A 72,089-nucleotide genomic window follows, 5' to 3' on the forward strand; every position below is an offset into this window, starting at 1 on the left:
CAGTATATCTTTTGTTGTTGTTAATCCTCACCCGAGGATATTTTTCCATTGCTTTTTTAGATAGAGTGGAAGGGAGAGAGAGAGAGAGAGATCAATGTGAGACATATCAATTGGTTGCCTCCTGAATGATCCTGACTGGGGCCAGGAACTGAACCTGCAACCCAGGTATGTACCCTTGACCAGGAATCAAACCCACAACCCTTCAGTCCTTGGGCCGATGCTCTAACCACTGAGCAAAACCGGCTAGGGCAGCAGTGTATCTTTAATTAAGATGTCTGGGAGGGTCTCTCTGAGCTGGTAGCATCTGAGTTGAGATCTGAATGACTAACAGAAGGAGCTGGGCCCTGGCCAGTTTGGCTCAGCAGTTAGAGCATTGGCCCGCGGACCAATGAGTCATGGGTTCGATTCCGGTCAAAGGCATGTACTTCAGTTGCAATTCGTCCCCGGCCCTCGTTGGGGTCGTGCAGGAGGCAGTCACTCGGTGTGTCCCTTTTGCATCGATGTTTCTCCCCCCGGCCCCGACTCTATCTGAACAAAAATGAAAAAATGTCCTTGAGTGAGGATAAAAGACAAAACAAAACAAAAAACAGAAGGAGCTGGTCCCAGAAGGCCTGGGGACAGGGGTTCCAGGCGGAAGAAACTGCCTTTCCAAAAGTCCCGAGGCAAGAATGAGGCTTCTGTGAATGAGGAACAGAAAATAGTTCTTGTGTTCAAGAAAGTTCTTGTGTTAGTAGACAATGAGCCTGCAGAGGTGGAAGTGTGGTGGCTGGCAGGTCACAAGGGCCAAGTAGGCTATGGTCATTAACAGTTGAAGTGTGACAAGAAACCTCTGTAGCCATTTCTTCCCAGTTCTTGGGGAGAATTAAGTCCTAACACTCTGAGGCAACCATTGCATGTAATGAATTAGGTCATCTCCTATTGTACTAGAGAGAGACTGGTATTAGCTAGTATCATCCTTAGGAAAAGGGAGAAAACAGTCACTTATACGATTCTTTGCAGGGTTTAATTCTCTCCCGGGGCCCTGAGACATGCTGAATGAGAGGACAGTTAGCAAGAGATTTGCAAACGATCACGTTGACTGCAGTGTAGAGAGCGGATGGGACAGGGGCGAAGGGTGAGTGAAAGCAGGTGAGGAAACCGTCACAGTGGCCCAGATGAGAGAGGGCGGCTGCCACTGGGGCTGCAGCAGCTGGATACTGAGAAACGAGTAAGTATTTTGGAAGCTGAGACCAAATGGGACCGATGGATTAGACCTGAGGAGTAAATGGGAAGAGAACAACTGTCAAGGATAACGACTGAATTTTTGGTAGGAGCCACTGGGTGGACGCCTGTCCGTGCACGGTGACTTGATTGAGCGCCAGTCCCACTTCTGGCTGAGCCTGGGTAAACAAGTGACACCCTCACTGCTGAGCCTCAGCTTCCTCATCTGAAATATGGGGATTGCCGTGGAGACTTAATGAGATCATGCGTGATAAGCACAGGCCTGGGGCACGGTCAGCACTTAAACTGTTATTAGCATCGTGATCATTCCCGCAGTAGCATACTGAGGTAGGTAAAATCATGGATTCTGAAACCAGTCAGACCCGAGCTGAGCTCCTGCATCGTTATGTGGCCTTGGTGAGGTCAACGGGCACCTCGGAGCCTCAGGTCCCTCTTCTGTAAAGAGGGTTAATGAGACCACCCCGTTCCAGCTGTGGTTGTGAGGATGCAGTGAAGTCTTGACTGTGAAGTGCTTAGCACTCAACACAGCACAAAGTGATTGCTCAGTAAACAGGGCGTAGAGTCATTTGAGTTTTCTTCCGTGTGTGTCTTTGGGGAGCAGAATTATTACCTAAAATAAGTTTTTGTATTTTATTAGGAAAAATATTTTTTTTCATTGAAAATATATTTTTCCCTGAGAATATTTTCCCGGAAAATATTTTTCATTGGAAAAATAGAAAATGAAAGGTGACCTACTTCCCCTTCCCCTAACTCCCTCAAAGACCACTGTTGACGTGCCTGCATACACGCATGTTATGTGCTTCTTGGGGAGGCGTGTAAGATAATTGCCGAGATTCCAGACTACAGAGTTCTACAGACCCGGGTTCTAGTCCCACCCCTGCTACTTATTTGCTATGAGATATTGGGCAAGTTATTTAACAATCACTCTACGTCTCCATTTTCCGTTTTGTAAAAAGAAAAGTCATGACAGTGCCGACACTGTGCTTTGGTAGAGTCACTAAAGGATGTGTGCAGAAGCATTACTGCTGTGCCCACATGTTGCAGATCTCAGGACACTTAGCTGCTATTATAATTATAATATATACTTATTTTAACATAACGGACAATAACATTTCCTTTATGCTCTTCTGCAACGCTTTTAGTAGCTTAGTCAGATGTCTTGAACCTCTTTCCGCACCAAGGTTCATCCGTATTTGATGCAAGGTTAAGGAGGTGGACGACTTGCCGACTCCTCATCCTTTAAGTTTCTGCTTCTGAGAGATTATTGGCTGCACGTGAGTACCAGCCATAGCCTCTGTGGTACCTGGGGCTCCCAGGCTTAGGAGGCAGGTAATAGCCCCATCTACCCACAAGGTGGCAGGCAGATTCCAAGAGAGGACAGCAAGTAGCACAAGGAAAATGTGGGGCCCTCACAGCCTTTTATCTCTGTGACCTGTGCCCTTGGGACTTGGTGTGATTTCTGAGGTCACATCTTGTTTTCATCAAGGGGACCACATACACCGCTTTCACTTTTCACTGGGAGCAGGAGCGGGGTGGTTCAGGCAGGATGGAGACCAAGCTCACCTTAGATCCTAAGATCTTGATGTCATTGTTTTATAGAACCTGCTGTCTAGAGCATTGCGTAACTGGCTTTATGATTATATCATAGTTTTTCTTTTCATTTTTTTTTAGAGAGTCGATTGATTATGGTAGATGGTTATTTTCATACCACTTCTCTCCCCACGACACACAGAGTGCTCTTCATTTCCAGGACTGATTCCTCTCCTTCCAGGGTCTAGCCCCCTCCCAGTGCCTCTTCTCTGTTATACTGACTTAGACAGTCCCACTTCTCTTTGTGTTCTTCGCCAACCATGCACAACTCAGACATTCTCTTTGCTCAGTGGCTCTTGTATGACTTACCCATGTCTGTACCTGTTTTTCTCTTTATGAGAGAGCTGGTCTTGGACTCTGAGGACTATTTCTTTGAGAAACGACAAGACTTAAAAGTACCATTTGCAGGAAGCGATAGGAGTGGCAACACAAGTGACCTGGGGTGACAGGTCAGGAACAAGGTTGGTGATTCCTTTAGCACAGGATACTTTCTGGAAAGGATCATAACTCTAGCGGGGCCAATAATAATTATTTTTCTATCTGGCCCGTGGACTGTTGTCAGGATCAAATGAGATAAGATCCTAAAACTGCTTTGTAATATGTGCAGCACTTTAAAATTGGTTAGGTATCATTAGTTAGCAAAATCACCCACATTGCGCCCCTACTGTGGGAGGAAGGGCACTGGATGGACATTCAGGAGACCTGAGTCTGCTACCAACTCGTTGATAGCGAGTAGCAAGTTTCCTTGGCCAACAAATTGATTCAGTCATTCGGTGAATTGTTCTGGGTGCTGGGGATGTACAGGTGAACCAAGTAGATAAGTTATCCTGGAACCCACATTCAAGAGAGGAAGACAGACCATAAACACATAAACACACAAATAATAATAATAATAATAATAATAATAATAATAATAAAAGAAATACTTGAGGCTAATGAATTGACTATACCCATCTCTTTTGTCTTCTTTTGAAATCACACTGTAAGGACAGTAAAGAGATCAGCACTCAACCCATAAGGACAGGAAGAAAAACAAAAGAAGCTACAATGACACCAGAATTTTGGAACCTGGAAAGCAGATGAAAGGGTGATAACTGGTAACTGACTTGGCAGACCTATGAAAGTTGAATCTAAAGCCAGTAGGAGGAAAAGCCAAAATTCAACTAGGTTGCTACTGCAGGATCCACACAAGGCTTGTGAGGCAACAAACACCTCTGGGAATGAGGGTGAAGGGCAAGCTAACATAAGAAGATTGTTTAAAAGTTTATTTGAAAAGAATCCTCAGATGTCTTCTCCAATTTCCTGAGGTGAGGCAACTGCTCCTCACCCAGGGAAAGACTGAAGCTTCATTCTGTGGAGAGAATAACACAAAGGGTCTTTGGAATGTGAGATACCAGGCAGAGTTGGAAGAGGGAGCAACGTAATACAAATAGGAGGTTAAAGGAAAGTTGGGTGTTGAGACCCCATCCCCCACTCTGCCCCAGCTCTCTTTTCCATTTGGTTTCTACAATTCTGGCAGTTCAACTTTCCCCCTCCAGGAGAATAGAAGAAGTTTTTTTCTGGGAAATTTGATCAGCCCAAGAAGAAAATCCCTAAGTAGTGACATTGGAGTTTCCCCCAACTAAATGACCCAGCTGAATCACTTTTCAATGAAGCCTAATCCAGGTGTTCATAGCTTTCATTCATTATTTAGTACCAGTGGAGGGCAGCCTCCAAAATGACCCCAGCAATCCCACCTCCTTGCATTCACACTCTTGTATAATTCACTCTCCCTTTAAGAATGAGCTGAACCCAAACAATAGAAGATTACTTTGAAGATTAGGTTCATAAAAAGACTTCTTCATCTTGTCCTCTCTTGTTTTCTTGCTTCAGTAGAAGCCAGTTGCCCTAAGGAGAGTACCACATGGTAAGGAACTGAGGGAGGCCTCCAGCCCTCAGCCAGTAAGAAACTGAGGCCCTCAGTTCAACAGCCTTCAAGAAATTGAATCCTGCCAGCAATCATATTTTTATTGTGAATATATACTTTTTTCCATTGGTTTTTAGAGATAGTGGAAGGGAAGGAGGGGTGAGAGAGAGAGAGAGAGAGAGAGACAGAGAGAGAGAGAAACATTGATGTGAGAGAGACACATTGATTGATTGCCTCCCACACCCACCCTGACTGGGGCCAGAGATTGAACCTGCAACCCAGGTACATGCCCTTGACCAGGATTCAAACCCATGACCCTATGGTGTGTGGCTGACTCTCTAACCACTGAGCCATACTGGCCAGGGCTATTGTGAATATTTTCAAACAACATCAAAAGTAAAGAGAATAGTACAATAGAATCGAATTCATCCATTTTCCAGATCCAACAGTTATTGAGATTTTTCCATATTCCCATTCCTTTTCTTTTTCTGCCTTTAAAGCAAACCCTAGACATCACATCACATTACCTTTATATACTTTTTATATATCTAAAAAGAGATTAGTCTCCTTCCTTCTCCCCAAACTGAGCAGATATCAAGGATCACCAGATGTCTGATGACCAAAGGATGGAGACCAAAAAAGGCAACTCAGGGCAGGGAGATGAAGGTTCTTCAGAGAGATCCAAATGGATGTTACAAGCATAAAACAAGATCAAAAACAACAGAAAGTGCTTGGAAGTGAAAGGTGAGAGCAAAAGGGAAAAATCAAGTAGAAGGACAGGAATATAAGTTTGAGGAAGGCTCACAGAAAGTAGAGCAAAAGGCTTGAGAGAGAGAGAGAGAAAATGGGAGAGAAGGGAGAATTAGTCTAGCAGGTTTAATATCCCCCAAATAATAGGAGTGCTGGAAAGAGAGAAGAGAGAAAATGAAGAAAAGAAAATCATCATAAAATATTTTAAGAGAATTTCTCCAAACTGAAGGATATTATTTTTCAGATGGAAACTCCATCGAGTGTCTAGCACAATGGATCAATTTAGAATACTTACCAGAAAGGTAAGGACTCTTCTAGCTTCCAGGGAGAAAAATATAGGCCTCACACAAGAGATCAAAAATCAGAATCTATGGGGAATTTTCAACAAGGCTGGAAGCTAGAAGGCAGTGTGGCAAGGCCTTGAAAATTCTGAAGGACAGTGATTTCCAATCTAGAGTTCCACATGTAGCCCAATATAAATTAAACAGGCAGACAGAATAAAGGCATTTTCTGATATGCACAGTCTCGAAATGCTTTCTAAAGTAACTGGTAGAGGGCATAAACCAAGGAAGAGAAACAGGGACAGAGAAGCAAAAGGCCTCCCAAGAGTGTCTAGGGGCCAGCTGTATACCTAGCATAAACTACCACCAGTCCAAAAGCAGGTCAGCGAGTTCTGGGAGAGATTTCTTTGGGAAGATGAAATCTGTATCCTACCAATACCTCTGAAAGTCTTGAGAGGATATAAGACAATTGGCAAAGAGCTTGGGGAGGACTTAGAAAACAAAGCAAATAAAAAAGAAAGCAACTATTAATTCCAGGGGCTGAGGGGGAAAGTTGTGCAGGGTAGAAAAGGTAATCATAGTTTACTCTAGAGCCCCCCTATTTACATAGTCACAATAATGTAAACATTGGGTATTGTTCTAACACAATTATAATGTAACTCTATTAGAAAGATACAGAGTGGGAAGGGTGTGTTCATGTATTTGAGAGAGCTAAATCCTCATCTGCAACCTTTCCAGACATTTGAACCTTTGCCAAGTGGGTTACTAGACTACTGCTTCTGAGGGCTTAGAGATCTTTGGCCCAATTTCCTGGTTGCATGTGCAATTTGTAGATGAGAAATGTCCTCATTTCCTATGACTAGAGAAAAATAAGGAAAAGAAAAAAAATGGGGCCAAAGTATCTCACAACAGGAAGTAGAGAAAGCTGAAAAAAAAAAAATAGAGAGAGAGAGAGAAAGAGAACTAACAGAAACCTGGGGCTAAGGGGCAGGCAGGTTTAAGGGAGCAGATTTGGAATCTTGGCTGTGTGTTTTCCTTCTTCCCTCTCCAGCATGGCCCACCCCTGCCTTCTCTGACCACAGTGATCACCACAAAACCACACTACACACGAACTCTGGCTGTGTGGTCAGAGGAGAATTTCTGAGGAAGGGGCGCAATAGAAAGAGGAAGTGAGACAGTCAATGCAGGTTCCCCTTTCCTAGGTCAGACTGAGCCAGATCCCCCCCCCCCCCCCCCCACACACACACACTGTTTCCTGGTAGTGGCTCTGCAACTACTGTCTGTGTTATTCATTAACCAGACACTAATATTTCTGTTTACCCATCTGTCATCTGCAGGGGATTCAGAGGAGTCCTGCAAGCTAACCAGCCACACAGATTCTAACCAGCCACACAGATTCTCTTGGATCAGGCCCAGCCAGGCACATTTACTAGTATTTACTGTGCCAGAGCCTTGTATTAATGTTGCCAGAGAGTAAGTTTTCTCAAGTAGGATGTGATCTGTCTGCCAGTTGAGCGTACGTGCTGGGCGTGTATCTAGTGATGGGACTTGAGTTGGCTTGCACGAGCTGATTATTGGCGTCTCTTGTCAAACCCATATTCAGTGTCTTCAGTGTTGATAGAAATTGACCCTGGTGGCATGTGTCTGCCACAGAAATTGGCAAATGCAACAACTCAGGGCCTTTCCTAACCTCCAACTCCCCTGCTTCTTACCCCCTTCATTCCAAGAGTTGGTTGTGAAACATTTCCCAGCATACCACTGGGAACATCTATCTAGGAAGGAGCTGCATAACTTGTATTCTAATGAAAGAGGGAACAGCTTCACCTTCACGGAGCTTCCAGCCTAGTGAAAACCCCGTATGTTTGCAATAGCACTTTATGGTTCCTTAACTCTTGTCATGCACCTTATCTCCTTAACCTAACAACCATCTTCCTTCAGTGACAGGCACAGATACCGGAATGACCACCTCAAAATGGAAACAGATCATTCTCCACTCTCTTACTTAAAACCCTCCAATGACTTCAAAAACTCTTAGAATGAATTCAACCTCCTGTCTGAGGCCTAAATCTTTGCAGGGTCTGGTTTCTGCTGACCTCAGCATCATCTTCCATCGCACACTGTCCTCAGGGCACAGTATTCTGACCCAGTGGTTCTCGAAGCGTAGTTTCTGAAGCACCAGCATCATTATCACCTGGGATGGTTAGAAATACAAACTCTTGGGTCCCATCCCAGACCTACTGGTTCAGAAACAGTGGGGAGGGAAGACCGTGATTCATGCTTCAGCCAACTCTCTATGTGAACTGGACACATGCTTAAGTTTGCAAACCACTGCTCAAGCTCCACACTGGCCTTGAGATGCTAAGGTTCCTTCCCTCTTCAGGGCCTTTGAACCGGCTGTTCCTGTTTTTAGAATGTTCTTCTGATGGGTCCTTGAGGGACAACTTTCTCCTCATTCAGGTCTCAGCTGAACACCACTGAAGCAAGAGGATCTTCTGAACACTCTCAAATCTCTCCTTTCACGTTCTCCCACATCCCATATCTGTTTGTCAAGTCCGTTTGCCACGTTCGAAATCACCTTGCTTGTTCATGTGTTTATTAACTATTTTTTCTCACTAGACTGGAAGCCCCAAGAACAGATACCTTGTCTCTCACACATCCTGCCTCCCCAGCTCCTTATATATTCCATCCTATGGTAGGCAATCAATACATATTTGTTGAACAATTGAATGACTAATTTTCCAGTGAAGAAATGGGATCTATATCAAGTGACTTAATGAAGAGCCAATATTTGTTAGTGAGTGGCTACAGTTTCCCCCTGAAAGTCTCAGACCAGGTCCAGAGATGTTCTTTAATTTTTTTCTTTTATCCTCACCCGAGGACATTTTTTCCATTTTTTTGTTCAGATAGAGTGGGAGGGAGAGAGAGAGAGAGAGACATCGATGTGAAAGGGACACATCGAGTGGCTGCCACCCGCACAACCCAACCAGGGCCGGGGACAAACTGCAACTGAGGTACGTGCCCTTAGCAGGAACCGAACCTGGGTCTCCGTGGACCACAGACAGACGCTCTAACCGCTGAGCCAAACTGGCCAGGGCTCCAGAGTTGTTCTTGCACTTTCCCGATTAGCCAAGAGCACCCATGTCCCTAACACCCTGGGTATCGCAAATTGGAAGGGGCTTGGCAGTTACTGCGTTAGTCTTTACCAGATGTGTGCATTTCCCCAGTGTCCTAAGATGGGCATTTTCTATCTTCTATTTTCGTATTCCTGGAGACTGGGGGGTGATTGCTTGTTGAGGTAGTGAGTTCCATTTTATTTTATTTTTATTTTTTTATTTTTTATCCTCACTGGAGGACATTTTTCCATTTTTTGTTCAGATAGAATTGGAGGGAAAGAGAGGGAGAGAGAGAGAGAAACATCGACATGAAAGGGACACATCGAGTGGCTGCCACCCACACAACCCAACCAGGGCCGGGGACAAACTGCAACCGAGGTACATGCCCTTAGCGGGAACCGGACCCGGGTCTCTCCGGACCTCAGGTCGACGCTCTAACCGCTGAGCCAAACCGGCTAGGGTGTGAGTTCCATTTTAAACAGCCCTGACTCTTTAAGATGTAAGTCACAGTCCGACCGATGCTCAGTGGTTGAGCATCAACCAAGAGGTTGCTGGTTCGATTCCCGGTCAGGACACATGCCTAGGTTGTGGGCCAAATCCCCAGTGGGGGGCATGCAGGAGGCGGCCAATCGATGTTCTCTCTCATTGATGTTTCTATTTCTCTCTCCCTCTCATTTCCTCTCTCTGTAAAATCAATACAGGAAAAAAATTTTAAATAAAATAAAAAAAGATGTAACTCCTGGCTTCTTTTGTCCACAACCCTTGTTTTTCCTGGTGGGGCTGCACAGACAGCGTCTTCCACGCAGTGGAACTTACCTTGTCCCAGCCGCATACCCGGTATTCTCTCATTTTCTTCTCATGTGTCAGTGAATATAAGTAGGTACTTTGGAGTCAGGAAGACCTGAATTCAAACTCCCTTTTACTTATCAACCTTGGAGAGTTCCTTTCATCATCTTGGGCTCCTTCTTTAGAAATCGTGCCTGGTATTTCACGGGTTGTTATTTTATTTTTATTAGGTTTTAAGTCTAAATTATTTTGGTTAATTTTTCTGACTAGCCAAGTTATTACCCTTTGATTCCTCGAGTTGATGACCTTTATAAAATGGGTTGCTCAGTACTGAACACGCTACTGAATAGACCTCGGTGGAGTGAAATGACCTCGTTTAGACGTTCTTTCTTTGAATACTACCCAAAATCAAATGAGCTTTTTTGGAAGGTGTGATACATCTGAAAACCCCATTTTCTTCCCCTTCACACTTTACCATCGAACTATCTTATATAGCTGCTATCTAATATATTACTTGCAGCATTTCAAATTTCTACTTGTGCTTAAATCTCTCTGTGTGCTTCAGTTGCCATGATTTCTCAGCAGGGTTATATATGCAGTCTCACGTAAATCCTCAGACGTCCCTGGGAGACATACCTCCGCCTCATTATGATGATTTGGAAATGGAGGCTGGAGGTTGCTCAAGGTCATCCAGCTGGTAAGCAGAACCAACACTGAGGGCAGGGCTCTGATGACACCCGTCCAGTGTTGTTTTGAGGAAGGAAATCAGAGAAAATGAGCTCTCGGTTGCATAGAAATAATAAGGGAAGTCTTTCCGGGGAAATTAAATATTATTGGGGTTTTATAAGAAGCAATCAGAAGATGAGGGTACATGGGGTTGAGGTAAGGGGGACTTATAGCAGGAAAGGTCTCTCTGAAGAGTAATTTCTTGGACACATTGGGCCTCTCAGCTAGGACAGTGATTCCTGACTGAGCTGTTTATCATAATCACCTGGGGAGCTTTTTAATGTTTTTAAATTGATTTTTAGAGAGAGAGAAAGGGGGGGGAGATAGAAACATCAATGAGAGAGAAACATTGATTGGCTGCCTCCTGCACACCCCCTACTGGGGATTGAGCCTGCACCCAGGCATGTGCCCTGACCAAGAATCGAACCGGCGACCTCTTGGTGCATGGGACAACGCTCAATCATTGAGTCACATCAGCCAGGCCACCTGGGGAGCTTAAAAAATTTTTTTTTCCTTTATTTATTTTTAGAGAGAGAGATGAAGAAGAGGGAGAGATAGAAACATCAATGAGATAGAAACATTGATTGACCACCTCCAGCATGCCCCCCACTGGGGATTGGGCCCACAACCTGGGCATGTGCCCTGACCAGGAATTGAACTGGCGACCTCTTGGTGCATGGGTCGATGCTCAACCACTGAGCCACACTGGCCAGGCCACTTGGGGAGCTTCTTAAAGCTCACCTGTGCCTCCCCCACCCTAAGATTCTGAGTCAGTAGATTGGAGATGGCCACTTGTGTTATTTTTATATCTCTACAAGTAATTCTGATGAACAGCCTCTGTTGCAAACCACTGGATTAGGGTCTGGAGGGTCAGTTACCTAGAAAGCGTCGTCTATGGGTTCTTATTGTGGAGAAACAAGTTAGGTAAATGGAATTGGGAAGTGAGAGAGGACACAAAGCAGGTAATGGAATGATATGAGTTCCTGAGAGGAAAACTTTTTTTCCCACTTATCTTTATTGTTGAATGTATTACAGATGTTCTCCATTCACCCCCTTCTCCCCATCCCCGCCCCTCTCCTGCCTTCCCAACACTATAGTCTGTGTGCATTGGTTGTGCATATATGCATATAAGTTCTTTGGTTTATCTCTTCCCATCCCCTCTCCCCACTTCCCATTGAGGTTCATCAGTCTAACGAACAATTTGTACTTCTTAATCCCTTCTCCTTTTCCACCCATCCTCCCAACCCCCCTCCAACTTTGGATGGTCGGAAAACTCTGCAGGTTTCTAAGCAGGAGAGCAGGATATTTTAAGCCCCCTCTGATACATCCGAATCAGGACTCAGCCCACTTTCTCTTTCTAAATCTGGTCTCCATTCATCAGTCTCAACAGGATCACCCCCGCCCCAGTCCCCTCACTTAGTCCACTCGTATTAATTCTTTTCCTTAAAGTGTTTCTGGGCTTTCAGATGCCTCACTGTCCCTCTTTGCTATGGAGTCTGGTTCTTCGTCCCATTTTTGCCCTCTGTGCTGGCAGAAATGTTACAAAAATTGTGGACACTCACTTCAGAGTTTTAGCATCTTTATTTTCAACCTGCCAGACCAGGCTGTCTACGCCTGTGCTAGTCAGTCTTGAGCTCTGGCTGGTGGGTACCAGGCTGTATCCGGACCTGTGTGGAGTGCCATGAGGGAGGAAGACAAGACCCGAACCTCAGGAAGTTCCCAGGTTAAGGGGGAACACAAGACACACACATGAAGATGACTGCAGCTCAGTTACAAAGCAGCCGGTCGGATGGATACAGCAGAAATCTAGAGCATTAGAGACCCGAGCCCTCAGCCCTTCCTCCTAGTTCCCTTGGCTCAGACCTCTCCCGAGCCTTCTTTAACCTCATTTAGTATTTCTCTTCCATCTCTTCTGCCCTGGCTTCTTTCCAGCATCAACAGCTAGCCCAGCATCTAGGTGTCGTCTCAAAGCTTATGGCCAGATTGCCTCAGGATCCTCTGCTTCAACCCGACCATCCCCAGCTTCCGAGCACCTCACAAGGACTGAGTTCATATTGGCCCCGTGGCTTCCGAGACTTGGCCTGACAGTGCTTCTATGCCTAACCATTTCTCCTTCTGTGTTCCTCTGGGAAGGAAGGTGCAGTCAGGAAGGGCCAGCAAGCCGGTGAGAAGGGTTGTTCCGGTCCCAGTCGTGGACTCGGTCGGAGGATTCCCGAGTCTGGAACCCTCCTGCCCTCCCGCGCCCAGCCCGCTCCACCCATACGTGCCCCCAGCGCCTCCGGAGGTCCCGTACACCCCTACTCTGTGGTAAAGTCAGAACTCGCTACTCCCTCTGCTTGACTCACACCCCTGTCCCCATTCGTCACCTCTGCTGGCTCTCTGCCTCTGTTTCCCAGCAGAGAGGAGCCCCGGTGCCGCAGTATCTGAAGCCCCTTTCCGACGGCTCGGCGCACGTCGGAAGAAGAGAAGTAGAAAAGCAGTGGATCCAGGCTGGCGTTGAGGGAACTGAACACCACGGCCTCTGCCCGCCACTTGGGGCTTTGCTTCGTGTAAAAGCCCACCAGGTGGGACACGTTGTAAGGCCCGAAGCACACCAGGAAGTTGAGGAGTGTCACGATGGCCAGCCCCACAGCTCGCCGCCGCCTCTGGGCCCTCACGTGGGGCTGGGTGAGCATGATCCACACGAAGCGCCAGTAGCAGAAGATGGTGACGGCCATGGGGATGAAGAAGAGGACCAGGCACAGCTCCAGCCTCACGGGAAGCACCACCTTCAGCTGATATTCGGTGAAGTTCTCGTAGCAGGTAATTTCCTCCGTGGACCTCTGGGTTGTGTTCAAGTACTGAACGATGATCACGATGGTGCAGTGACCAAAGGACATGATCCAGGCGACCACGGCAGCAATCACGCCATACAGGGGCCGGCGGGACAGCTTGTACTGCACGGGGAAGGCCACTCCCAGGTAGCGCTCGATGCTGATGCCCGCCAGGAGCCACGTGCTGCAGTAGATGCTGCTGTAGAAGCCGAAACCCGTGAGGGCGCAGACCAGCTCAGGCAGGTACCAGCGGAAGTTAGAGGCAGCCTCGATCATCTTGAAGGGCAGCAGCAGCAGCAGGAGGAGGTCCGCCAGCGTCAGGCTGAGCAGGAGGATGTGGACGGGTGCGGGGTTGGGCTGGCGGACCCGGCCCACAAAGGCCCGCAGGGCCAGGAGGTTGGCAGGGAAACCAGTAAGGAAGATAAGGATGTAGGCCACGAGGATCAAGGAGCTCTTCGTGTCTGGCATGGCTGCTCTGGAAGAGGATGAGAAAGGGCAAGGTCAGGAGTCCCCGCTCACAGCCTGCGGACTGAGTCTGGTTCAGGAAGAAGACATCCTCTCTGGCTCTCTCCCCTTCCCAGGCCAGGGCTTCTGCGGCCACCACTGCTTGCTCGCAACACCTGTCAGAACGGCCCAGAGCAATTATTGACTTTGCCTGGGGCGGGATATTAACTCAGAGCTATTACATTTGCCATCACGTGTCTCTGGGGCAGACCAACCCTTGGCTTCCCAAGGGAATTCCCCCTCTGCTTTCCTCAGCCTTTCTCTGGCTTTCACAGATACAGGAAGTTACTAATATCAGTGTCCAACTTTCCCCAAGTCCCCTCCTCGGTCAGAGGTCTTCAGAGAGTGAAGGCAAGCCTTCTCACACGGGGGACACTGTGAGAACAGGTCCCCCACGGGACCCTCGCACGCCAAGGAAGCAGGTGTCCGGCCCCCGGCCCATCTCCCTCCCTCGTTGTCCTTTATTTTTGCAGAACACAGATTCTCCTTCACCTTTGCCTCCCCTGTCCAGTACCAGACTGAGACTGTCTTAAAAAAAGGGAAGCCAGTGAAGTATGGGGCCAGGGGCAGGGGGAGAAAGAATGAGCCAGCACTATTTGGGGGGCTTGTCGCCCCAAAAGGCTTTAGAGAATATTCAGGAACGCCCACAGGCAGTCCCTGGCTTCTGAGCCTGGTGTTTTGACTATAAACAGAAGGATTCTTCTTAACGGGGTAACTCAATTTCCACTTAGTTTATAACCCTCACCACCCACTCAACCTGGCCCCTCCATCCTCTTCCCGAGCTCGATGTCCGGGCTGCCTTTCCTGGCCCCTCACCCTGGCTCCTGGCTCCAGCTACGATCCTTCTATTCAATTTCTGCAGGGCTGGCTCCAGCCCCCGGACACCTTCCCTCCCGGTCTGAACCTGCCGTCGCTGCCTTGCCTTGTCTTCGGTCCAGATAGATGGCTTCTTGGAAAAGGAAAGTCTGAGAGCTTCTGAGAAGCAGAGCTTCAGCCACGGCTGCCGCCCACTTCACAGGAACAGAGTGTAAGGAACCTGGCTGCTGGGAAGCTTTTATACCACCACGAGTCACGTGACGCGAGAGAGGAAGGTCAGTAATTGAGCACTGTCTCCCTTCCACCCGGAGGAGAAGGCGCCGGCCTCGTCCCCTCACCCCGGAGAAACCCCCGCCACTGTCCTCCTGTCTCAAGGCAGATTCTCTTGTCTTCGCGAGGCGGTTTCTTCTGCAATTCTACGCATTCTCAGAGAAAGAAGATTTCTACTTCCTTTTAGAGCTCTTTTCTTTTTCCTTCTTTCTGTCTGGTCTCCTGCCCGCTGCTCCCCGTAAGTTTCTGTGACCAGTTGAAACGGGTCTGTCCCGGCCTGTCTCTCCCGTCCTGGAAGAAGTAGCGTGGGGTTTACGGCCACGCACGTGCGGGCTCAGTCCAAGTCCCCTGCATTGTGACTTTGGGGCAGATCGATTTTCGGAGCCTTAGTTTCCTTTTCAGTCCAGTGGGGATGGGAATACTTACATCCCAGGCTTTCCGGGAGGAGTCAGTGAGGCAGCACATGTAAAGCATACGGGCCAGTGCTCAGCGCCTCACGGGTGCCCCTAAGGGAGGTGGTCCCTCCCCCGAAAGCCCACTGGACAGCTTCGGAGAGAGTGAGCCGCTCCGTAAACTATCCAGAGGCCGAGGACACGGACGTGCCATCCGACGTGAGGAAGTGTCCGGGATTCCGTGGGCCTAAGGGGCCTGTGTGGCCCTTCCTAGGGTGATGGTGCTCAGGCTCCGGTCCTTCCCCCCATATAGTCTTTCTCCCTGTGAATTGGGCCCAACCTCTGCGTCGCCCCGTTCTTTTCTCACGATTTTCACCTACATGGCTCCGGGTTAGAAGCTCCTCAAAGTCCTGTTGAAACCCACACCTGAAGAAACAAAGAATCACAACACGTTTTCCTCTTGACCTAAAGAATGGGTCTCTGTCTTGCCATCTGTGGCCTGATTCCTGTTACAGAATCTCCATTCTTTCTCAAGGACAGACTGATTTCCTATTGCTTGCCCATTCATTCATCCATTCATTCATTCCTTCCTTCATTCATTCCTTCATTCATCCATTCATTCATTTTGTGGCCTAGAACCCCAGCGTCCAGGTATCTTAATATTTAGCTTTTCTTCCTCTTCAGCTCTCCTCTCCTCTCATTCTACCTTCTCTTTATTTCTTTTTAAGATATGTTTCTATTGACTTCTTAGAGAGAGAGGAAGGGAGAGAGAGAGAGAGAAACATCGATCGTCTGACTCCTGCACTCCCCCCACCGGGATGGAGCCCAAAATCCAGGCATGTGCTCTGACCAGGAATCAAACCAGGACCTCTCAGTCCATGGGACCTCTCAATCCACCGAGCCGCACCAGCGGCCAGGCAGGAGTTCTACCTTTTCATTTATTTCCTTCCCTCGGCACAGACATGCACCTCCCAGATCAAAGGGGGCACTAAGGAAAAGACCATTCTCAGTTGCTTGCTACTTGACTGATATCTGTGTCCTTGAGCGTTTATGATTTTCTATAAATATTCACGAGGCTCTGAATTTAATTGCAAAGCAAAACCTTCCTGGAAAATAGATGTTGAGGAGCGAGCCTGCTTCTTTTTTTTTTTTTATCCTCACCCGAGGACATTTTTCCATTTTTTGTTCAGATAGAGTGGGAGGGAAAGAGAGGAAGAGAGAGAGAGAGAGAGAGAGAGAGAGAGAAACATCGACGTGAAAGGGACACATCGAGTGGCTGCCACCCGCATGACCAACCAGGGCCGGGGACACAGCCGAGGTACATGCCCTTAGTGGGAACCGAACCCGGGTCTCTCTGGACCGCAGGCCGACGCTCTAACCACTGAACCAAACCGGCCAGGGCGGGCCTGCTTCTTTATTCCTGTCTGCTCTTTCCCCACCTCATGCCTCTGTCATGTCACGGTGTGTATGACCGATGGTGAAGGCCCTCCCCCCATGAAGGGAACATACTAAAGGAAACTTTTGAACTCATGATTCATGATGCTCACCTCTGTCGCAGGAAAAGGAAATGCAACCTCCTAAGCTGAATTCAAGGGCTGGGCTTTCACAAAACAGTATCTTGCACAACCTCTTCAAGTTCGGTTTTTTTCTCATCATCACTATAACCCAACTTGTTATGCTAGGAAGTTGAATCGAGCATCTAAATGTAAAATCACTTTCTCCACTTCCTTATTTCTTAGTCCACCCCTCAGCCTACTCGAATCTGGGTGACATCCCTATGTTTTCATAGGATCTGTTCTTCGTGGATATTTTCTTACGCTTTGATTAGCGTTCAACACAGTTTCCACACCCATCCTGAATTCTTTCTATGAATTCTGCTAGGTTATGCTTTTCTCGTTTCCCTGCTTTTTCTCTGGTCACAGCTTAATGTCCTTTGCTAGCTCACCTTTACCTCTACGTCCTCCAAATGTTGAAGTTCCTGAAGACTTGGTTCTAAGTTCTTTTCTATCCTGGTCCTGTGCTGTCTGCCTCATCTACTGCATCCATTTCTGCAGCATTAATGACCATTTTCATAATGCCCCGTTTTGTTCTTTTTAATCCTTACCCGAGGACATTTTTCCATTTCTTGTTCAGATAGAGTGGGAGGGAGAGAGAGGAAGAGAGAGAGAGAGAGAGAGAGAGAGAGAGAGAGAGAGAGAGGGAGACATTGACATGAAAGGGACACATCGAGTGGTTGCCACCCACATGACCCAACCAGGCCCGGGGACAAACTGCAACCGAGGTAGGTACCCTTAGCGGGGACCAAACCCAGGTCTCTCTGGACCACTGGCCAGGGCCATAATGCCCCATTTTGAATCTCCATCCTGGGCTTCCATGAGCTTCCATGCCTATGTGTCCACCTGCCTGGTAGACACTGTCATTTGGATGTCTCCCAGGCATCTCACATCCAGTGTGTCCAGAGCTGACTTTAGACCTTCTCTCCCAAACTAGAAGTGAATGGCTCTGAGGGAGCTGGTCATGGCCCCTGTTGAAACCCTGGTAACAGACGAGGGTGGCTTATGTTGAGATACAACTAGGTTCCCTTGCTACAAATTCCCATAGCATCTTTTCTATTGCTGAATAGTGTCCTGTTCTATGGCTATTTTGTTGTTATTTTTATTCATTCATTTTTTTAATCCTCACCGGAGGATAGGCTTTTTCATTGATTCTAGAGAGAGAGGAAAGGAGAGAAGAGAAACATCGATCAGTTGTCTCCCACACGTGCCTGGACTGGGGATCGAACCCACAATCTAGGCATGTGTCCTGACCAGGAATCAAACCCATGACCCTTCAGTGATGGTCATTGAGCCACATCAGCCAGGGCTTTTTTAAATGGATATTTTATATTTTATTCATCCATTCACCTGTTGCTAGACATCTTTTCCTTCTGTTTTTAGCTTGTGTTAACAAAGCTCTTATGCACCTTGTTGTTTAGGTATGAGTAAGTGTTTTCAGTTCTGTTGGGCAAACACCTAGGAGTATATTGGCCAGGTTGCATGTTAAACTTTTTGTTCAGTTTTTTAAGAAACTGCCAGTTGCCCAAGGAGGCTGTACCATTTTTTCAATAATATATTTTTCTTTATTGATTTTAGAGAGAGAGAGATAGAAACATCAATGAGAGAGAACATCGATCAGCTGCCTCCTGCATGCCCCCCACTGGGGATCGGGCCCACAACCTGGGCATGTGTCCTGACCAGGAATCGAACCAGTGACCTCTTGGTGCATGGGTTGACGCTTAACCACTGAGCCACACCAGCCAGCCTGGATCTTTTTATTGTGTGTGGTATGTGCCCTTAGCAGGAACCGAACCCGGGACTCTCTGGTCCGCAGACCGAGGCTCAACCGCTGAGCCAAACTGGCCAGGACCAGACTGGATCATTTTTATTTCCACTAGCAATGTGTGCTCATTCCTGCTGCTCCACATGGCCACCAACACTCGGTGTCTGTCTTATGTCGAAGGCATTCCGATTAATAGTGTCAGGGCATCTCATTGTGGTTTTAACTTGCATTTCTCTGAGGATTATTGATGTTGAGCATCTTCTCAAGTACTCAAGTGGCCTTTTGTGTATCTTCTTTTGTGAAGTGTCTTTGTTCAAGTCTTTTGCCCATTTTTATTGAATTATTTCATGCCATTGAGTTTTGAGAGTTCTTTATTACGTTCTGAGTACTAGTCATCTCTTAGGTGTATGTATTACAAATATTTCTCCAGCTCTATGACTTGCCTTTTCATTTTCTTAGTTGTCTCTTGAAGAACAAAAGTTCTGAATTTTGATAAAGTCTAATTTATAGTTTGTGCTTTCCTGTCCTAAGAAATCTTTATCTACCTGTCCAGTTCCCGATTTGATCTTCCCTGTGGAATTACCTCGGCACCTTTACTGAAAGTGAATTGGTTTGGATCGGGTCTATTTCTTGAATCTCTTTTCTGCTTCGATGATCCTTATGTCTTCCCTTTCATCATTTCTACACACTGTTGATTACTGTAGTTTTATAATACATCTTGAAATCTGATAGTATAAGTTCTCCAATGTTGTTCTTCCTTTTAAAAATTGCCTTAGCTTTTCTAGGTAATTTGCATTTTTATATGAATTATTTTCTACAAAAAAAAGCCTGCTGGAATTTTGCTTGGAATTATGTTGAATCAATAGAACAATTTGAGACCATCAACATTGGAACAATATTGGGCCATCCAATCTATGAACATAATATATATCGCTATTTATTTAGGAGTATAATTTCTCTCAGCAGTTCTTTCTAGTGTACAGCATAGAGGATTTTACATCTTTTCTTAAATGGATTCCCGAGTCTTTTTGAGGTTATTGCAGATTTAATTGTTGTTTTTTTTAAATTTTGTTTTCTCATTATTCATTGCTTTCATAGCATCTTTGATTATTCCCTTAGAGCACATAGCTCAGGTGATAATAGTACATGTATTTGTGTGAAAATTTGCTTAATGTCCATCTCCCTTACAAGACTATCCACGAAGGCAGGGAACGTGGCTGTTTTGCTCACCATTATATCCTCAGGGCCTGGCACGGAGCCTGGCATGTATTAGACACTCGATAATTATTCCCTGGTTGACGTGTGGATGGATAAGTGGAAGAATTGAAATGGATAAAAGTCCATTTTCAAAACCCCATTCTGTCTCCTTCTGGGCCTATCATAAGAAATCCCAGGCAGTAATCACTTGAGAGCTCTCTTGGAGATTAAAGGCACTCCTACTACTTTTGCTGGAAGCTGCAGGGATCTTTTCTCAGGATGAGTATTAATAATTCAGGCGACTATACCTTTATTATGTAGATACTGCTTAGCAATTTTGAGGAAGGTATAGATACAAAATATTCAAAGTGAAGGGAAATGTAGGATTTCACCAGTATCATGATAAAACAAAACAAAACAAAACAAAACAAAACAAAACAGCTGTTGTTTTCATTCATTCATTCGACAAATATGTATCTACTCCCTCAGATACGGAGGGATCTGCACCACGTACCAGGGATATCAGCGGGGGGGAAAGTAGCTATGGTCGCGCACCCATAGAAGGTGGTTGCATTTTAATGGAGGGAGACAGACATTAACAAGTAAATATGACCAGAGGAGGAATTATGGAGACATTATGGAGGAAATGCAGCAGGGTGATGAGTGGAGAGTAGTCAGGGAGTGGCAGGGACTCCTTTAGTTGGAGGGTTCAGAGAAGCCGTCTCTGAGGTTAGGCTGAGCGGCTGAGTTGAGTTGAACCGGGAGGTTGAGTTGACTTCTGAGAAGAGGCTGGGCGAGATCCCGGCAGAGGAGGGTCGGAGTGGGGAGCCGGGGACTAAGTGCAAGGCAGAAAGCACCTGTGTGCTGAGGCCAAAAGGCCGCTATGATTGGAGCATGGCAAACCCAGGACGATTACAGCCGGGGACGAGAGGACAGTGGATTACAGTGAAGAGCCGGAATTCCATTTGTCAGCAGGGGGAAGTCACTTAAGTGCCCTAAGAGGAGAAGGACATGATGAGATTTTTTACTCGATGAGATGAGGCCGGCTGCTTTGTGAAGAATGTTCTCCAGAGGGAGTACGTGGGAAGCTGAGCGGTAACTAGAAGTGCATTACAGTCCTTCAGGGAGGCCGGGTGATGGCGTGGATTCCGGGGAACGTGGCAATGGGGGGAGAGAGGATCGGCTGGGATTTGGGGTGCACACCTTTATTTTTATTTATTTATTTATTTACTTTTTATTTTATTTTATTTTTTATTTTATTTATTTATTTAATTTTATTTTTTTATGAATATTTATTTATTTTTTTGTTACAGATATTTTACCTTTTTACCCCATTGGCACCCCCCCACCCCACCCCACCTCCGCCCCGTCCCCGGCTTAGTTGTCCATGTCCATTGGTCATGCATACATGCATATAAGTTCTGTGGTCACCTGGGGTGCATACATTTAAATAAATCGCAATCAGCGAAGAACTGCGAGATGCCCGAGAGAACGGGAACTCTCTCCCGGCGAGGAAGAGGGCAGATGATTCGACAGCAGTTCGTCAAACACACCGCGATTTCACTGCTGTCCGCGTGTTTCACTAGCCTTCGTGAGCCCGCAGAGGCCCCGAGGGTGCGAGGTGACGCGCGTGCCCTTCCTGCTCGCGTCTCCATCATTTGCCGCTTGTTCAGCCTTTCCTCTGTCACTCCAGTCGTGGTGCCCCCAATTCTGCGGCTTTCACTGTCCATCCCCAGGGCTGCGCGCTGCTAGAGAAGAGATACGGGAGCAGCTCAGGACTAGCGTCTCGGGGGCAGTCTTGAGATCCCATCTCTGCTGGTCTCTGTAGCGGGCACTGTAGGTTTCTGCCACCCATCGCTGTTACCCTCACCACGCCCTCCCTGCCAGAGACCTCTCCTGCCCTCACTCTGTCCCCAGACTTCACTGCTGGCCTGAAATACGAGCTGTGGTGGCTGGATGACGGCCCCCCTCAAAGATGGCCATGTCCTCATCTCTGAAACTTGTGGATGTTGCTTTCTCTACCTGGCAAAAAGGCACTTTGCAGATGTGATTGACCATTGTACGACGGGGAATGACCTGGGTTTAATGTAATCATAAAAGTTTTCTGTTTATGTATGTATGTATGTATTTACTTTCTCCATTTTTTGTTTAGATAGAGAGGGAGGGAGAGAGAGGGAGAGAGAAACATGGATGTGAAAGGGACATATCCAGTGGCTGCCTCCTGCATGACCCCAACCGGGGCCGGGGACGAACTGCAGCCGAGGTACGTGCCCTTGACTGGAATCGACCCGGTGACTCATTGGTCCGCGGGTTGATGCTCTAACCGCTGAGCCAAACCGGCCAGGGCTCACAAAGGTTTTCAAAAGAAGGAGGCAGAGGGACATTTCAGACAGAAGAGGAGAAGGTGATGAGATCACAGAGGCAGAGATGAGTGGTGTGGCCACAAGCCCAGGATGTCAACAGCCATCAGGAGCTGGACGAGGCAAGGACCCTCCACAAGGAACGTGGTCCCGCCCACACCGTTATTTTAGCCAGTGGACTTCTGGCCTCCAGAACTGTGAGAAAATAAATTCCTGCTGTGTTCAGCCACCAAGTCTGTGGCCATTAGTTGTAGCAGGCAAAGGACCAACAACCAACATTTAAAGCCCATTCCATGGTACTATGCCAAAGAGCTCTACAAAGATGAACTCATTTAATCCTTACCACATTTTGACACACTCATCCCCATTTTACAGATGAGAAAACTGAGGTCTAGAGAGGGTAAGTAATCTTTCTGAAGTCACACAGCTGGTAAATGGAAGAGCTGAATTCTGAACTTGGGACCCAGGCTTTCTGGCTCCAGAGTCATGGTATTCAACACTGCCCTATGCTCCCCACTGTACTGGGAGGGTGCAGGTTAGACCCAACTTCCCTAGCAGACCCCAGAAGTCCTGGAGTTGCCACGCAGGAGGATACAGGGGCACAGGCCAGGTTTTCATGTCACGTACTTCCCACAGGGAGTGTCTTCATGGTCACCAGGCTTCCCGACAGTGGCCTTTACTCTTTCCCTGACACCAAGAAGGAAAGAATGACCTTCAACCCCATTTTCCCAAGATCCAGGAAACTCCCAGCCTTCCCTATGTTCTAGATCCTGCTCGAACTCCAGATCCCAGGTGTGATCTTTCATCCGTCCCTCCCTCCCTGTCTCTAAATAGTTTGGACACACAGAGAAGTAGATGGGGAGATACCATTTACTGCTTCTCGCTACTAGATCCACAGTGCCACTTAGCATTTTTAAATGAGCATGAATTGCCCTGGCGGGTGTGGCTCAGCGGCTACAGCGTCAGCCTGCGCGCGCACCAGAGGGTCGCAGGCTCAGTTCCCAGTCAAGGGCATGTACCTGGGCTGCAGGCTCATCCTGACCTCAGTCAGGGTATGTGCAGGAGGCAGCCAATGGATGTTTCTCTCTCACATTGTTTTGTGTGTGTGTGTGTGTGTGTGTGTGTGTGTGTGTGTCTCCCCCCACCTTTTCCACTCTCTTTAAAAATAAATAAATAAATAAAACAGTGGAAAAAATATCCTCAGGTGAGGATTAGCAACAACAACAAAAATGAGCATGAATGTTGATAAGAATCTGGATTTGATTGTGAAACAGAAATAAGAACTTGAGAAGAGGCTCTTTATGACTGAAATCCTTAAAAGGTTGCCTAACCTTTTCCTTCCTCCCTGTCCTCCTGCTTCGTCGGCTCCCCGTGCCAAGCTGACCTTCACACCAGGAAATACACTGGAAAAAAATCCCACCCCTCGCCCTGGCCGGTTTGGCTCAGCGATTAGAGCATCGGCCCGCGGACCATAGAGTCCCGGGTTTGGTTCCTGCTAAAGGCATGTACCCTCGGTTGCGGTTTGTCTCTGGCCCCGGCTGGGATTGTGCGGGTGGCAACCACTTGATGTGTCTCTCTCGCATCAGTGTTTCTCTCTCTCTTTCTCCCTCTCTCCTTCCCGCTCTATCTGAAGATAAATGCAAAAACATAAATAAATAAATAAAAGCCCACCCCCTCATCCTCTTGGCCACACACAGCATTCAGGGGAGACCACTGGGTAGCTTTCCTGGGCTCAGACCACCTGGTACTGCCTTTCAGTGTTGACCTTGAGCAAAGGAGGATGAGCAGGAGAGTCTCTCTGGCCCAGGAGTGGCGCGGGTCCCCCAGGAAAGTGCCTACAGTCAGGTGCAAAAGGTGAACCAAAATCAGGTGCAAAAGGTGAGCCGAAATCAGGTGCAAATGGTGAGGCAAAATCAGGTGCAAAAGGTGAGCCAAACCGGGTTCCTTTCCCCAGCTTAGCCTTCCCTCTGCTGTTGTCCCTCTACCTGCGTCTCTCATGTGTCTGACTTTCCCCACCAGCTGTGGCATCACTGGAGTTACCAGGGTTTCTCTCCTGTTTGCAGATTCTTAAGAAACTCAAACGAGACCGCTGAGACTCAAGAAGTGTGGTAAGATGATCAGAAACTCCTGGCTGAGGGGAATGGCAGTTCATGTGGTTTGAAATGCTCGGGAAGTTTCCCCGAAGGGGGAAAGCCCTGGTTTTCTCAGGGTGAACGGGAGAAAGTACAGTCTGTGTTTATGAACAGCGGGGATTGAGAAACAGTGATGCAGTGATGTAAGACCTGACTGCCAGCTCTCAGAAAGGTTTTATGAACCCAGGTCTTCGGTATGTTGAGTCACCCTCCCCCAGCTCCTTCCAGAAGAATTCAGCTCCCATGGAGGGCGTGAAGACTGCAATCAAGAGAAGCCGGGACGGAAGCCCGCAGATGGAGGTTTCATGTGGGAGAATTCTTTAGGGCTCCCCCCTTTCTCTGCCTTGGGCCCTTGCCATGCCATGAAGCCACAGTGAATTAGTACCTGAGAGTCCCCTAGTGTCTCAAGAAATCTTTGGCTGTATAAAGCTAAAAGCTTTTTATTTAAAATATATTTTTTATTGACTTTTTAGAGAGAGAGAGAAAGGGAGAGAGAGATGGAAACATCCATGTGAAAGAGAAACATTGGCTGGCTGCCTCCTGCATGTCCCCCATTAGGGATCAAGCTCGCAACCAGGGCATGGGCCCTGACCGGGAATGGAACCGGGACCTCTCAGTCCGTGGGGCGACACTCAATCCACTGAGCCACACCGGCTGGGCCACATTTATTCCTTTTTAAATCAAGAAAACTAGAGCTTTTCTAGAGGCTCGACCAGGGGGCTTCTGCTTCTTTCTCATTGGCTAGCACTACATCTCATGACAGCTCCTGGCTGCAAGGGAGTCTGGGAAAATGGTTCTTTACTGGGCACTTCCCCAATCCGACAACATTGGGTAAGGAGTAAGAGGTAAGTACCGAAATTATACAACTCTCGAGTTGCAAATACGGGGAGAAAGAGTACTTCTAAGACTGAAATATCTATGGTGGCCACAGAAAGGAGTGACATTTTAGAGAGAATTTTTAGAAATTATTTTTATTAAAGTGTAACATACATGCACTAATGTTCTAATCTTAGGGGTACAGCTGATGACTTAACATGTGTTCATCTGTGTAACCACCGTGTAAGTCAAGATATAAATTATTTTCGGGGCCCTGGAGGGCCCCTTTGTGCCCCTCTCAGCCTGCAGCCCCCCCAGACCGAGATGACCATTATTCCAGCTCCACCCCTGAGAGAGGAATAGTAACCATCACAAAATTTTGGAAAGGAAACAAATGATGGGTGAAGAAGAACAACAGGGAAGAAGAATCAGGCCAAACTAATGGTTGCTTTGGCGATATTGCTGCTTTCCTTTACCCCTTAAATTATTCTATTTCCATTTTGAAACCCTGTTTAAAGTGTCATCAAAAACTAAATATATAAATTTTAGTTTGCTATAAAGTTGATACATGCTGAAACTCCAATCCGTTAGGATTGGACTCCACTGCACATAATAGGAAAACCCCAAGTAATAGCGGCGTAAGAAAACCCCAAGTAATAGCGGCGTAAGAAATACAAGGAATTGTATTTCCCTGTCATATAAAAGCAGCCTGGAGATATGTAGTCCAGGATCGTCTTTGGCAGCCTCAGGAAGACCTGTCCTCCTCTAGCTCTCTACCAATCCTAGGGTGGCCTTTGACCTCATGGTCCAATATGGAAGCCGAAGCTCCAGCCACTACATCTATGTTCCTGGCAGGAGAACAGTTAGGAAGGGAAAAAGAAATGGTTTGCCCCTTCTCAATCTAATAGACTCTTTAGAAGTTCCACACAACACTTCTGCTAATAACTCAATGGCAAGAACTTAGTCAAATAACCAAACTTAGCTGCAAAGAAGGCTGGGAAACAGCTTTTTACCTGGGATGCAATATGCTGTTAAAGATCGGACTTTTTAATTAAGTGAACAAACCGATAGTCTCTTCCAAACTGCACTTTTGCGACTTTTGCAGATGAGCTCTTTCCCCTCCAATTCTGCACCCTTTGCGTTGCACACTGAAGACGGAGTGTATACCCGAGGGAGAGCATGTCTCAGCTTACATATCTGACCTGGGCTTCTCCGGGGACCCTTGGCAGATGGGAAAGAGCAGAGCATTGGCCCTGGCCGGTTTGGCTCAGCGGTTAGAGCATCATCCTGCGGTCTCGAGAGACCCGGGTTCAGTTCCCGCTAAGGGCACATACCTCGGTTGCAGTTTGTCCCCGGCCCTGGTTGGGTTGTGTGGGTGGCAGCCACTCGATGTGTTCCTTTCATGTCGATGTTTCTCTCTCTCTCTCTCCCTCCCACTCTATCTGAACAAAATATCAAAAAATGTCCTCGGGCGAGGATAAAAAAAAAAAAAAAAAAAAAGAGCAGAGCATTGCACCAGACCCGTGGCTCTGTGCTTCCATGGCCCCTGCAGTCCATCCTGGCGCTGAGCGAATATTGTTCAAACCAAGTTCTCAGAGTAGCCTTCAGTTGTGTCTTAGGGACCCACAATTAGATATGCGTATTCTGTCAGCACCCCATTCAGCTATCACTGGGATGACTTTTATTTGTTTTCATTTGTTGGGTTTTTTTCCTACAAAAGTGCCGTGTGTTTCCTGGTGTGAGAACTCGGCCACAGCACTGTGGGATGGGAGCCAGGAGTCTGGCCACGAAAGCAGCACCTGTTGTTCAGGAAAGCCACGTGCAATACCTCTCCGTGGCGGTCCAGCGGAGAGCCCGGGGCGACAGCGGACGCTGTGGACGCAGAGGTGAGGCTGGGCAAAGACGTCGCTTCCCTTTGGGCAGAGGCATCAGAAAGGGGCCGGGGGTCGGGGCCTTCGCTGCCTGTAAAGCGTGGGAACGTCAGATCCTAGCAGCATCGGGCTAAGGACGCGGGTGAGCCTGCCAGGCTTGTCATCGCTGAAGGGAATCGCAGAATCAAGTGAGGCTCTCTGCGAATGTCCTGCTTGCGTTAGGAAAACGTGGGGGCAGGCACCTCCCTTGTTTCGCATGCTTTAGCCCAGGCTGAACGGACTGCGTTTCTACCATCTGCTTCTTTGAAACACCTGTTAGCGCCTCCTTCTCCGCTTGTCACAGAACCTGCGAAGTTCCTGGATGGGGGTCAAGATTCTGCTCAGCAGATGTCCCATCCTGACTCCTCACTTGCCTGGCCCCCTTCTCAACCCCTCAGACCTTCACTTCCACCCTTCCTGGCCCAGAAACGTTCTCACGTGGACTTCGAAGTTCCAGGAGCGTTTTCGGGCCACATGAAGAGAGGAGGCTTTGTGGGCCCCCCTGAAAAGGGGAACTTGGTTTGAGCGAAGAGAGGAACTTGATGACTCTTCTCTCAGTAAGATTATGCCACACGGTGGCCTTGGGCTGTTCAGGATTACCACCTGGGCAGAGCGCGTCTCCCGTCCTGAGGTCCCAGCCAGGCGCTCTCGCTCGCCCTGCGGCTCAGAGTGGTTTAGCGGGATGCAGACTGGGTCAGCTCGGCTCGAACCATGGAAACAGAATGGGAAAGGGTGACTCCCCAAAACACCAAAAGAGGGATTCTGTGTCAGGACCTGCTACTCGCACGAGCTGTGTGATTTTGTCTGCACAGTGATGCGCCCCCTCCTTGCTCCTCCAGTCGGCGTGATGGAACACTCGTAACTGACACGTCCCGGCTTCCTCACCTCTGCTCAGGTCTGTTTACTTCAACTCACGGACCCTGGTCCTTCCAGTGTTACCAGGAACCACTGACTTCTATGTTTTGCCTCTGGTTGCCACATACCAGCATGTCTCAACACATCTTTTGAGAACTGCAGACTGAGAGGAGCAGGTGAGTGGAGAGAGGATCCCAGCCTGACTAGAGATGCTCCGACCCCCTGGGGCACCTGTCTGGCCCAGCACCTGTGCCCACATCCACATTCGGGTCCCATCTGCTTTTCGTCCCTGCTGCCACCCGTCAGATTGTTCACAAGAGTGTCACCCTCCACGTAGTCCTCCAGAAGTCCCGGTGCCCTCTGGGGTGCCGCAGTGCTCCCCTCCCCCAGACACAAACAGAGGGCAGGGTGCTCCCCACTGAGCTCCCAGGGAATGTCTCCAGGCTTCTGGGAGGGCACACAGCCTGCAGGCACCTCGACACGGTCCTGTCCATGGCCACCTAGCTCTCCCACCCACGGAGTCCCTCGTCACAGAGAGCACGCGGAAGCTCTTCAGAGCAGGCACTGGTACTCTGCTTCGCCAGGTCTCTGCCCCTGCAATCGGACCCCCTCTCTCGGCACGCACGTTCTGACGGGTCTCCCCGGCCACTGTCTACATTCGCCCCCCAGGCGAGCAGTGCTTCGGAGGATTCTTTCCGGGAATTTCCTCTCCAGCGGTTGCTTACCCCTTCCTGCTGTTCTCCGTTCACCTCCCTTTCTTTCCACCCCCACCCCGGACTGATGATTCCAGCAAGTTCTTCAAGTTCCTGTTCCCTTCCCAGCATGACACAGTCAAAACAGGTTAATCTTTCTTCCAGTTTTGCATCACGGGGCATTCCTCCACCCGTGGAGTGCATTTCATCGAAATTGGCCCACTGGCTTCCAAGGTTGGGGGGCTCTAGCCAGCCCCGAAACACGCTCTCAGCCCAGGTGGCTCCACAGAGCTCGTCGCTGTCTAGGGACCCAGGCTCCTACATATGTCCTCTGTCCCAGTGTTGTCTCTCGAGGCCCAGGAGAGGCCTACCCTCCGCTGAAGCATCTGAAAGTCCGGGTACGTCTAGGCAGCTGAGGGCAAGGTGACGGTCAGATCAGGGGTTCCGTCTCTCCATGAAGGGATGGGGACCCCGCCCCAGACAAGACTGCCTGACTGCCTTTCATGGAGTTTACATTCCAGTGGGGGCAGGGCGAAGAGAGCAGCATCAGCATGAATCGAGAGGATAATTTCTCGTCGGGGCGCATTCTATGACAGAAATAAATAGGACAGTGTCATGGAGTAAGTGGGATGGGAGGCGGGTCCTTCACCTGAGTGGCAGGAAGTGCTCCCTGAGGGGTGGCACTCGAGCAGAGGCCTGAGGAGCTCTGAGTGCAGGGAGCAGGGAGAGGGGCGCGCTGGGCAGACCAACCCCTTTGTTTGAAGACTCTGGCACGTCCGGTGTGGCTCAGTGGTTGAATGTCGACCCAGGCACCAAGAGGTCGCTGGTTCGATTCCCCGTCAGGGCACATGCCCAGGTTGTGGGCCCGATCCCCAGTGGGGGGCATGCAGGAGGCAGCCAATCAATGTTCTGTCTCATCAATGTTTCTCTCTCCCTCCCTCTCCCTTCCTCTCTGTCTAAAATCAATAAAGAAAAAAAAAACAACTAAAATTAAAATAAAATAAAGAACCTGGCACAATAGCCCAGATGACGGGAGAACTGAGAGAAGGCGCTGTGGCCGGGCACACGGAGCAGCCGTGACCACGGGACGGAGGCTCCTCAGGCAGGTCTCTGTCCGAGGCAAGGACTGGGGCTTGACTCTCAGAGTGATAGGAAACCACGGAAGGGTTTTCGGCAGAGAAATGACATGATCTGATTTGCGGTTTTCGAAGACCCCTCTGGCGACCTGTTGGAGTGCAGGTGTGTCTCACTGTCCCCCAGGTCTTAGGGGAGCCCGCGAGGATCTGCTGTCCGTCACCTGCGCTCCATTCCGTGTCCAGGCCTCGGGGTCCCTTTGCACGGACCCACTCTCCAGGTCAGGGGAGCATAAAGGAAGAGGCTGCTGTTTTTCTCTTGACTCGCTTGCCTTGCATCGTTTCACTTTTATTGTTTTCTATAATCGTTCAAGACATTCTGGATTGGAGCGGACAGCACAAACTCACTGGCAAGGAACCATGGAGAACGAAGGGTGCTTTGTCCCCCAGAGTCTGGCCGCCACCTTTGCCCGCACCAGGGACCAGCTGTGCAGAGAGTGAGGAACCTGGGCTCTGGAGCAGAAGCCAAGTCACATGACCTGCAGCCCTCGCTGTTACCTCCTGTCTGACCCCGGTCACCGAGGGGCACTCCGGGTGTGCTCATTTCCTGGAGTTAAGCCTGGCTGGGCAGGAAGAGGAGGGAAGTTTCTGGCTTGGAAGGACCACTCTGGGGCACAGCCGAGGACTTCCTCCTCTCTGCCAGCCGGCCACTGCTCCTTCCCCCTTTCATAGGAAGTCCTCCAGTCGGAGGTGGTATGAGACCACCACACCTCCATGGCACGCCCCCGCACCTGCCCGGTGCTCTTCGGGGTCATCGGGGAATCACACTGAAGACAGAGCCTTAAGAAACATCCATGCAGGCAGTGTTGGTTTCCCTGGCCTGGCTGACACCCCTGTAAGGATCTCTGAAGACGGGGGGGCAGTAGGATATTTGAGGAGAGAGGGTGTGGGATGACACGGAGTAAGCACTTTGAAAAAGTATATTAAATATAATTAAATTGAATTAAATTAATTCATTTGTTTTGTTTTGTTCATCTTTACCCAAGGATATTTTTTTTCCATTGATTTTTAGAGAGAGTGGAAGGGAGGGAGGGAGAGAGAGAGAGAGAGAGAGCCATGGTTCTTAGCTTGAAAAGAAAACCAAAAATAGCCCTGGCCAGTTTGGCTCAGCGGTTAGAGCATCGGCCCGTGGACCAATGAGTCACGGGTTCAATTTCCAATCAAGGGCATGTACCTCGGTTGCGGTTTGTGCCCAGCCCTGGTCGGGTCTGCGGGAGGCAGCCACTCAATGTGGCTCTATCACATCGCTGTTTCTCTCTGTCTCTCTCTTTCTCCCTCCTTCCCACTCTATCTGATGATAAATGGGAAAATGTCCTCAGGTGAGGAATAAAAAAAGAAAACCAAAAATAGCTGTTTTCGTGGGATGGATGAGTGAAAGGCAGCTTTCGGTTTGTTTTTACTAAAGGTTTAGAGGTACCAAGAAGGCAAGATGGCATCTCAAGCCCCGCTCAATGGAGGGCGCTGTGCCTAGGACTTCTCTGGGCTGGGCTGCAAACTCCTGTCCACACCCACCCCAGCTCCACACGCTCTTCCTTCACCCCACCTCTGCCACTGAAGGGCCCAGCGGAGGACTCCCACACTCAGGTTTCGGGTCGCTCTCCCATTCAGATCTCGGTTCCCATCCCTTCTTTGTCGAGTCACCTAACCTAGAGTTAACCCATTAAGTCCCTAATTTCAAGGATGAGGAGTACGGAGCCAGCTGTGTGGGTTGGAATCCTGGCTCTGCTACTTGTTAGCTGTGTGACCTTGGGCAGGGTCACTCATCTGTTCCAGGCCTCAGTGTCCTCATTGGAAAAAATGGGGATAATGCCCTGGCCGGTTTGGCTCAGTGGTTGGAGCGTCAGCCTGTGGACCGAAGGGTCTCAGGTTCGATTCCGGTCAAGGGCACATACATTGGTTGCAGCTTCGATCCCTGGACCTGGTTGGGGTTGTACAGGGGGCAACCGATTGATGTGTCTCTCTCACATTAATCTCTCTCTCTCCCACCCTGCCTTCCACTCTCTCTAAAAAAGAAACAAAATAATTCAATGGAAAAAATATCCTTGGGTGAGGATTAACCAAAAAAAAGTAAAATGGGGGGGATAATAATATACTTACCTTGTAGGGTTGCTATGAGGATTGACATGAATGTGTAGACATATGTGTGCATGTGAACATATGTGCATAAATGTATGTATGTATGTGTGTGTACCTGGCACACTATGAGTACTGGTTGTTATTATTATTTTATTTTTGTTTAGGATAAGACTAGATTATATGTGGAAAAAAACTGTCAAATTTAAAAATTCTATAAGTAAATCCTATTGCAGGCGGTACATGGACACAGTAAAAGCTGAGACACTGCCGTTGGACCACAGAAGTAAAACACGAGGCTAGACCACGGCACTCTGTCCTCTACGTCCCATCACACTGGTCCCTACAGACTTTATTCTCTGTTTCCTTTGCTGCTGCGTTTCATTGCTCGATTTTCAATCCTGTGCGTCATGACAAACCAGCTCCCTGGGTCTCTGTTGAACTCTTTCTACTTCTCCACCTGAAGAAGAATTCTTCTCCTAAGGAGTCCAGAGTCCCAAAATAGGGGACGATACCTATTATATCATAGCTCAGTGGTTCTCAAAGTGTGGGCGCTGGGCCAGTGGCATCAGCTTCACTTGGGAACCCGCTGAAAATGCACAGCCTGACCGCCTTCCCCGACCTGCTGAATCAGCAACTCTGGGGATGGTGTCCAGAGATGCGTGCTTTAGCCAGCCCTGCAGGAGATGTTGGTGCACACTAAGGTCTGAGAGCCACTAGAACAGAGGAAGGATGAGACTGGTAGCTGTTTGGGGGTTGTTCAGGTCCACAGTCCTGTTCTGGATGCCTGGTGCTCAGCGAAACTATAAGGCTCCGTTGTGAAGATGGGGACCAGAGACAGAGGGAGACAGCTGACCACGGCGAATACCTTTGGCCTGGTTCCTTCCTGAACTTTCCAAAGGCAGAGCTCAGGAATGTCAGCCAAGTGTTGGGGAAGATGGCCTGTATTCCCCAGTGGGCTCCGTCTGATCAGCTGGGAGGTCCTGGGAAGTCACCTAACTTCTCTGGGCTTCATTGTGTGTTGTAGTCCTCAGTGAACAGAGCAGGATTGTTTCGGGGGGGACACATGAGGTAAATGTGATAACACAATGCAAAACTGCAAACGCTTCTCTGTTGTCAACTGTAACCAGACAACTCAACTCTTTATAAGAGCAATTCTCACCCGTCCGGTGTGGCTCAGTGGATTGAACAACATCCCATGGACTGAGAGGTCCCGGTTCAATTCCTGGTCAGGGCACCTGCCTGGGTTGTGGGCTTGATCCCCAGTGGGGCGGGGGGTGCGGGAGGCAACCGATCGATGTTTCTCTCTCTCTCACACACACATCCACACAACCAATAAAAACACTTTAAAAAAAAGAGCAATTTTCAACTTTTTTCCAGTGGACACACATGGGACAGATTGTACTCACCTGCTGGACAGACTCCCAGAGCACACCAGCTGCAATTTCTCCCAGTCCCCTCCTGCTCGGGAGAGGGAATGGCCACAGCCTCTGAGTCAGAAGTCCCAGGGGGCAGCAGACATGTCTGCTTTGTGGCTGTGATCTTATCTGTTCCCTCTTCCCCTCTCCAGCCCAGCACCATGCAGTCTCTCCATAAGCACCTCTCTGACCCTGCTCTTTTTCTGAGGTCTTTCCCCTTCCTGGTTATGCCTGTCCCTTGGAACCGAACCTCCTGCCTTGTCCCCCCCAGTGTGGCCCTCTCCCGATTCTTTTTACTCCAGGCCACCGACAGTCTTTACCCAGAGCACAGGCAGCCACCTGGGAACCTGCTTCCTTCTCATTTTTATTGGGCAAGGGGGTCGTAGCCTCCAAGAGGAAGTCTTTGGGCTCCTTACTGAAGGGGCAGCGCGGGAGGGCCTCGGCCTCCTGTGGCTCTGCCGGTGGTTTCCCAGGCTGCAGGGTCATCGGCAGACCTCCAGCCGCTGCGGCTTCTCTGTCCCTCCTCAGCAAGCCCTTCCTGGGCAACTCCGTCTAAAGGAGTCCTCTCCTCCTGTTGTAGTGCTCTGTTCTGTTTTTTCCAGACTTGACACTGTTTATTTACCTTTTTTTTTTTTTTATCCTCACCTGAGGACATTTTTTGTTCAGATAGAGCGGGAGGGAGAGAGAGGAAGAGAATGAGAGAGAGAGAGAGAGAAACATCGACGTGAAAGGGACACATTGAGTGGCTGCCACCCGCACGACCCAACCAGGGCCGGGGACAAACTGCAACCGAGGTACCTGCCCTTAGCGGGAACCGAACCCGGGTCTCTCTGGACCGCAGGCCGACGCTCTAACTGCTGAGCCAAACCGAAGAGGGCTGTTTATTTACCTTTTGTTTGTCAGCGGGCCCTGGTGACAGGGAGTTGAGACACAGTCTTGGTTTGATATCGCCCCAGTAAAACTTGCTGTTGTGCCCAATACTTAGAGATGCAGACGTAGATATCCTTTCAGGTGAAATAAACATGTATTTTTTTATTTGCTACTTCTCACCACCCCGTGGCCCAGAAACAGGGAGGAAGAAGCCACACTCACATTACATATATAAAAAAACCAACAACACATTATTAACGATCTCAGGTCTTTGATTAGTTCAGTCACGTAGCAGTGATCGAAAGTGTGTCTGGTTCCTTGGGAGCCCCAGTGCTGGGCCTGAGGGGGTGCGCCTGAACCCCAGCATGCTTCCAGAACATACACTTCATGAGATCTGGTCACTTCTCCGTCTCACTCACCACAGTGTCCCTGCACTTTGACTAGGGCCTGCCATGGAGCAGGTACTCCACAGACATGGTTGAAAGGAGGGATGAGGGACAGGTGAGGGTGCAGGCAGGGGTCTGCGTCTTCCCCAAGCCCTGCAACCGGAGCCTTTTGGGAGAGCTAGCACAGCGGGTAGAGCATGTGAGACATGCGAACAACAAGTTCTCTATAACGTTTCCTGTTCCCTGGGGACCCAGGCAGACGTCCAACAGACAAGTTCCCCACCCAGGGTCCTAGCATGGAGCCCTTCTGTGTTCCTTGCACCACACAAGCTGCTGCTGGACAAGAGTCTGCACTGCTGTCCTGAGTCCCGTGCGCTGGCTGCTGATTTCTGAGGAAGCTGGTGGAATAAAAGGAGCACTGGACCTGGAAGAACAACATAGGTTCCCGGCCGGGTTTGAGCACTGCGTGGCTGTGCAACGTTGAGGAGGGCGTTTAGCCTCTCTGGAAGAAGGCATAGGAAACCAACCTCACAAGATTGTGTTATGACTTGCGTGTGAGCATATGTGTGGAAATACTTTTAAAGCAGAGCAATCCGGCAGGTGTGGCTCAGTGATTGAGCATCGACCCATGCACCAAGAGGTCGCTGGTTCGATTCCCGGTCAGGACACATGCCCAGATTGTGGGCCCGGTCCCCAGTGTGGGGCATGCAGGAGGCGACCAATCAATGTTCTCTCTCATCAATGTTTCTCTCTCTCTCTCTCTCCCTTCCTCTCTCTCTCAAATCAATAAAGAAAAAAAAACAAAAAACACTAACTAACTAACTAAATAAATAAAACTGCAGAACACATTTCTGATTTAAGTTATTGTTGTTAAGCCAGTGAGTACAGGCAGTTATCAGCATGCCCAGAGCTACGTGCCATTCCTAGCCCGTGGGCTGTGGCTCTAACCCTTGTGTGTCAGAGTACAAGTGATTTAGTGAGATTATTATACAGTTAGCCTTGAATCTAGTTTATTTAAAAATATCATATAATTTAGAAACATCTATTCTTTATTATTAGTGACAAGTAATTTGCTAATTGTTTGTGTTACTATCACGATTCTAGGCAATAGAAACCTGCCCCAGCTGATTAAGTAAAAATGGAAATGTATCGGCTACGTAATTGAAGAGTCTAGGGCAAAATGGTGCCTCAGGAACGGCCAGATCCAGGTGCGCAAATGATCTCCAGGTGTCCACTCCCAGGAGGTTGTCACACAGCAGACAGGCTGGCAGACGTGAGGTCGATTTAATTATTGGCCGGTTGAATAACAGAGCATTTCTCTACTCCAATGAGGAAGGTCAGTTGGGCTGGGTGCCTCCCACCTCAACTTGTTTGATCCCTCCACCGGTTTCTCTCTTGAGTTCTCATTTCGTTGTCTTGATCTTTTACCATTCTGGCTTCACCCCTCCACTGGGAATGAACATCTCACCTTGTTTCCCAGCTGGGTGACCCTTTCATCCCCTTTCTTTTCTGGGTTAGATTTTAGGGTGCCTTCTCCCTAAAATCTAGAGCACTTGGTCACTAATGTAGGCATCTAGCCTCATCCCATTCCCAAGCAGATGGCTCTTGGGGATCAGCCCTAAGTGGACATTTACCCATGTGGGGAACAAGGTGCAGTTCTGCATTTCAGGGTCTCCCACGAGCCAAGAGCGTTTACACTTGAACTTGCTATGTGTCCGGAAGGGGAAGGTCAAGAATTGAGCTCTTTCTCCAATTACTCAGCCCTCTCTGTTTCCCCCAAAACTCCGATCCCACAAGTCTAATTGATCTCTAGATCTCCAGGCATGATTCATCTTCCAGACTTTGTTCTGCTTTCGTAACCCAGGCTTCCTCTTTTACATCATTCCTCAGGCTGATTCTTCCCAGTGAGTCTGCACACTATCAGTTTTCTCCTGTACTCCCAGCCCGCCCCTGGTCACACTCCTTGCTTGGCCCGTTTTTCCGGTCAGGATCCAGTTGGATCGGTTATTCGTCAGCTCTGCCTCACAAAACCTCTCTAGACTCCCTAGACACATGAGCACCCAAGAAGAAAGTGGGGCTGGTGTTAAAATGTTCATCGAGGGCTGGGGGTCCTCAACTGCCCGTTGCAGGTGGGCTCCGATTCTGTCTCCCAGGGCCCCGCCCCTGCCTTTGCAGCACCCTGCCTTCTCTGCTTAAACCATATAGACCCAAGGTGTCTCCAGTTGCCATGGAAGCCATTTGACAGACACACATGACAGACAGATTATGCTTTCTCTCTCTTCATACACTATGTCTCACCTTGACCCACGGTATATGGCCCAGAGTCGAACAAAGGCTACATTCTCATCCTCATGAACCAGGACACTTGACCCCCTGCCTCCCAGAAGCCCCCGCAGTATCCCAGCATCTATGTTCCCTTCACTCCATTGTCAGTGTGCGCTCTCCTCCAGGACCAGGAATTTCTAGCCTTCCAGTCCCTATTTCTCACCAGCCCGAGTGAACGGCGACATAAACTACAGGATGGTGAGAGAAACGCCTCTCTGCTGGATGAAGGATACGGTTTCTCCTTTACGCTTTTCTTGAACGCTCGCGACCATGTGGATTTGGTTCAGAAAGGTGAGAAATGGGGAGGTGGACGACTCCTTTACCCCTAGAGTCCGGGAGAGGTTGTCTGTCCCCCTGGGTCCCCCCAGAGTCCACTGCATGCCCGCCCACTGGGTAGGTGGAGGGTGTCTGGCCTCAGCGGACTCTCTCCGGCTGGCACGCGGAGCCTGCTCCCTCCCATTCGCCACCTAGTGTTGGCTGCCGGGCCAGGGTCGGAAGAGGGACCAGTAGGAAGGCAGGGGCTTCTGTGCTATGAGCCTTTCCACAGAAAGCTGGATTTACGTGATCACTTTGGAGAGTAGTTTGGCAGCTTCTGCTGGAAGTACACGCACGGGTCGTGCCAGCCAGACTTTCCTCCTTCACGGGACTCGCCCACACGGGCACCAGGAGACATGCGCAGGGATTTCACAGCTGCGTGTTTATGCTAACGAAAAGGGAGATCATCTAAATGTTTATAAATAGAAAGATGGAAAAAGTAAAATGCCTAAGGTATACAAGGGAATATTATTCAACAGACTAAAGAAATGTATGAGCCCTGGCCGGTTTGGTTCAGCGGTTAGAGCATCGGCCTGCTGTCCAGAGAGACCCAGGTTCGGTTCCCACTAAGGGCATGTACCTCGGTTGCAGTTTGTCCCCGGACCTGGTTGGGTCGTGTGGGTGGCAAACACCTGACGTGTCCCTTTCACGTTGATGTTTCTCCCTCTCTCTCCCCCTCCCACTCTATCCAAACAAAATATGGGAAAATGTCCTTGGGTAAGGATAAAAAAAAACAAAAAAGAAAAAGAAATGTATGAGATCTGTTAAGCTCTAGTGATAAGTATCAAAAGGGTAGATATCAAAGATAATATTGGGTGGAAAATAGCCACAGAATGACTTGTGCCATGATATTTATAAACATTAAAAAAAACACACACACAAAAGAATACAAAACTGCGGGTATGGATTCAAGCACCAAGTGCACTTCATGGACAGAAAAGACACTTAAATTCCAAAATAATACGGCCTCTGGCGAAGAAGAGAGGAAATCCAGTGAGGCAGAACACCAACTTTAAACATCTAAAGGAGGTTTAGGCTAGAATCAGCTACACAGCTAACACTCATGAAATGTTAGAGTCGCCGGTGGGTGTGGCTCAGTGGTTGAGCGTTGACCCATGCACCAAGAGGTCACCGGTTCGATTCCGGGTCAGGACACACACACAGGTTGTGGGCCTGATCCCCAGTGGGGGGCATGCAGGAGGCGGCCAGTCCATGTTCTCTCTCATTAATGTTTCTATCTCTCCCTCTTCTTTCCTCTCTCTCTCTCTCTGAAATCAAAAAGAAAGAAAGAAAGAAAGAAAGAAAGAAAGAAAGAAAGAAAGAAAGAAAGAAAGAAAGAAAAAGAAATGTTAGAGTCTTTTGAATAGATTATTTGATGTTCTTCCACATGGTCCATATGTCAAAATTCGTGATTATCTTTGGCCACCATATACTGAGAGGCTCCTGCATAAGGGACTTGCCAAGAGACATCCAGAACATTCAGCCCGGAGAAGTTTAGAAGCTTTCCATCAGCAGAAGATGTTCTCTTTCACCCAGGACTTCAAGAATCTTGTCATTCAAGGACGATGGGAACACTGAGTGTTACTTGGATAAAGAGAGTTATTTCCAAATTCAAGTATGTAGAGTCCATATTTCTTCTACCCTTAAAACGACAGGTGCTGTCTCTACTATTCGTTTAAAAAATGGTCCTTTCGCCCTGGCAGGTTTGGTTCAGTGGTTAGAGCGTCGGCCTGCGGTCCAGAGAGACCCGGGTTCGGTTCCCGCTAAGGGCGCGTACCTCGGTTGCAGTTTGTCCCCGTCCCTGGTTGGTCGTGCGGGTGGCAGCCACTCGATGTGTCCCTTTCACGTCGATGTTTCTCTCTCTCTCTCTCTCTCTCTCTCCCCCTCCCGCTCTATCTGAACAAAAAAAAAATGGAAAAAAGTGTCCTCAGGTGAGGATAAAAACAACAACAACAACAACAAAAATGGTCCTTTCACATTCAGATCAGTGCTTTGGTGTTTTCAAGCTGATGGGCAAGGATGCAAGCAAAAATATTCTAGACTTAACCATGACAAAACATTTCATGTAGCTTAATTTGCAATCATGTTTGGAAACTTCTTTGTTGATTTATGATATTGCGAATGTCATCATTTAAAACAAATGTATGACAGTTTCTTTTATGCATTTTTATTATTTGCTGCTTAACTTCTTTAAATTTAGGAATTATAATGTAAAGTCCATTTAATATGTAGATGGTTTTTTTTTTATAATGCAGATGGTTTTAAAAGGACTTGACTTAGTATCTTAGCATAATTTAGAGGTATTAGTAAATCTGTTCCATGTATACTGTCTTATGTCTAGATTTGTTAAAAATTGAAACATAGAAAAAAACAAATGGATAAAAGTAGTAGAAAACTCTTTTAATGTGTATCACGTATCAACTGATATATACTAAGCCACTCCTGGTTCTGTTAATTATTACTAACAAAATTGTATTCATAAAATTTTGTTTATCTTTGTGACTTTTCTGGAAATACAATTCTCTTACCTAAAAAAAATCTGAAGAAATACGACTATTAATAAGCATCCTTTCTGCATGATTGGCATATCACTCTTTTTATGTTCCTAAGTTACCACACTTAGAGTTTTAATCCAAATTTTAAAAATAATAAAGAAAAACTTGCTGCAACTATGATAGTTTGTGAAACGACCTTTCTTTTGGCTGCAAGTGACTGAAAACCAATTCAAAATGGCTAAACCCAACACCAGGAGAATTTTTGGTTTTCAGATCTGAAAAATCCCAGAGTGCATCTGCTTTGAAGGGACAGGCAGTTCCCGGACAAGGCGTTTTGCTGTTCTTCCTGCCTTCCTTCAGGTTGTCTTCAGCCTTTCTCCTCCAAGTGGCCCCCAGAACGGTGGCCAGCATGCAATCCAGGTTCAGCTCAGTAGAAAAGAGGAGGCTCTGTTTCCTAAATAGCTGAAGACATTCTGGGCTACTTTCCTTGGCCTAGATTGAGTCATATGCACACATGTGAACCATCGCTGTGGTCAGAAGGGAACTAGGCTGAGGGCCCTGATTCTGGGTCACACAGCTACCCCTGGAGCACGCAGTGGGGAAAGAGGTCAGCTCCACCACACCGCCTCCAGGGTGGGCAGGTGGGTGCTGTCAAGAACCCAAAGCAACAAACGCCTATCTCTGATGGCGGCCTCATTTCTGAAAAGGGATTGGAGTGCAGGTTGTGATGAAACTATAATCTTCAAGTCCACGGATCCGTCCGTCTTCCCTGCCTCCCTCTTAATCACTCTGCATCTTGCCCAGTTGTGGGGTTCCCACATGGGAGTTGCAGTGAATGCTGGAGCTATCCTCCCTCCTCCCTCCTCCCTAGCTCCCTCCCTAGCTTCCTTCCTTCCTTCCTTCCTTCCTTCCTTCCTTCCTTCCTTCCTTCCTTCCTTCCTCCCTTCCTTCCTTCCTTCTTTCCCTCTCCTCTTCCTTCCTTCCTTCTTTCCTTCTTTCTCTCCTTCCTACTTTCCTTCTCCTCCCTCCCTCGCTCCCTCCCTTCCTTCCTGTAAGTTCTCTACCCAAGCGGGGTCAGAGCCTCTGCCAAATGAGCTGTTCAGAATGTCAGAGTGGGATTTTGTAAGTAGAATGGAATAATGGATTGAAAATGCATGTTTAATATAATTTATCTTTGCCAAATAATGCTTGTTTCATGTAACACAACGGCAGACAATGAGCATGTTGTCAAAAGGTATGCAGTCAGTGACTGCCAAGTGCTGGTCAGGAGTGTGCTATTTTTTTTCTTCTTTATTGATTTGAGAGAGAGAGGAAGGGAGAGAGAGAGAGATAGAAACATCGATGAGAGAGAACATCGACTGGCCATCTCCTGCACACCCCCCACTGGGGATTGTGCCCACAACCTGAGCATGTGTCCTGACCTGGAATCGAACCTGCAACCTCCTGGTACATGGGTCAACACTCAACCACTGAGCCACACTGGCCGGGTACGGGTGTGCTATCTTAAGGAGAAAGCTCTCACTTCCATTTACATAAACCAAGTGACTTCACGTCAGAGTCCCTCTCCAGTGGAAGCTTACCCTCCCCACCACCCCGAAAACCAGAGGGAGCTCTGGTTTTCCCCTTCCTTTCCCCCCTAACACAATGCCCCCGGAATCATTTACGGACCAGCAGGTGCCACAGTAATTGCACGAACTAGATGATGTGAACCCGATGTGATCGCGTACTCAAGCTCGGCGAGACTCCCCTTCTGATATAAAGCACACCACGTGCATTTGTAACTTTGGCCCTGACAAGCTTTCTTTAACCTTTGCTGACAAGAATCACATGCACAGTTTTTTTTCCAGGGTGATATAGGGCAAATATAATTGGAGTTGAGCTTTCCCCCTCCTCCAGGTCAGACAATTTCTAAGATCAGAAATCCCACTTATATTTTGGATCAACATAATGTAGACGAAGTATTCCCGCTCCATGAAACAAGGAGAAAACCCGCAGTTCAGAAAATCTTTGAACAGAATCCTGACTAGCATGAAGTAATGACCACCCTGTCTGTGCGGAGCCATTATACCTTTTCCATCTGAACCAGCTTTGTTAGTCTTTTTTTTAATTTCCCCTCTGTGCCATTGAGTGACAGCTGCCACCGGCACAGTCCCAGGGCGAGGATGCAGTCAAGGGTTTTCTTTCAGCACTAGCTGCCAAATCCTGACAGCTTCGTTACTCTTTATCTCATGACGGAATAGTTCTGGTGTTTAGGTCTCATATTTAATACATCAAAAAGCTTTGCCTTTGACCAGGCAGACTTTAAATCACATCTCTGGGAGTTGACGCAGCATTAAAGTTTAACTCAAAAATGTGAATCATTAAACGCTTATACACCAGGTGGCGACATTCAGCAGAACAAGCACAGTTTATCACATCACTAGATCAGCAGCTCACACACTTGTTGACCTTAGGGTTCTTTTATACTTTTAAAACTTAATAATGAGGCCCTGGCTGGTCTGCCTCAGTGATTAGCGCGTCGGCCTGAAGACTGAAGGGTTGTGGGTTCGATTCTGGTCAAGGGCATGTACCTGGGGTGCAGGTTTGGTCCTCATCCCTGGTCAGGGTTGTGCGGGAGTCAGCCACAGTGTATCTTTCTCACATCAATCAATCAATGTGTCTCTCTCACATCCGTGTTCCCCCACCCCTTGTTCTTTCTCTCCCTCCCTCTTTTCTACTCTATCTAGGAATCAATGGAAAAATATCCTCTGGTGAGGATTAACAACAACAAAAATCTTAAGTACCCCAAGAAGCTCTTTTATGTTTATGTAGGTTATAGCTATTGACATCGACCATATTAGAAATTGAAACAGAAAAAATTTTAAAATATGTACTAATGTATTTAAAAATAATAATCATCATAAAGTTAATATAAATAAAATATTTTTATAAAAATAATGAAATCTTCAAAAATGACTGGGCAGAGTGGCACTGTTTTGCCTTTTTGCAGCCTCTTCAACCTCTGGCTCAGCACAAGGCAGACGGGCACCCTCGTGGCTGCTCGCGTTCAGTCTGTGGGGCCGCTGTCGGGCAGCCTCTGAAAACGCCCCTGGACGTCCCTTCGTAAAAGAACGAGAGTGCAAAAAGCAGTCAGCATCTTGGTACCATTATGAAAATAGTTTTCACTTCACAGATCCCCGAAAGGGTCCCTGGACCCCACAGGGGTCTTCTGACCACACTGGCAAAACTGCCCTGCAGGTGTCACCCACCCGCATGTCTCCTGAACCGGCTTTCTTCGCTGTGTGTTTTTGTTTGTTTGCTTTTTTATCCTCACCCAAGGACATTTTTGCATTTATCTTCAGATAGAGTGGGAGGGAGAGAGGGAGAGAAACATCGATGTGAGAAATTGACTGGCTGCCACCCACACAGTCCCAACCAGGGCCTGGGATAAACTGCAACTGAGGTACATGCCCTTAGCGGGAACCAAACCTGGGTCTCTCTGGCCCACGGGCCGGAGCTCTAACCGCTGAGCCAAACCAGCCAGGGCCAGGGCACTGTGTGTGTGTGTTTTAAGGGAAGAAGAAAAAAAGGGAGGGAGAAAGAAACAAACTCAGGGACTCCTAACACTAAAATGTCTAAGATAACCACTAAAATAATAAAAACAGAGCATATACTTTCCAAGTCAGCAATATGAGAAATGAATATGAGAATATGAGAAATGGAAAAAATAAAAAATAAAGCAACTTAATCCCAAAGGAAGGCAAGAGGAGAAAAAAATATATATCATAAGGTGAGAAAAAAGAAAGCACAGAATAGATAGTAGATGTTTCATTTTTTACTTAAGTGGCTGTGTTCACGGTGATAATTCCTTTGACCAGCACAATTGTTATTTGGCCAAGCCTGGTATACGCATGGATATTTCAGTATGTGCGTATACTTCAACAGAAGTGTGTAACAATAACAGGGCAGAAATAAATTGAAAATTATATAAATATATAAATATAAATAATTATAAATATATAAAATCTAAATAGAAAATAATTATAATTATATAAACATATAAACATATATAAAATAATTATATATAAATGAATAAAATGAAATAGTCAAAAGACAACTATTGTCAAATTGTCAAACCAGATTACAAAAAATTCAACCACTTTATATACTGCTTGTTAAAGATACATCTAAAACATAAGGCCCTGGCCAGTTTGGCTCAGCGGTTAGAGCGCCAGCCTGCGGTCCGGAGAGACCCGGGTTCGGTTCCCGCTAAGGGCACGTACTTCGGTTGCAGTTTGTCCCTGGCCCTGGTTGGTCGTGCGGGTGGCAGCCACTCGATGTGTCCCTTTCACATCGATGTTTCTCTCTCTCTCTCCTTTCCTCTCTCTCCCTCCCACTCTATCTGTACAAAAAATGGAAAAATATCCTCGGGTGAGGAAAAAAAAAAAAAAAACATAAGGATATAGAAAGTTTGAAAGACAAAGATGTACTAGGCAAATACCCAAAACAAAAAAACCCCGAACTGGTATGGTTATATTAAATACCAGACAAGGGTTTTAAAGGTAAAAGGAATGATGAAAAATGAGTTTCACCAGGAAGACAGAAGTACAAGAAGAAACAGACAAATTCACCATCATAGACAAGCACGTAACATGTGTTGTATGGTAACTGATAGACCAAATAGACAAAATAAATGAAGGTTATAAAGACTTAGACATCACAAATTAACAAGTTTGATCTAAGGCGCATAGAGAGGACACAGCACTCGACAATTGCAGAATCTATATTCTTGTCACACTTAGAACATTAGATTGACTATATCCTGGGCCGAAAAGTAATTTTCAACAAATGTTAAAGAACTGGTATCATTCAAACAGTGTTCTCTAACCATAGTACAATCCAGTTAGAAATGAACAACAAGCCCTGGCCGGTTTGGCTCAGCGGTTAGAGCGTTGGCCTGCGGTCCTGAGAGACCCGGGTTCGGTTCCCGCTAAGGGCATGTGCCTCGGTTGCAATTTGTCCCCGGCCCTGGTCGGTCGTGAGGGTGGCAGTCACTCGATGTGTTCCTTTCACATCGATGTTTCTCTCTCTCTCTCTGTTCCTCTCTCTCCCTCCCACTCTACCTGAACAAAAAATGGAAAAATGTCCTCGGGTGAGGATTAAAAAAAAAAAAAAAAGAAATGAACAACAAAAGGATCGAGGGAAAAAATCAATATGCTTGAAAATTAAGACACATTTCCAAACTCAAGAGTCAAAGAAAAAAACTATATGGAAATTAGAGCTGATCTAGATTCCAAATAATGAAAATCCTGCAAATCAAAACCTGTAGCATCCCACTAAAGCTGCTCTTAGAGGGAGATGTATAGCCTTACATACTTATATTAGCAAATGGGCAAAAAATTAACGAGCATCCAACTTTAAAGAGTTCGAAAAGGAACAACTAAAAAGACTCCATATAGAAGGAAGAAAATAATAAGATAGAACTAGACATTAATAAAACAGAAAACAAAAAATAAATGCCAGAGAAGATCTTGGTTTGTTTGTTTGTTTGTTTGTTTTTAAAGACAAATGAATAGACAGATCAAGATAAAAAAGAAGACACAAGTCCAGAATGTTGGGGATTGAAAGTAGGACATAACTACTGAAAAGTATCCTAACTCGAGTTTCTTCACACTAGCACCGACTCTTTCCTGAAGAATTATTTCTTTTCTTGCATGCTTCATAGTCCCGAACCAGCAATTGCTCTGACTGGGGTGCTGGTCCTCGGAGCTCACATGCAGGATTGTCTGGCTCTCCAGACCTTGCCTGTGCTGGATGTTCAGAACCAGCATGTGGAACTCCCTCCTCCACAAATTAGAGCAAAGGATGCAAGCAAGGAGCTCTGCAGTATATACGTAAATGCTACCATCTTATACATACTGAGTGGGGAAGACAAAGAATTCCAGGACTGTGACATTGCAGGAGAACAGAGCCTGTGGCTTACCATGAAGCAATACCAAACATAAATAAGGAAATGTTGCAAACACCGGGGAACAAAACGAAAACACTCACCCAAATGGATGAATTGGATTTGAGATGCTCAAGCAAGACACGGGAGAACTCGCCCTAGCTCTGTTTCATTGTCCCCTTTTTGAGCCTTCCCCTGCACGGAAGTAACAAGTTGACAAATTTAGTCTCCTGTGAAGCTGACAGTGGCCATACTTAAGCTCCCCTTTCCTCTCTTTGCAGATGGCTCCCTAACTCTTAATCCTCTAGCACCTTGACAGTAAGGCGCCAATGCTCTGTGGCCTCTGTGGTCTTTCATCAAAGGCTTTATGAACACCGAGGAGGAAAAATAGGAAACCAGGGGGTCGAGGCAAGCATTGAAAGCGCCGAGCAACACCACACCCACCCGTCAGCTTTGACTTCTCTTCTGGAAGAAACTCATCAGATGAGACACATGGTAGGGCCCCAAACAGACTGGGAACTTGAAGAGGGTCACAGTGGCCAACCCCATGGCCCTCCAGCACTTCTAGTTTCCCAGTTGGGGCCAGGAGAGCATGATATAAATAAAGCACCAGTAGCAGAAGACGGTGACCACCATGGGGATGAAGAAGAGGACAAGACACAGCTCCAGCCTCATAGGAAGCACCATGCCCAGCTCTTGGGAGAAGTTCTGATAGCATCATTCATCACATTGTTGGTTGGTAAGTTATGGGACAATGACCTCAATGCTACAGTGTTTAAAGGACAAGGTCCAGAAGACCCAAGCAGCAATCACTCAATACACAGATCAGCAAAACAGCTTCTACTGCACAGGGAAAGCCACTCCTAGGTCGCGCTCCATGCTGATGCCCGCCAGGAGCCATAGCCAGTGAGGGCACAGAGTATGTCCCCCAAGGGCCAAAAAAATCAAATGCAGCCTCAACAATCTTGAAGGGCAGCAGCAGCAGGTCCACCAGCATCAGGCTGAGCAGGAGGCTGTGGACAGGTGTAGGGTAGGGGCTGGTGGACTCGATCCACAAAGGCCTGCAAGGCCAGGAGGTTGGCTGGGAGACTGATGAGAAAAGATAATGATGTACAAGAAGAGAAATCCCAAGCTTCTAGGACTTGGGGCCATCCTTTCTGGACAGAGAAAAGACGGGGTCAGATCTTCTCTGACCATGGTTTCCCAGCTCCAAATCATTCTCAGCTTCATTGCATCTCCTCTCCCTGATCCACTGGGTGTTTATTGCTAACACTTCAAATTGAGTACTGTTCTGCTTCCTGTGTGTCATGGAGAAAGAAGGCCTCCTTGCTTCCCAAACAAATAACTTCTTTAGCATTGTCTTCCTCTCTATTTCCAGCCGAGAGAGAGAGAGAGAGAGAGAGAGAGAGAGAGAGAGAGAGAGATTGATTGATTTAGTCTTTTAGGAATGTTGACGTCTCAGATGCTCCCACAGAAAAAGTTCTGAGGTGTCCAAGTCCCCACTGGAAAGGGCCTTTTGTGAGAGCAATGACAATATCTGTCTTGTCCACCATTGTGTCCCTAGCACCTAGAACTGTGCCTGTCTCATGGTAGGTGCTCAACAAATATCTGACAGTCAGTGAATGGCTATATGGACGGAGAGGAAAGAGACAGGCTTCTTTATCACGAAGAGGGAGGAAGTCTGTTTTGTCTCTGAGTTTTTCCATATTCTGCTCAGCCTGGTTGTGGCTTTTTCCCCTCGCCCTATCGTTGCAGATTTCCTTTTTCTTCTCTGGCCTTAAGACATTGGGCTTGAATACAAATTTCTCAGCTCCATGTTTGAACATGGGGATTTGATTAAGTCTTGAGGGAAAAGCAGGTTAGACCCAAGGTGAATCCCAGATGCCCAATTTCTTGATCATATGCTGAGCCATTCAAAGAAAACCTGTAGGTTTGGGTGTGCTAACAGGAGGGGCCTGACCTGGGTCAGGTCACCAGGAGTCCAGTCCCAGTCATGCTTCAGATCAGTCATGTGACTCTGGAAAATCCCTCCAAGTCTTCTCAGCATCAGCCTGTTTTCATTCTGCACCACCTATAACCAGTGATTTCACCAGAACGACCACAACTCCCAGCATTCTGCCTGCAGATTCACCCTCTCTCTCCCCCTGAAGAGAGTATATGTGCATGAGATTTACGTCACTCAGGAGTCACCTTTCATCTCCTCTAACTTCTCATTAACGTAGACATTTCAAGTAAAGCTGGAGGAGTTAACCTGTTTCTGCTGACAAATGAACTGGCATCCATCTGTGCAGTTCATTCCCGAATTGGAGACCCTTGTAGAGAACCAAGTGAAACAGGGAGGTTCGCGCCCAGTTGGCACTGAGCTCACCTTTGTTTTCCTCCTGCTCCCACCTGCTTCCGGTCCTCACTAGCAACATCTCTCCAGTGCCTGGTCCTTGCCACTTTCGCTTTTCTACGGCCTCTTCTCTCCCCTCTTGGAGAGTAAACCCCATACTCTGTTCCCCCTCCCTGAGTTTATCTACAGGCTTTCCTTCTAGCCCAACTCCTCCTATGGTCATAATCCCAATGGCCTCTTCCCTGGGCATAAGCAAAGTTGGGTGCCTTGTCTTTTCATGGAGGCAGACAGATGGCTTTTCAAACACATCAGGTCTCAGAAGCAAGTGCAACCTCATCCAACTGGACTACCTTGTTCTCTTCCACGAACATGTTCGAAAACATGAAGGTCAATAGTTGAGCTCTTTGCAAGGAAGCTTGACCCTCGGGGTCTCCCTCCAAATTTTGTCCCCACCAAACTTATTTCTCCCAGAATCCAGATCACAACTGTTCTTTTGGGCTTCCTCCTTCTTCTGCATTCCAAGTGATCTCTCTGTTTCCTTTGCGTGGACAGTTATTTCAAACGATCTTGCACACACATCCACTTCCTGCTCCCTCTGCTCTTTCGTCTGCTGTTCCTCCCCCATCTTTTCTCTCAAGGCCCCTGACTTCTCAGTTGGCCCCTCATCATCCTGTGCAGGGTCCATGTTGTTTCATGATGGTGCCTCGAGGCAGATACGTGAAGATATGGACACAGAGGATGCTTTGTCTCTCCTCTGCCTGACCCTGCCCAGGGAGACCCTTGTTCTTTCCCCTGGAAGAGTGACCCTCAGATCACTTTCTCCAGAAGAAATGACCTCTTCTCACTTGGCTCATTACTCTCGACCTTGCACCCAAGCGATCTCTCCACATTCCCACAGTCTGGCCCTCCCTGACCCACACCGCGCCTGTCCTAAAATGGGCACTCAGGAAACGGTTTTGATGTTTGATATACATGGGATGAAAGCAACATAATAATCTTTTATTCTCTACCAAATTACTTCATGCCACTTTACTGCCTGCATTTGACTGGAGAACAGAAACTTACTGGAAAGGCGAAGATGACTGGATACGGCTTCTCTTATTATCTGAAAACACTGGGGTGGGGCCTCCTTTCTCCATCACCATCCACAACCGTGCAGATCTGATTCCCAGGTCAGGAACAGGGCAGCAGAACCCTCCTTGTAGCAGGTGCCGGGACCATGGGCAATTTTTAAGACTTCGGGAGTCTCTCAGTAAGTCCCCTTTCAGCCTGGAAAAGGGCAGTGCCTCCAGGGGTGACCCACCCCTTCTCATGGGGCGCGAGTGTTGAGTAAGATTGGTTCTTCTGGAAGTAACTATTTTGAAGTTGGCCCTTGGAAAAGAACCTGGCATAGTCCCTTGCATACAATGGGCACTTAAATGCATGGAGTGAAAGGATGGACGTTGAAGGGAGCTGTCCGAGCTACCTGATGATACAAGCAAAGAGGAGGTCAGAACCTGTGCTTGTTGCTTGCTCTCGTTCATCCTTAGTCTGTCAGCCAAGTCATCAGTAACGGACATCTTGGCGCTGGGGTCCTAGGGTCACCGAGGTAGAAAGGGGAATTCAGACTAAGCTGTTTTACAACATAAGGCTGCCTTGACCTCACACACAGCTGCATCATGAAAGCAGGCAGAGGCATTATCTCAAGTCTAACACAACTGAGTCAAAGTTCAGATTGATTTGCATGGATCATCCATGTGCTCTTCCTCTCCACAATGCCACACCTTTCGCCATCACTCTGCTTCCTATTCATCAAGTACCCTGAGCCCTTACCCTGAGAACATGAGTGAACAAGACAGAGAGTAAACAAATAAACGAACCAACCAGGTGATTTCAAGTGAAGGAAGGAAGCAAAAAGGGAAATCGAGAGAGAGACTGGCATGAGCTTCTTTTAAAAGAGAGATGTCAAAGGCCCGAGCTGACAAGGAACATTTGAACTGATGAGAAGGAGCCAGCCATGTGAAGAGCATTCCAGGTGGAGGGAAGAGCAAGTACCAAAGCCCTGTGGTGGGAAGAAGCTCACTGTGTAGGAGGAACAGAAGGCTGAGTGGAAGACAGGTCGGGCTGCTCAGCCCTGTGGACCGTGACGGGAGGTCACAGGAGCGAGCTTGAGAGGGCTGACTTTCGTCTGGAGTTGGTTGACCTCAAACCAGATGCTGTCTCATCTGTTGATCTCATCTTCCTCTCCTAGTCCTGGGTATGTCCTGATAAGCTGCTGCAGCCAGTCAGAATCCGATAGCCCCTTTCTGGTTCAGAGCCCTCCTGATCTCTTGACACCATTGCTGTCTTCTTCAGCATCCAGCAGCAACAGACACGGTGAAGGCCCGATGTGGGGATGCTAAAAATAGAATGAGTAGGAAACACCGTGGGATGACAGGGAGCAGAAGTGTCCAGCAATACATACTGCAGCATGCACTGACAGGGAAAGCAACGAGAAGGGAGGGGCAGGGCCCCACCAGGGAACGAGGTTCGAGGCAGTCTCTGCTCTCATTTGCCTTTTATTTGGGTTCACTGAAGTTCAGCTGTACCCCTTTGAAACTACACAAACCAGCTAAGCTCATAAAACCTTACCTGTTAGGAAATTGAGGCTTTCTAGATGCTTCCCCCTCACCGGTAGCTGCCTCTCCAGGCCTTCACTCACAGCGTCCCAGGAACCCCAGCGAAAGACCTGAAAGAGATCATTGACTCTTCTCCTCCTCTGCCATTTACGCTGTCAGTCAGCAAATTTTCAAACAATACCCCACATCCAACCCCTCCTCACTCCAGCTACCGCTGCCATTCTTGTTCAGGCTATCATCACTCCGCCATCTGTCTGGGCCACCTGCTTCTATGTGGCCCCCTTCGGTCTATTCTCCACACCGCAGCCAGAATGATCCTGTAGAACACAAGTAGGTCATGTCCATCCTCTACCCCTCATCCCATAGTCTCCCCAGATCTCGTTAAAGCCACCGTCCTGCAGTGGCTTACAGATCCACAGTGTCCGCTTCCTGCCCCCCTCACTCTCTGGCTCATCTACTTCTCTCTCTTTCCCCCTGTTACTTGGGACTCTTCTCTGGGGGTGTAATTTGATGATATCTTTCAAAATTAAAAATCCTACACCATCTGACCCAACAAGTGGACCTCTATGATTTCCCATGTTCATAAAGAAAAATTTTTATCACAGTTTTCTCTTTGTTTGTTTGTTCTATAATAATAAAAGACTGGGAACAATTTATAGTAATCAATAAAGGGTTTGGTTAGATAAAAACTATGGGGCATCCAAGAGCAGAAATACTATCCATCTATTAACAAAGAATGGGGCAGATGTACATACGCCAGTGGAGATCCAGCTCCGAGATGTATTGTTAAATGAAAAAAGCGAGGTATAAGAATGGTGAGTGTGGAACTTCCGGTCAAGATGGCAGAGTAGGTAAATGCGGTATCGCGTCCTCTCACAATCACCTCAAAGTTACAACTAAACTACAAAACAACCATCATTCAGCTGAATGGAAGTCCCACAACTACAAAATTAAAGCAGCAGCCACATCCAGACTAGTAGGAGGGGCGGAGGCGCAGGTGGCGCGGCGGGCTGGTGGCGGATAAAAATCAGGAGGACACCTCGGCTGGGAAGGTCCTCCCTGAGGACTGAGGGGTCCCCATCCCACACCAGGTGTCCCGCTCAGGGTTCCAGTGTCAGGAAGGGAATCTCCATAACTTCTGGCTGGAAAAACCAGCGGGAACTGAGGCTCAGGGAAGCTGAAGCGGCTGGAGCCCCCAGGCAGCTCCTTAAAGGGCCCGCGCACGAACTTATCGGACTCTCTCCCTCTAAGCTTGGAGGGGAGGCAGCTCGAGGGGCACCAGAGACATACAGGGAAGAACTGAGCTGTTTGGCACTGGAGCGAGGGCTGGAGAAGGGGTTTTCTCCGGGACAAACGTGCTGTCAGAGGCCTTTGTTCCTTTGGTGAGCCCTTCCCTGGGGCGGCAGACAGCTGCCATATCTGGGACTCCAGCAACCTGGCTCACACTGGTAGACCCGCCCTGCTGACTCCCTGAGGCCCCGCCCCGCCCAACTTTCAGGCCCACCCAAGCTGTTGCTACTTGCTTAACCATAGAATTGGCCTGTCTTGGATCCTGCTTCAGGTTTTCCCAAATTCTTTCAAACAAGCAGCATCTGGTCTCAGCTAGCCCCATACTGCTCGTTAAGTAATATACAGAAACAAACACAGGGAGTCAGTCAAAATGAGGAGACAAAGAAACAGGTCCCAAATGAAAGAACAGAACAAAACCCCAAGAAAATAACTAAGTGAAATGGAGATAAGCAACCTAACAGATGCTGAGTTCAAAACACTGCTTATAAGGATGCTCAATGAACTCAGTGAGGGCCTCAAGAGCATAAAAAAGGACCAGTCAGAAATTATGGATGCACAGTCAGAATTGAAGGAGGCATTAACGGAAATAAAGAATAATTTACACAGATTCAATAGTAGAGTACATAAATCCAAAAAGCAAACCATCAATTTGGAATATAAGGAAGCAAAAAACGCCCAATCAGAACAGCAAAAAGAAAAAAGAACCCAAAAAAATGAAGATAGTGTAAGGAGCCTCTGGGACAACTTCAAGCGTGCCAACATTTGCATCTTGGGCATGCCAGAAGGAGAAGAGAGAAAACAAGAAATCGAAAACCTGTTTGAAACAATAATGGCAGAAAACTTTCCTAACTTGGTGAAGGAAACAGACATACAAGTCCAGGAAGCACAGAGAGTCCCAAACAAGATGAACCCCAAGAGGCCCACACCAAGACATATCATCATCAAAATGCAAACGGTTCAAGACAAAGAGAGAATCTTAAAAGCAGCAAGAGAAAGGCAGCTAGTTACGTACAAGGGAGTTTCCATAAGGCTATCAGCTGATTTCTCAAAAGAAACTTTGCAGGCCAGAAGGGAGTGGCAAGAAATATTCAGAGTGATGAAAAGCAAGAACCTACAACCAAGGTTACTCTATCCTGCAAAGCTGTCATTTAGAATTGATGGCCATATAAAGAGTTTCCCAGACGAGAAAAAGTTAAAGGAGTTCATCACCACCAAACCGTTATTATATGAAATGATGAAGGGTCTTTTTGAAGAAAAAGATAAACTATATGAACAAACAAAATGGCAATGAATACATTTCTATCAACAATGGAATCTACAAGCAAAATGAACAGGTAGAACAGAAACATTCTCATAGATACAGAGAACATTTTGTTGGTTGCTGATGGGAAGGGGGTTGGGGGAATGGGTGAAAAAGTTGAAGAGATTAAGAAGTACAAATTCATTGCTAGACTGACAAACCTCAAAGGGAAAGGGGATGGGGGTGGGTGGGAAGAAATAAACCAAAGAACTTATATGCATAACCAATGGACACGGACAATAGTGTGGGAAATAGTGAGAGGGGGGCGGGAGTGGAGAGGAGGGGGGTTAATGGGGGAAAAATGTGGAACATCTGTAATACATTCTACATTCAACAATAAAGATTAAAAAAAAAAAAAGGTGAGTTGTAAGAGAAGGGGACATATACCGGCACATGCACTCAGTGAACACTTGCAGAGCAGCCCCCAGGGGGCAGCACTCACCGATGCTGGGCAATCAGCTGTGAACAGGCCTTGCTGTACGAAGCAGATGTTCTGTTGAGGGAAGACGGGGAACAGATTGGGAAACAGATATATAACATCAAGCCAGGGGCTAGGCTGGCACTTTGAAGGACACAGAGACTGGAAAAACAGAGGGCGGGGCACAGAAAGTGAGGGCAGTCCTAGAAGTCTTCTCAGAAGAGGTGATGTTTGAGCAGGGACCCACAAGGAAGAAAAATACGAGGTGTGACCCTGTTGCGGGTATTCAAGCAAGGAACAGCAGGCTTGAGATGAGCCATAGTGTCAAAGGAGGTCAGCAGGGAGGCCAGAGTGACTGAGTGAGGGGAGAGTCATGGGAATGAGGTCAGGGTGGTCAGCTGGGCCCATATTGTGTGGGGCTTGTGGCCGTGTCAGGATGTAGAGTGACATCCGGAGTGTGATGGACAGAGGTGTACTGTCATCCACTTCACATTTCCAAAGGGTCCCTCTGGATGTTGGGTAAGGATGAGGTTGGGGGCGGTATACCCAGGAAACTGTTAGCAGTTTGTCTTTTTGTTTTTGAATTTTTTCCCCCTTTATTGAGTTTAGAGAGAGAAGAAGTGAGAGGGAGAGAGAGATAGAAACATCAATGAGAGAGAACATCGATTGGCTGCCTCCTGCATGCCCCCCACTGGGGTTCGGGCCCACAACCTGGGCATGTGTCCTGACTGGGAATCGAAACAGCGACCTCTTAGTGCATGGGTCGATGCTCAACCACTGAGCCACACTGGCAGGACTTAGCAGTTTGTCTTTGTATAGCCTTTTATTTTATTTTTTATTTTTTAATTCTCACCCGATGACATTTTTTATATTTTTACATTAATATTCAGATAGAGCTGGAGGGAGAGAGGGAAGAAGAGAGAGAGAGAGAGAGAGAGAAACATCAATGTGAGAGAGACACATAGACTGGTTGCCACCCACATGACCCCACCAGGCCAGGGCCAAACTGCAACCAAGGTACATGCCATTAGCGGGAACCGAACCTGGGACTCTCTGGTCCGTGGGCCAATGCTCTAACTGCTGAGCCAAACTGGCCAGGGGTGTATAGCCTCTTAGACAGTTAATTTTTTTTCTGAGTATATGTGTATAATATTGCTCAAAAAAAAATAAAAGCAAAAAATATATATTTGTAGCTAACATTTATTGAGCATTTATTATGAGCTATGTTGCTTATCACAGAGAAAACCTAGAACTAAGATGAGATCATTTGTGGAAGTGGCCAGCAGTGTGGCCCACAGTGCCCAGCCACAGCCCTTTCTTCCATTAGGTGGCCCAGATGGGAGAGTGGATAGGACCCAAGCAGACAGAAAAAAGAAAAAGGGCAGAGGCAGCAGCCTCACCTCCACTGAAACTCTGAGCCACGCTCCCACCCATACTTGGCATTGTCTAGCTTCCAGGATTCGCCAGCTGAATGGATATCAAGCAATGTCTCTTTGCCCTTTTAATACAGCAAAGAGATCACTAATGCGCTGAGCAGCTCTCATTAGAATGCAGGTTTTCTTAGCTCATCATCATTGTGATGGGTCTTAATTGCAGCAACAGAGGCCTACTCTGGCTAATTTATATGATAAAAAATGTCTGATGGCTCATTGATTTTCCAGGAAAGCTGGAGAACCAGACTTGAAGAGTAAAACAAGCTGCGCAACCAGGACCACATAAAAGTCATGCCACTGACCCAGTCCAATGAGGACCCAGGAGCCCTCCCCCAAACACACACGCACTGGACACTGGGCCCTAGATCCACATTCTATTGGCGTTCCTACTGCCACCACCAGGATTAACTCTCCACTGTCCCGCCTTCTTGTACCATTTTGTACCTTAGATTTAGAATTTGGGCAGGCACACCTGATTGCGTTACATAGCAAGGATGCGTGGAAAACAGTCTCAGCGTTACAAACTTCTCTAGTGGGAGCCGGGCTCCGCTTCCTACCAAGATTAGAATTCATACGTGGGCAGTTCCTTAAACAAGAGAAAGGGTTCTGATGTGAGACAACCAAAGGATGAACCACGTCCTTAGAGCAGGGCTTCTCAGAGGTCAGGCGGGGACCTACGAGAAAGATGACTGTGAGGTGCGACACGCGTCATTTCTGTGCCCCTCGCTCAACATTGGATATTTTGAATCTTCAGCGGTTTGGCTAATGAGATGGGTAAAATGATGATAGCTTGTTGTAGATAACACGTCGAGGATTCTTTCTCATTAAATGACCCGTGTTTATTTCGGTCAGTGTGGGAAAGAATGGACTAGTCAACAAATAATGTTGAGATAGTTGCCTCTTCAGTGGGAAAAGCTGTAATTAAATAGTAAAAGCAAAATCCAGGTGTATTAAAGATCAAATATATGTTTTAAAGCTATGGAAGTTGTATAGGTGTTATATAAGATTACTTCGCCTTGGCCTGTTTGGTTCAGCGGTTAGAGCGTCGGCCTGCGGTCCTGAGAGACCCGGGTTCGGTTCCCGCTAAGGGCGCGTACCTCGGTTGCAGTTTGTCCCCGGCCCTGGTCGGTTGTGTGGGTGGCAGCCACTCGATGTGTTCCTTTCACATCGATGTTTCTCTCTCTCTCTCTGTTCCTCTCTCTCCCTCCCACTCTACCTGAACAAAAAATGGAAAAGTGTCCTCGGGTGAGGATAAAAAAAAAAAAAAAAAGATTACTTCTAAGCCTTAGAAATGAGAAGGTTTTTTTCCTAGCATGACATAAATGTAGAAGTCATCAAAGAAACAAGCACATAAAAATATAATGTTTTGGAAAAATTATTATTAACAAAATAAAAGACCACTATATTTCTACATATATAACTGATAAAGGGTTTATATATTAATATTCAAAGAACTCTGACAAATCAAATAAGAAAGAGGCAAAGAATAGGAAAAAACCATAAATGATTATATACAATATGCAGTATTTTCTACTTCACTTCTTATCTGATAGATTTTTAAATTAATTAATTAATTTTTAGCTGAGAAATTAAAGTTAAAGTGGTACTGAGTACACGGTTAATTTTATGTGTCAACTTGGCTGGGCCATGGTGCCCATATATTTGCTCAAACTTTATTCTAGATGTTTCTATGAGGATGTTTTGGATGAGATTTACATCTGAATTAGTAGACTTTGAGTAAAGCAGATTTCCCTCCATAATGTGGGTGTGCCTCCTCCAATCAGTTAAAGACCTGAATAGGCCCTGGCTGGTTCGCTCAGTGGTTAGAGCATCGGCCCTTGGACCAAAGAGTTGCAGGTTCGATTCCGGTCAAGGGCACATACCTCGGTCGCTGTTCAGTCCCTGGCCCTGGTCGGGGTCATGCGGGAGGCAGCCAGTCGATGTGTCCCTCTCATATTGATGTTTCTCTCTCTCTCCTTCCCTCCCACTCTATCTGAAGATACATGGAAAAGTGTCCTCAGGTGAGGATTAAAAAAAAAAAAAAAAGACCTGGATAAACAAAGGGCTGACATCCCCTGAGCAAGAGGCAGCTCCCCAGCGGGCTGCCTTCAGACTTCACCTGCGACCACTGCAACCACAGCCCGTTTCAGTCTCCAGCCTGTCAGCCGCCTCCAGCAGAGTTTGGACTCACCCCACCACCAAGTCACCTGAGCCAGTCCCTAACATAAGCCTTTTTTTTTAATCCTCACCCGAGGACATTTTTTGCATTTATCTTCAGATAGAGCCGGAGGGAGAGAGGGAGGAAGAGAGAGAAACATTGGCGTGAGAGAGACACATTGAGTGGTTGCCACCCACACGACCCCAACTGGGGACAAACTGCAACCAAAGTATGTGGCCCTAATGGGAACCGCAGCCAGGACTCTCTGGTCCACGGGCTGACGCTCTAATCACTGAGCCAAACCAGCCAGGGCTACACAAGTCTCTTTCTATGTGTATGCATCTTATTGTTTCTGTTTCTCTGGGGACCCTGACTAATACACTGAGATACTAAAATTTTAAATATCAACTTAAAAAAATTAAAGCATATTTTCTCTTGTTGGCAGGGTTGGCGTTTCTTACAGACTGTGAGGGGAGAGAGGGTTGGTTTACCTGGGGAAGGTGATTTGTCAGTGTTTATACAAATTTCCGATGCATATACCATTTAATCCCGCTGTACCACTTTCGGGACATGTTCAAGTGCACAAGCATGTATGTAAAAGGATGTTCCTGTAGCATTTTTATAACAGTGAACAATAAGAGATACGCTTCATTTTTTATTTGTTTATCGAATGCCATTTGTACTGTGTTTATGTGCCGTTTTAGGCACCTGGGTAGGTGGTAATGAATAGAACAGACATGGTGACTGCTGTCGAGAGCTTCCCAGCCTAGAGGGAGAAATCACATAGTAAACAAATGAACAGACAAATATGTAAATCAAACTGTCGTATAGCACAATGTAAGATAGCATCAATGGGGAGGGTGCTTGAGGCCGGATGATCAGAGAAAGCCTATCTAGAGGCTGATATTGGACAGGGTGATCACTGTAAGCTATATAAATGTCTGGTCACTATGTTGTACATCTGAAACTAATATAATATTGCATGGAAATTGTAATTGAAAGAAAAATATTTTATATATATATATGTATATGTGTGTGTGTGTGTATATATATATATATATATATATATATTATTTTTTTTCCCTCACCCGAGGACATTTTTCCATTTTTTGTTCAGATGGAGCGAGAGGGAGAGAGAGGAACAGAGAGAGAGAGAAACATCGATGTGAAGGAACACATCGAGTGGCTGCCACCCGCACGACCAACCAGGGCCGGGGACAAACTGCAACCGAGGTACGTGCCCTTAGCGGGAACCGAACCCGGGTCTCTCGGGACCGCAGGCCGACGCTCTAACCGCTGAGCCAAACCGGCCAGGGCGTGTGTATATATATTAAAAAGACTGACATTGGAGAGAGAAGCTGTAAGAAGGGGGTGAGCCAGCCAGGTAAAGTGTGGAGGAAACGGTGTCCGCAGAGATTGAGAGCTTGGCCCGCTTGGGGCCACGCCAGCAGAGCGGTGTCGGTGCAGGCGAGGTGGCCGCAGAAGATACTGCAGAGAGAGGCAGGGCCAGAAGGCACAGAGCCTGGTAGACCGTGAAGAGGGATTGGAATGGGAAGCCATAAAAGGCTTTATTCAGGGCAATAACATTCTCCGTGTTATGTTCTTCAAAGCTTCTTCTGGCTGTGGAATGAACTGATGAGGATGAGGACAAGAAGAAAAACCAGGTTAGAAGATTTTGCAATAGTTCAGATGCGAGAGAATGGTTGCCATGGAGTTGGAGAGAAACAGATTTGTATAAGATATATTCCGGAGATAGAAGAAATAGGACGTGATGAGGAATTGAACGCAGGTAGTAAATGAGAAGGCGTCGGGCGTGGCTTTTCGACCACTATACACCTATCAAAATGGCTAAAATAAAAGCACCAACAGCACCAAGTGCTGACGAGGATGTGGAGCAACTGAACCTCTTGTATATTCCTGGAAGGAATGCAGAATGGTACAACCGCTCTGGCAAACAGATTGAAGATGTCTTAAAAAGTTAAACACACAATTACCGTGGGACTCGGCCATCTCTGACCTGGATATTTGACCTGGAGAAATGAAAACAAGTCCATTCAAAAACCTGTGTGTGAACGTTTAGAGCAGCTCTGTTTGTAACTGCCCTAAACTGAAACAACACAACTGTCTCTCAGTGGATGTATCGATAAGCAAACTGTGGTCCATTCGTAAAATGGAACAAACTAGTCAGCGATAAAAGGAAACATACTAGGAAGCAATGTCTTAAAGGCATTATGCTGAGTGAAAGGAGCCAGTCTCAAATGGTTAAAGACTGTATGGTTCCATTTGTGTGACAGTTTTGAAAAGATAAAAAACTGCCATGATAACAGTATGTGGTTCTCAGCGGTTAGGGGTGAGGGGCAGACGTGACTGTGACGGCTCTTTATCTTGATTTTGGTGGCAGTTACAGGAATCTATGTGTGTTAAAATTCACAGAACTGTGCACGTGGAAAAATGTACACTTGAAAAAGTTTCATTTTATTGGGTGATCATTGTATTATTTATTTACTTATTTACTTATGTACTGTTGTTGATGGTGTTACAGATATCCCCTATTTTCAGTCCCTGTACTCCCCTCCATGAAAAGGAATGAAGTCTTTTTAAAAAATGATGCCTGGGCCCTGGCCGGTTTGGCTCAGCGGTTAGAGCGTTGGCCTGCGGTCTGGAGAGACCTGGGTTCGGTTCCGGCTAAGGGCATGTACCTCGGTTGCAGTTTGTCCCCGGCCCTGGTTGGGTTGTGCGGGTGGCAACCACTCGATGTGTCCCTTTCACGTCGATGTTTCTCTCTCTCTCTCTCTCCCCCTCCCACTCTATCTGAACAAAATATCGAAAAATGTCCTCGGGTGAGGATTAAAAAAAAAAAATGATGCCTGGGGTCCTGGCTGGGTGGCTCAGTTGGTTGGAAGGTTGTCCCGTACTCCAACAGGTTGCAGGTTTGATCCCTGGTCTGGGCACATACAGGAGGCAACTGATTGATACTTTTCTCTCACATCTCTCTCTCTCCCCCTCTCTCTCTCAAATCAATAAAATATATCCTCAGGTGAGGATTAAAGATAATGATGCCTGGGTTTCTGGCCTGGGCATATAGGTAGATGGTGTTGCCTTTTACAGAGGTGGACTAGGCTGGGAAGCACCGTCAGATGTGGGGGAGAAAATGAAAAGTTTGGTGTGAACTTGCGAAGATGAGATGTCCCTATACACAGTTGGGTACAAGACTCTGGCGCTGGAGACAGATGTTTGAAGTCATCAGTGATCAAAGTTGCTATAATGGATTGGAACACCTGAGAAGAGGGTGTAGAGCAGGAAGAGCAAAAAGGGAGAGCTTTCTAGAACAATGTCTCCAGGACGTGGGGCAGGAGGAGGAGACAGGGTGGGCATAAGAGGGACCTGGGGTTGAGGGTCCCAGGAGTTCCTCTCCTCTGCCTGGCTGTGTTCTTCAGAGACATGCTTTGTGGCTCTCAGAGCAGGGCTGCTGGGGTGGGCAAGGACTTTGAACTGAGAACAAGGGACTGGTAAGAATGGTTTTCTAAAGTTGTCAAAGGTATCCATGAGCTGCGCTTATGCCAAAATGACACTAACTCTTGCCTCCTCCCCCTCCCATCCCCAACGTCTGAGCTCTCCTCCGCCTCCACTGTCGCGGAGGCCACAAACTGGAATCTACGCCAATTCACAAGCCTCAACACTTAAACCACACCAATACTTCAGCGTTTTGAATTGGTTATCAGAGTATAAGATTTCAAGACAGCGATAACAGCTGGACTTTCAGCTGGAAAAATTGGAAGGTCTATAGCATTGAGCTCACCCATCTGCCAGGACTTACATTTAATTTTTTAAATATGTTTTATTGGCCTTGGTTGGCTTGGCTCAGTGGTTAGAGCGTTGGCCTGAAGACCGAAGAGTTATAGGTTCAATTCCGGTCAAGAGCATGTACCTCGGTTGCAGTTCAGTTCCCAGCCCTGGTTGGGGTCATGCGGGAGGCAACCAATCAATGTGTCTCTGTCACATCAATGTTTCTCTCTCTCTCTCTCTCTCTCTCTCTCTCTCTCTCTCCCCTACTCTATCTGAAGATAAATGGAAAAATGTTTTTAGGTGAGAATTTAAATATATATACATAGCCCTGGCCGGTTTGGCTCAGCGGTTAGAGCGTCAGCCTGCGGTCCAGAGAGGCCTGGGTTCGGTTCCCGCTAAGGGCATGTACCTCGGTTGAAGTTTGTCCCCGGCCCTGGTTGGTCGTGCGGGTGGCAGCCAATCGATGTGTCCCTTTCACATCGATGTTTCCCTCTCTCTCTCTTCCTCTCTCTCCCTCCCACTCTGTCTGTACAAAAAATGGAAAAATGTCCTCAGATGAGGATTTAAAAAAATAAATAAATAAATAAATAAATAAATAAATAAATATACATATGTTTTATTGATTTTTTAGAGAGAGAGAGGTAGAAACATCAATGTGAGGGGAAAATATTGATCGGCTGCCTCCTGCACACCCCTCACTGGGGATCGAGGCCACAACCCAGGCATGTGCCTTGGCCAGGAATCAAACCGGGACCTCTCAGTCCATGGAACAATGCTTAATCCATTGAGTCACACCGGCCAGGCTGCCAGGACTTAAATTTAGATGAACCATGCATTCTCCGTTGGCCATAGTCCCACTGCTTCCTGCAGATCTCCAGCACCAGGATAAGAGCTGGTTGCCATTTATCATCTGTTTGGCCCATGGTTTCTGCCCATTTGTATAACCTGGGTTATCCCACGGCAGTCCCAACTTCTGCAGAGTAGCACAGCTAAAGCAGCTACCTGCTTGGCTTGTTGAAACGGGAAGAGTGATTGATGACTTTATGTATACCTATAGAATGGGCACAGAAGTACAGTGACACCATTCTTTTTCATCAACTTTTTTTTTTTTTTTTTTTTTTTTTTTTTATCCTCACCTGAGGATATTTTTCCATTTTTTGTACAGATAGAGTGGGAGGGAGAGAGAGCAAGGGAGAGAGAGAGAGAAACATCGACGTGAAGGGACACATCGAGTGGCTGCCACCCGCACAACCAACCAGGGCCGGGGACAAACTGCAACCGAAGTACGTGCCCTTAGCGGGAACCGAACCCGGGTCTCTCCGGACCGCAGGCCGACGCTCTAACCGCTGAGCCAAACTGGCCAGGGCAACTTTTTGTTTTTATTGAGGCTTAATTTACATACAATAAATGCACCCATTTAAGCATATAGTTTGGTAAGTTTGACAAATGCAGAAATCTGCGTAACTCCTACCTCAGTCAAGTTACAGAACATTTTCATTACCCTCAAATGTCCCTCTAGCATCTTCCCAGACAATCCACTCCCCTTGACAACCACTGATCTGCTTTCTGTCAGTAACGAGGTTCTGATACCAATTCCAGTCTGAGGTGGGGTGGTTTCCACCACCCAGCAATTCTCTGGACACCAGCTGGGTGTCCTACAATTTAACTCAATTCCGACACTATCTACCTAGAGATAACATCAGATCCCACAGGTTAAGGGTTCAGTCCTACAAGACTTTCCCCCACTTTAAACTCCAGTCGCATGCCAAGTTGTTATCTGTGCTTCTGACTGGACTGGCTATAAATCAGGGTTCCCATAACCCCCTTCCCAGGTTCAATTAACTGTGGCTCACAAAACTCAGGAAACATTTTACTTACTAGATCACTGGTTTATTATAAAAGAATATAACTGAAGCCCTGGCCTGTTTTGCTCAGTGGTTAGAGCATTGGTCCATGGACCAAAGTGTTGAACATTCGATTCCCAGTCAAGGGCATGTACCTGGTTTGCAGGTTTGATCCCCAGCCCTGGTAATGGTCATGTGGGAGGCAGCCAATCGACGTGTTTCTCTCATATCAATGTTTCTCTCCCTCCCTCCCTCCCTTCCACTCTATCTAAAAATCAATGAACAAATATCCTTGGGTGAGGATTAACAAAAAAATAACAATGATATAACTAAAAAACAGCCAGGTGTTATTGTTTGTCTCTTTCCTGCTTGGTTTATTTTGCTCTGTCAGCACCTATGCAACAGCTCACATGATGCGGTTGTGGATGAGCCTTACAGTTAGCCAGCCTGAGAGGAGAGCACACCCACAAAAGGGACAACAATAACAAAGACCCAATTACAACCAGAGAACCCAAATAACCCACAAAAGGATCACTCCTAGAGCATCCAGCTCAGTAGTACAAGGAGACTGCACCACGAGGTCCCACAGGACATTTACTATAAAAGCCTAACCCACACAGCCTGGGAGTCTGTATATCTAATACAAGTATATCTAATACATAGTTGCAAACACAAACAGACAACTAAAATGGAGAGACAAAGAAACAACCCCCACACTAAAGAAAAGGAGGAATCACCAGAAAAAGACCTAAATGAGATGGAGGTAAGCAAGTTATCAAACATAGAGTAGTGGTTAGAAAGATGTTCAAGGAACTTACTGAGAACTACAAAGAACTTAATGGAAACTACAAGGAACTTAGTGAAAACTACAAGGAACTTAGTGGGAACTATAGATCATGACAAAAGACATAGAAATCATGAATAAGAGCCAGGCAGAAATGAAGAATACTATATTTGACATTAAGAATATGCTGGAAGGAATTAAAAGCAGGCTCAATGAAGCAGAGGATCAAATAAGTGAATTAAAAGACAGGGTTGAAAAAAACATTCAATCAGAGAAGAAAAAAAATACTTAAAAAACATGAGGACAGTCCTGGCTGGTTTGGCTCAGCGGTTAGAGCGTCGACCTGCGGTCCTGAGAGACCCGGGTTCGGTTCCCGTTAAGGGCATGTACCTCGGTTGCAGTTTGTCCCCAGCCCTGGTCGGTCGTGCGGGTGGCAGCCACTCAATGTGTTCCTTTCACGTCGATGTTTCCCTCTCTCTCTCTCTCTCCCCCTCCCACTCTACCTGAACAAAAAATGGGAAAATGTCCTCGGGTGAGGAAAAAAAAAACAATTAAAAAAAAAAAACATGAGGACAGTTTAAGGGAACTTTGGGACAATATCTGCATCATAGGGTTACCAGAGGGGGATGAAAGTGAGCATGGGATAGAGAACCTGTTTGCAGAAATAATGACATAAAACTTCCCTAAGCTGGTGAAAATGTCACACAAGTTCAGGAAGCACAGAAGGTACCAATCAAGATGAACCCAAAGAGACCCACTCCAAGACACCTCATAATAAATGGCAAACATTAAAGACAAGGAAAGAATGTTAAGGGGAGCAAGAGAGAGACTGTCAGTGACCTATAAGGGAGTGCCCATAAGGCTGTTAGCTGATTTCTTAACAGAAACACTACAGGCCAGAAGGAAGAGGCATGAAAAGCAAGGATCTAAAATCAAGAAGAGACTTCTGGTCAAGATGGCGGCGTAGGTAAACGTGGTATCGCGTCCTCCTACAACCACATCAAAGTTACAACTAAACTACAGAAAAACCATCATTCAAAGCTGCCTGAAATCAAGCTGAATGGAAGTCCTGCAACTACGGAATTAAAGCAGCTACATCCAGACTGGTAGGAGGGGCGGAGGTGGAGGCGGAGGGGCTGGTCCCACACCCACGTGTGGCGGATAAAAATCAGGAGGACACCTCAGCTGGGAAGGTCCTCCCTGAGGACTAAGGGGTCCCCATCCCACACCAGGTGCCCCCCTCAGGGTTCCAGTGCCAGGAAGAGAAGTCTCCATAACTTCTGGCTGGAAAAACCAGCGGGAACTGAGGTTCAGGGAGGCTGAGGCAGCTGGAACCCCAGGCAGCTCCTCTTAAAGGGCCTGCGCAGGGACTTATCAGACTCACTTCCTCTAAGCTTGGAGGGGAGGCAGCTCCAGGGGTGCCAGAGACATACAGGGAAGAACGGAGCTCTTTGGCACTGGAGCGAGGGCTGGAGAGGGGGTTTTCTCCGGGACAGATGACCTGTCAGAGGCCTTTGTTCCTTTGGTGAGCCCTTCCCTGGGTTGGCAGACAACCGCCATATCTGGGACTCCAGCAACCTGGCTCACACTGGTAGCCCCGCCCTGCTGACTCCCTGAGGCCCCGCCCCACCCAACTTTCAGGCCCACCCAAGCTGTTGCCAGTTGCTTTACCATAGGATTGGCCTGTCTTAGATCCTGCTTCAGGTTTTCCTAAATTCTTTCAAACAAGAGGCATCTGGTCTCAGTTGGCCCCATACCTCTCATTAAGTAATACATAGAAACAAACACAGGGAGGCAGCCAAAATGAGGAGACAAAGAAATAGGTCCCAAATGAAAGAACAGAACAAAACTCCAGGAAAAGAATTAAGCTAAATGGAGATAAGCAACCTAACAGATGCTGAGTTCAAAACACTGCTTATAAGGATGCTCAATGAACGTAGCGAGAACCCCAGCGAACTTAGTGAGGGTCTCAAGAGCATAAAAAAGGACCAGTCAGAAATTATGGATGCACAGTCAGAAATGAAGGAGGCACTAACTGAAATAAAGAATAATTTACACAGATTCAATAGTAGAGTAGGTAAAGCCAAGAAGCAAACCATTGATTTGGAATATAAGGAAGCAAAAAACACCCAATCAGAACAGCAAAAAGAAACAAGAATCCAGAAAAATGAAGATAGTGTAAGGAGCCTCTGAGACAACTTCAAGCATGCCAACATTCGCATCTTGGGGGTGCCAGAAGGAGAAGAGAGAGAACAAGAAATCGAAAATCTATTTGAAACAATAATGGCAGAAAACTTCCCTAACTTGATGAAGGAAACAGACATCAAGTCCAGGAAGCACAGAGAGTCCCAAACAAGATGAACCCCAAGAGACCCACACCAAGACATATCATCATCAAAATGCAAAAGGTTCAAGACAAAGAGAGAATCTTAAACACAGCAAGAGAAAAGCAGTTAGTTACCTACAAGGGAGCCCCTATAAGACTGTCAGCTGATTTCTCAAAAGAAACTTTGCAGGCCAGAAGGGAGTGGCAAGAAATATTCAGAGTGATGAAAAGCAAGAACCTACAACCAAGATTACTCTATCCTGCAAAGCTGTCATTTAGAATCGATGGCCATATAAAGAGTTTCCCAGACAAGAACAAGCTAAAGGGGTTCATCACCACCAAATCATTATTATTAATTTTTTTTTTATCCTCACCTGAGGACATTTTTCCATTTTTTGTTCAGATAGAGTGGGAGAGAGAGAAAGAAAGAGAGAGAGAAACATCGACGTGAAAGGGACACATCGAGTGGCTGCCTTCCGCACAACCCAACCAGGGCTGGGGACAAACTGCAACCGAGGTACATGCCCTTAGTGGGAACCGAACCCGGGTCTCTCTGGACCGCAGGCCGATGCTCCAACCGCTGAGCCAAATCGGCCAGAGCACCAAACCATTATTATATGAAATGTTGAAGGGTCTTCTTGAAGAAAAAGATAAAATATATGAACAAACAAAATGGCAATGAATACATATCTATCGACAATTGAATCTACAAACAAAATGAACAAGCAGAACAGAAACATTCTCATAGATAACAGCGAACATTTTGTTGGTTGCCAGATGGGAGGGTGGTGGGGGAATGGGTGAAAAGGTGAAGAGATTTGGAAGTACAAATTAGTTGCTAGACTGACAAACCTCAAAGGGAAGGGGGTTTGGGGGTAGGAAGAAATAAACCAAAGAACTTATATGCATATATGCATAACCAATGGACATAGACAACAGTGTGAGGAAAGGCAAGAGAGGGGTGGGAGCCGGGAGGAGGGGGGTCAATTGGGGGAAAATGATGAATATCTGTAATAAATTCAACAATAAAGATAAGTTTTAAAAAATAAAATAAATAAAATAAAATCAAGATGACTCTATCCAGCAAGGCTATCATTCAAAATTGAAGGTGAAATAAAGAGCTTCCCAGACCAAAGAAAAAAGCTAAAGGGGTTTATTGCTACTAAACCTACAATGCCAGAAATGTTAAAGGAACTGCTGAAAGAAGAAGAAATAGGGAGAGAGAGAGAGAGGAATATAGTCATAAAGAATAAAATGGCAATAAATAAGAACCTATCAATAATAACCTTAAATATAAATGAATTAAATGCTCCAATCAAAAGACATAGGGTAGCTGAATGGATGAAAAAAAAAAAAATGACCCATATATATACTGTGTACAAGAGACCCACCTCAGAACAAAAGACTCACACAGGATGAAAGTGAAGGTATGGAAATTTTTTTTTATGCAAATGAAAAAAACAAAACAGGTGTCATAATACTTATATTTGACAAAATAGACTTCAAGGCAAAGGTTATAACAAGACAAAAGCCACTACATAATGTTAAAGAGATCAATCCAACAAGATGATATAACCCTGGTAAATCTATATGCACCCAATATAGGAGCACCTAAATATATAACTAAGTTCTTGGAGGACTTTAAGGGAGAGATTGACAGCAATACAATCATAACAACTCACTGACATTATTGGATAGATTTACCAGACAAAAAAATCAACAAGGAACCAGCAACCTTAAGCAACACACTAGATCAGATGGATTTAATTGACATTTACAGTATACTTTACCCCAAAGCCACGGAATATGTACTCTTCTCAAGTACACATGGGACATTCTTAAAGATAGACCACACATTAGGACACAAACTAAGTCTCTACAAGTTCAAGAGGATTGAAATCATATCAAGCACCTTCTCAGATCATAATGGCATGAAACTAAAAATCAACTACATTAAAAACACTCAAAAACATTCAAATGTGCCCTGGCTGGTTTGGCTCAGCGGTTAGAGCATCGGCCTGTGGTCCAGAGAGACCCGGGTTCAGTTCCTGCTAAGGGCACGTACCTCGGTTGCACTTTGTCCCTGGCCCTGGTTGGGTGTGTGGGTGGCAGCCACTTGATGTGTCCCTTTCATGTTGATGTTTCTCTCTCTCTCTCTCTCTTCCTCCCTCTCCCTTCTACTCTATCTGAAAAACATTCAAGTGCATGGAGGCTAAATAGCATGCTATTAAACAATGAATGAATTACCAGTGGAATCAAGGAGGAAATCATAAACTTCCTGGAAACAAATGAAAATGAACACACTACAACCCCAAATGTATAGGACACAGCAAAAGCAGTCCTGAGAGGGAAGTTCATAGCATTACAGGCCTACCTCAAGAAACAAGAAAAATCTCTAATAAACTATCTAACTTTACACCTAAAAGGATTAGAAAGAGAACAACAAGAAAAATCAAGAGTAAGTAGAAGTAAGGACATATTAAAAATCAGAGTGGAAATAAATGACAGAGACTAAAACAAAGCAAAAGAAAAAACAACAACAACAACAACAACAAAAAGATCAATGAAACTAAGAGCTAGTTCTTTGAAAAGATAAACAAGATCGATGAACTTTTAGCCAGACTCAACAAGAAACAAAGAGAAAGGACCCAAAAAAATCAAACAGAAATGAAAGAGATGAAGTAATAACTGACACCACAGAAATGCAAAGGATGGTAAGAAATTACTATGAACAACTATATGCTAACAAATTGGACAACCTGGGAGAAATGGACAAATTCCTAGAAACATACAATCTTCCAAATTCAAGTAAAAAGAATCAGAAAACCTGAATAGACCAATAACAACTAATGAAATTAAAGCAATAATCAATAAACTCTGAACAAACAAAGGTCCTGGCCCGGATGGTTTTACAGGGGAGTTTTACCAAACATTCCAAGAACAACTAACACGCATCCTCCTCAAACTATTCCAAAAAATTCAAGAGGACAGAAAACTTCCAAGTTTTTTTTTTTTTTTTTAATGAGGCCAGCATTGTCCTAATTCCAAAACCAGATAAAGACACTACAAAGAATGAAAATTATAAGCCAGTATCCCTGATGAGCATGGATGCTAAAATCCTCAACAAAATATTAGCAAATAGGATCCAGCAATACATTAAAAAGGTCATACATACACCATGACCAAGTGGGATTTATTTTGGAGATGCAAGGCAGGTACAATATTTGGATACATCACATTAACAAATGAAGGATAAAAACCACATGATCATATCAATAGATGCATAAAAAGCATTCAACAAAATCCAGCACCCATTTTTTTTTATAAAAACTCTCAGCAAAGTGGGACTAGAGGGATCATACCTCAAAATAACAACAGTCATATACACTAAACCTAAAGCCCACTTCATACTTAATGGGCAAAAACTGAAAACATTTCCCTTAAGAGCAGGAACAAGACAGGGACATCTGCTTTCACTACGCTTATTTAACATAGTACTGGAAGTCCTAGCCACAGCAGTCAAACAAGAAGAAAAAAATAAAAGGCATTGAAATGTAAAGGAGAAAGTAAAATTGTCATTATTTGCAGATGACATGATATTGAACATACCAGACACTACAGATTCTACCAAAAAACTACTAGAGGTAATAAATGAATTTGGCAAAGTAGCAGGATACAAAATTAACCTCCAGAAATCAATGGTATTTTTATACACCAATAATGATTTCTCTGAAAGAGAAACTTTTAAAAAAATCTCTTTTACTATTGCAATGACAACAAAAGATATCTAGGAATAAACTTAACCAAGGTGGTACAAGACCTGTATACAGAAAAGTATAAGACATTGAAAAAAGAAATAGAGGAATATACAAAGAAGTGAAAACATATACCATGCTCATGGATGGGAAGAATTAATATCATTAAAATGTCCATACTATCCAAAGCATTCTATAGATTCAATGCAATTTCTATTAAAATACCAGTAGCATATTTCATGGATCTAGAACAAATAATCCAAATATTGATATTGAACCAAAAAAGACTCTGAATAGCTGCAGCAATCTTGATAAAGAAGAACGAAGTGGGAGGAATCACAATATTGAATATCAAATTATACTATAAATCTATTTTAATCAAAACAGCCTGGTACTAGCATAAGAACAGGCATATAGATCAATGGAACAAAACAGAGAACCCAGAAGTCAACCCAAGCCATTATGTTCAATTAATATTTAACATAGAAGGCAAGAGCATACAATAGAGTAAAGACAGTCTCTTCAATAAATGGTTTTGGGAAAATTGGACAGGTACATGCAAAAAAATGAAACTAGACCACCAACTTACACCATACACAAGAATAAACTCAAAATGAATAAAAGACTTAATTGTAAGTTGTGAAACCATAATAATCTTAGAAGAAAACACAGGCAGCAAAATCTTAGACATCTCACGTAGCAGAATTTTCACAGATGCATCTCCTAAGACAAAAGAAACAAAAAAACCTAACGGGTCTACACCAAGCTCCATAAAAAGCTTCTGCACAACAAAAGGAACAATCTTCAAAATGAAAAGGAACCCACTGTATGGGAGAATATATTTGCCAATAATTCATGAATAAGGGGTTAATTTCCAAAATATATGAGGAACTCATACAACTCAACAAAAGGAAGATGAACAATCCAATTAAAAAATGGGCAAAGGAACTAAATAGACACTTCTCCAAAGAGGACATACAGACAGCCAAGAGATATATGAAAAAGGGCTAAAAGTAACTAATCATGAGAGAGATGCAAATTAAAATGACGACGAGGTATCACCTCATACCTGCCAGAATGGCTGCCATCAATAAATCAACAGATAACAAGTGCTGGTGAGGATGTGGAGCAAAAGGGAACCCTAGTGTACTGCTGGTGGGAATGCAGACTGGTACAGCCACTGTGGAAAACAGTATGGAGTTTCCTCAAAAAACTAAAAATTGAACTGTCGTTTGATTCCATGATCCCACTTCTAGGACTATATCCTAACAATCTCAAAACACCAATCAGAAAGAATATATGCACCCCTATGTTCATAGCAGTGCTATTTACAATAGCTAAGATCTGGAAACAGCCCAAGTACCCATCAGTAGATGAGTAGATAAAAAAAGATGCGGTACATTTACACAATGGAATATTATGCAACTGTAAAAAAGAAGGATTGCTTACCCTTTGAGACAGCTTGGAGGGACCTGGAGAGTATTATGCCAAGCGAAATAAGTCAGTCAGAGAAAGACAATTAATACATGATCTCTTTTTAAAAACTTTTTTTTCCTTTATTGATTTTAGAGATAGAGGAAGTAAGAGGGAGAGAGAGAGATAGAAACATCGATGAGAGAGAACATCAATTGGCCGCCTCCTGCATGCCCCACACTGGGGATTGGGCCCACAAACCTGGACATGTGCCCTGACTGGGAATCAAACTGGTGACTTCTTGGCGCATGGGTTGACGCTCAACCACTGAGCCACACCAGCTGGGCGGAATGTTTATTAACAGTAAGTTTGGAGGTGGTAGTCCCAGTTCAATAAAGTCATCAGGGCTCAGGTCCCTTCATCTTTCTTCTCTGCCACCCTTAGCTCGTTAGCGTTCTTCTTCAACTTTGCAGCCTTGTGGCTCCAAAATGGCTGGTACAGCTCCAAGTATCACATACATAAAAGCTTCCAGGAAAGGAGAGGGCAGTGCAACATACATTTTTCTCCTTTAAGAATGGAGGAGCCCTGGCCGGTTTGGCTCAGCAGTAGAGCGTCGGCCTGTGGTCCAGGGAGGCCCGGGTTCGGTTCCCACTAAGGGCATGTACCTCGGTTGCAGTTTGTCCCTGGCCCTGGTTGGGTCATGAGGGTGGCAGCCACTCGATGTGTCCCTTTCGCGTCGATGTTTCTCTCTCTCTCCCTCCCCACTCTATCTGAACAAAAAATGGAAAAATGTCCTCAGATGAGGATAAAAAAAAAAAAAAAAAAGAATGGAGAAAAATATTTCCCAGAGACTCCTAGCAGACTTCATACTTTTGTTGGCCAGAATTGGGTCATGTGACCATCCTGAGAGCAGCCACCTTAATAAAAAGGGACCAAGATTATCACGATCAGTGCCATTACAATTTGACCCCTGGGGCTGGGGGATATGCAACAGGGGATGATTGATTGGATTGTCTTACTGTACCCCTCTAGTCTATATCCAGTAAAATCACCCCCTTCCAAAAATATTTTTGTACCCCATTTCCTCTCCTGCAACATTTTCTATCCCCTAGTTCCATGTGTCCATAGTGGGGTGGGGGTGGGGGGGATTCTGTGAACCTTCCCACTTCCGCCAGTGTTTATTAGATTTCATTCCTTTTATCTCATTATTTTTCTGGAATGTGATCCTTTTTCCATAACAAGAGCCAGCATCTTGATGCTT

The 72,089-nt window shown here is 46.4% G+C and overlaps 1 protein-coding gene and 1 pseudogene across 2 annotated transcripts; both read right to left on the reverse strand.

Moving 5' to 3' along the window:
- Positions 1-11,561: 11,561 nt before the first annotated feature.
- Positions 11,562-14,892, reverse strand: FFAR2 (free fatty acid receptor 2). 2 transcript variants are annotated; one of them, XM_036274695.1, is made up of 2 exons: positions 14,613-14,892; positions 11,562-13,656 (listed from the first exon to the last, which is right to left on the reverse strand). In XM_036274695.1, the coding sequence occupies exon 2, from the start codon at positions 13,652-13,654 to the stop codon at positions 12,671-12,673; it is 984 nt and encodes a 327-aa protein (XP_036130588.1). In that variant the 5' UTR covers positions 13,655-13,656; positions 14,613-14,892; the 3' UTR covers positions 11,562-12,670. The 2 variants fall into 2 exon arrangements, with proteins under 2 accessions (XP_036130588.1, XP_036130587.1); XM_036274694.1 differs by having other exon boundaries at positions 11,562-13,661; positions 14,613-14,891.
- A 30,719-nt stretch (positions 14,893-45,611) lies between these two features.
- Positions 45,612-46,541, reverse strand: LOC118638960 (annotated as a pseudogene).
- Positions 46,542-72,089: the final 25,548 nt, after the last annotated feature.

The sequence above is a fragment of the Molossus molossus genome, unplaced genomic scaffold (genome assembly GCF_014108415.1).
Source record: "Molossus molossus isolate mMolMol1 unplaced genomic scaffold, mMolMol1.p scaffold_m16_p_21, whole genome shotgun sequence".
NCBI classification, from domain to species: domain Eukaryota; kingdom Metazoa; phylum Chordata; class Mammalia; order Chiroptera; family Molossidae; genus Molossus; species Molossus molossus.

Coding starts and splice junctions, on each gene's coding strand:
- FFAR2 (XM_036274695.1), bottom strand. CDS start 13,654: ATGCCAGACACGAAGAGCTCCTTGATCCTCGTGGCCTACATCCTTATC.